This window comes from Hordeum vulgare, chromosome 3H (assembly GCF_904849725.1).
Source record: "Hordeum vulgare subsp. vulgare chromosome 3H, MorexV3_pseudomolecules_assembly, whole genome shotgun sequence".
NCBI classification, from domain to species: domain Eukaryota; kingdom Viridiplantae; phylum Streptophyta; class Magnoliopsida; order Poales; family Poaceae; genus Hordeum; species Hordeum vulgare.
The window spans coordinates 287399798-287471722 of record NC_058520.1 but is presented as its reverse complement, the minus strand read 5'-3'; the positions used below and the strand labels follow the sequence as shown (position 1 = coordinate 287471722).

At 47.5% G+C, this 71925-nt stretch overlaps 1 protein-coding gene across 16 annotated transcripts; it reads left to right on the top strand.

The window, feature by feature from the left end:
* The first annotated feature begins 14861 nt into the window (after positions 1 to 14861).
* Positions 14862 to 64780, top strand: LOC123443666 (piezo-type mechanosensitive ion channel homolog). 16 transcript variants are annotated; one of them, XR_006630764.1, is made up of 22 exons: positions 14865 to 15107; positions 15607 to 15687; positions 20111 to 20270; positions 20402 to 20547; positions 20861 to 21017; positions 21127 to 21313; positions 27153 to 27268; positions 28783 to 28867; positions 29729 to 29944; positions 30017 to 30194; positions 34569 to 34697; positions 34908 to 35081; positions 36235 to 36471; positions 37808 to 39352; positions 39458 to 41985; positions 42087 to 42482; positions 43218 to 43376; positions 56420 to 56935; positions 57019 to 57160; positions 57344 to 57488; positions 63663 to 63962; positions 64368 to 64455. XR_006630764.1 is itself a non-coding variant. In XM_045120149.1 (21 exons), the coding sequence occupies exons 1-21, from the start codon at positions 15047 to 15049 to the stop codon at positions 64501 to 64503; spliced, it is 7494 nt and encodes a 2497-aa protein (XP_044976084.1). In that variant the 5' UTR covers positions 14866 to 15046; the 3' UTR covers positions 64504 to 64780. The 16 variants fall into 16 exon arrangements, 13 of the variants coding, with proteins under 13 accessions (XP_044976096.1, XP_044976090.1, XP_044976088.1 ...); XR_006630765.1 differs by lacking the exon at positions 63663 to 63962 and adding an exon at positions 61031 to 61408; XM_045120149.1 differs by lacking the exon at positions 63663 to 63962 and having other exon boundaries at positions 14866 to 15107; positions 64368 to 64780.
* Positions 64781 to 71925: the final 7145 nt, after the last annotated feature.

Genomic DNA, 71925 nt, shown 5'->3' with positions numbered 1-71925 from the left:
TCCCTTTGGGGAGATCAATATGAGCAGCAAATGATTCACACAATGAAGCTACTATCTCAGAGTCAAGTCCATACTTAGCGCTAAAATCACAAAAAGTATTTGTTTCAACAAAGGATTTAACGCAATCAAACTTGAAATTCATACCTGACTCCTTACCTTCTTCAAGCTCCCAATCTTCAGAGTTGCGTTAAATTCTCTCCAATAAATTCCATCTGAAGTCAATATCTCTCTGCATAAAAGAACCGGTACAAGAAGTGTCAAGCATGGTGTGATCATCATGAGAAAGCTGAGCATAGAAGTTCTGAATGATAATTTCTCTCGAGAGCTCATGATTGGGGCATGAATATAACATTGATTTAAGCCTCCCCCAAGCTTGAGCGATGCTTTCTCTATCACGAGGTCAAAAATTATAAATATAATTCTGATCACGATGTACTAAATGCATAGGATAAAACTTTTGATGAAATTCTAATTTCAGCCGATTGTAGTTCCATGATCCAGTATCATCACATAGCCTATACCATGTTAACGCCTTATCCTTCAAAGATAAAGGAAAGACCTTCTTCTTGACCTCATCCTCGGGCAAACCTGCAAGCTTAAATAAACCACAAACTTCATCTACATAGATTAGATGCAAGTCTGGATGTGATGTTCCATCTCTTGTAAAAGGATTAGCCAGCAGTTTCTCAATCATACCTGAAGGAAATTCAAAGCAAATATTTTCAGTAGGTGCAGCAGGTTGAGGAGCAACTCTTTGTGCTTCTGTTCGAGGTGAAGATACCCCGAACAAGCCCCTCAAAGGATTAGTATCCATAGTGACAAGTGACAATAAATTTCAGCACACTATATGAATGTTTCCTTACCAATTTCCACTTACCAAAGGCGCTCCACTCCCCGGCAACGGTGCCAGAAAAGAGTCTTGATGATCCACAAGTATAGGGGATTTATCATAGTCCTTTCAATAAGTAAGAGTGTCGAACCCAACGAGGAGCAGAAGGATCTGACAAGTCGTTTTCAGCAAGGTAATATCTGCAAGCATTGAAATTATCGGTAACAAGTAGTTGTGTGACAAGATGATTCGTAGCAAGCAACAAGTAACAAAAGTAGAAACGGTGCAGAAAAGTGGCACAATCCCTTTTGTAGCAAGGGACAATCCTGAACAAAGTCTTATAGGAGGAAAAACGCCCCCGAGGACACACGGGAATTTTTGTCATGCTAGTTTTCATCATGTTCATATGATTCGCGTTCGTTACTTTGATAGTTTGATATGTGGGTGGACCGGCGCTTGGGTACTGCTCTTACTTGGACAAGAATCCCACTTATGATTAACCCCTCTCACAAGCATCCGCAACTACGAAATAATAATTAAGACAAAGTCTAACCATAGCATTAAACTAGTGGATCCAAATCAGCCCCTTACGAAGCAACGCATAAACTAGGGTTTAAGCTTCTGTCACTCTAGCAACCCATCATCTACTTACTACTTCCCAATGCCTTCCTCTAGGCCCAAATAATGGTGAAGTGTTATGTAGTCGACGTTCACATAACACCACTAGAGGAAAAACAACATACAACACATCCAAATATCGAACGAATACCAAATTCACATGACTACTTATAGCATGACTTATTCCATGTCCTCAGGAACAAAAGTAACTACTCACAAAGCATAATCATATTCATGACCAGAGAGGTAATGAGTAGCATCAAAGATCTGAACATAAACTCTTCCACCAAGTAATCCAACTAGCATCAACTGTAAAGAGTAATTAACACTACTAGCAACCTTACAAGTACCAATCAGAGTCGCAAGATGGAGATTGGTTACAAGAGATGAACTAGGGTTTGGAGATGAGATGGTGCTGATGAAGATGTTGATGGTGATGAGTCCCCTCCGATGAGAGGAGTGTTGGTGATGACGATGGCGACGATTTCCCCCTCCGGGAGGGAAGTTTCCCCGACAGGATCATCCTGCCGGAGCTCTAGATTGGTTTTGCTCAAGTTCCTCCTCATGGCGGCGGCGAATCCTCCGAAAAGCCTCCTCCTGATTTTTTTCGGAATGAAACCCTTCATATAGCACAAGAGGGGGGCAGTGGGCCAGTAGGGAGCACACAAGCCCCCTAGGCGCGACCAGGGGGTGGCCGCGCCTACCAGGCTTGTGGCCCCCTGGTTGTGCTCCTGTGGCACTTCTTCGGCCTAGTATTTTTTATATATTCCCAAAAAAATCCACGTTGATTTTCACGGCTTTTGGAGTTGCGCAGAATAGGCATCTCAAAGTTGCTCCTTTTAGGTCAGAATTCTAACTGCCCACATTCTCCCTCTTCATGTAAACCTTACAAAATAAGAGAGAAAAGGCATAAGTATTGTACGGTGAAGTGAAATAACAGCCCAAGAAGCGATAAATATCAACATAAAAGCATGATGCAAAATGGACGTATCAATCGTGAGCTCCTTCGCCCCTTTGACAACACCAGGAGGACACGGTGGTCGTGGAGTTCCCGCTCCCGCAGCAACCAGACGGCTTCTTCCACGACGTCTGCGACGTCCATGACGTCATCTTCCTCCCCTGCTGCCGGCGACCTCCTCTGCTTCGGATCGACACCCTTCTTCCTCCCCTGCGTCGGTTCATCGCCTAAGTTCTAGGTGAGCTGCGCACCAGCTTCCCCGCTCCTTCCCCCTCCCTGCTAGTGCGTGAAGGTGGACGCGGCGACGCCTCGCCGGAGTAGCGCGTAGGAGCTCGAGCAGCAGCACGTAGTAGTGCACCTTCCATGAGCTTAGGGCGGGAATGGAACCCTGGTGGTTCCCTCTTATTCCCCGTAGTGTGTAGCCGTCGTCTGGTCGCGTAGTGTCGCCATTGTGCCGCCGATGAGGTTCCTTGTTCCGGCCGCGCTGGCCTGTAGGGAGTGCAGAGGGGGATGCTCAAAAGAGCACCTTCCCCCTCCCTGTAGCCTAACTGGTTAGTGTGTGTGTGTGGTTGCCACAGGTCGTGGGTTCGAGTCCCCGAAGGCGCCCCCTTTTTATTGTGTTTTCCTCTGTTTTAGTAGTAGCTCGACAGGGAAGCTTAGCCTGCATTATTCTCCCTCTTTGTCGAGCCGAGGGTAGTAGCCCAGTGGTAGCGATGTGTTGCTGTAGTCCAGGGGGTCCTGGGTTCGAATCCATGTACCCCCCCTTTATTTTTTTGCCTTTGGTCATTTTGTTTTCCTATTACATTACTTGGGCAGCAAGATGTCTTGGGTTTTTATCAAAACCAGTGGGTTTAATCCTTTCAAGTGTAGCTCTTATGTATGTTTGAGTGTGTGTGCAAGTGCTTGTATGAGTATGTGGAGGTGTGTGGTTATGCACATGTGTATGTGTGTGTAGTGGGTAGTGTATGTGTGTGTGTGTGTCACACACACATGAGCAAGTGTTTTCATGGTTGCCTTAGTAAACCATGGGGTGTTCTTTTGAACACCTAGGTATGTGTATGTGTGTAGTTGGTGTGTGTGTGCACATGAGTGTCATGTGCACATAAGAGAGTGTGCATGTGTGCATGTGGTGGCTCATGCATATGTGCAAGTGGGCAGCCCCTCTTGATGCACCTCTTGTAGTAGGTGTGTGTGTGAGTATATATTTGTGTGTAGGTGTTCATGCATGTGTGTGTGTGTGGGCATGAGTGCACATATGCACTTGTGCATGAGGGCTAACCCCTCATGCTTGCCAATATGGTGATGTGGTGGTGTATGAACCTTGTGTGTGTGCATATGTAGGAGTAGTGGATGCTACAGGTGCTAAGACACATGTGATAATGCTCATATATGCTCATATTGATTTCTATGTTGATTTTTGAGCTAGCTTTGTGCCTACATGTTCCATGCAAGTACCCATGTATTATATATGCTTTTGTGGTAGAATCATCCCAGGAATCCACTGGTGAAATCAGATTTCACTTTAGATCAACTTCACAAACTGTCATTTTTCTATCTTGATGCCATGTTTAGAGCTTAGTATCATGTAGTGCTTTGACCCTATGAGGATGAATCCTTGATGTGGCAGTAGTGGGTGAACCCCTCTACAACATGGAGTATTTGTTTTGTTCATAGGAATTTGTATGCACTTGTTGTGCCTTGTCAAAGTTGACACTTGGCTGAAACTGACAGCTTTGTGAAAATCTGTGATTTTCACTAAGTCTGAGAATTTGCTGTTATTTTCTTCCCTTGTTGTTTTGGTTTCACAAGCTCATCTGTTGGGAATCAGCCCATGCAACAAACTAAGGTTTGTGAGATTTTGTGTTTGTCTAGCTCCCTGTTATATTTCATGCTTATTCACTTCCTATAGATATCATTTTGGAGGCTGCCAAAATGCTTCAGAGCATAAGCAGCTGGTGAAAATCTGAGATTTTCACTAAGTCTCAGAATCTGTTATTTTTTGTCCAAGTTTGTGTCCATAGATCTTCTCATGTGTGACTCCTTTGTATAAACTTCTTGCACGGGATTGTAGAGATTTTGAATGGCTTCTGCCTCATATCTTGTTTGGCTCATTTGGGTGCCTGTAGGTACTTTGAATGTTGTAGACAAACTGCTATAATGTTGTTTAGAACAGATTGCATGTTTTAGTTGTTTTGAAGCTTGTGAGGGCATTGTTGATGGTGTGGTGTGTTTCCATGCACCACCCTACTTGTATTTGATTGTTTGTTCAAGTGGCAACTTGGTAACACCAGAGGAGTGCCATTGGAGTGTGCTTGTGGTTGATTTGAACCGTAGGACTCCATATCTTGTTTCGTAGTTTCCGGTTGATCCGTAGCTCCGTTCTCTATGTTCTTTATATGTTTTTGCTTCGTTTTCTCGTGATGCACATGTTCATGCCATCCTCATGCATGCCAAGATATCTTAGTATGAAGTTATGTCCAGAAGTTTATCAACTCATATCATGCATCATATTGTTTGTTGCATCATGTTGTGTTGGTGTTCATTGGCTGTTATTTTATCTTGGGTAGCATCGGGATCGGAGAGCGAGTACGTGGATTCTGGAGAGTACGTGCAGGAAGATCACGAGCAGTTCCAAGCTGAAGACATCACAAGCAAGATGATCGTGACCTTGATAACGTATCTAGCTTTGTTATGCTTAGAATCATGTTTCCTTCGATACATGCTCACTGCCTACCACTTGATAAAAATGCCACATGTCATTGCCATGAAACCCAAACACCTTCCTCTCCTAGCTAATGTTGTTTGGCTAAGTAGGCTTGGTCAGCTTCTAATGAATAGCTTTGCTAGTAGCAGGTGCCAGCTGTCTCATGTGATAACATGAGTATTTTGTTATCATTATGTCTAAACTGCTATTTAATTAATGCACCTATATACTTGGTAATGACGGAAGGCCTGGCCTTTTGCCGGGTGATTTGTTCCGTTGTTGCCGCCTTAGTTTCGGCTACCGGTATTTGTTTCCATAACTGATCGCTCCTAACATGTTCGGGGTTGTTATGGGGACCCCCTTGATAAATCGTGTAGTGTTAAGGCTTGTCTGTTTTAATTTTCTAATCACATAATAATAATTTGCATAGGGAATAGCTACCCCAAGGAAATAATCAACAACCCGGGCCAGTGCTCCTCATGAGTGTTGGTCCAAATTAGAGTCGTGTGCGGGGCCAACCCGGGGCAACTCGGGAGATTTCTATCAGGCCACTATACGCTGCGCTCATCCGACCGTGTCCTGAGAACGAGATACGCGGCTCCTATCGGGTTCGTCGACACGTCGGGAGGTCTTGCCAGATTTGTCTTACCTTAGCGATATATCTTGCGTATAGGAATCCCGATGAAACTTTGGGTCTCCTCAAAGTTGAGGTTTTCCTCTAAGGAATCCGACGAGATCACGAGATTCGTGATAGAGGATTACTTTGCGGCCCGTGGCAGTTTGTGATGGACAAGTTGGAGCACCCCTGCAGGGTTTAATCTTTTGGAAAGTCATGCCCGCGGTTATGTGGCAAACATGGATAATTTTTTAACATCCGGTTCTAGACAACTTGAAGTAACTCTAATAAACCTGCCAACTGTGTGCGTAACCGTGACTGTCTCCTTCGAAGACCTCTCTTTGATCGGGAACACGGTGGGGTTATGTTTGGCGTAAGTAGGTGTTCAGGATCACTTAGTGATCACCTAGTCTTCGACCGCTCGCGTAGACCACCATATCAAATACTCTGATCATTGTAAGTTGGCCACCATACAAGCTTAGGATGCTGCAACCTATACACTAAACCGTCCTCACCTAATAACTTGACTAGTTTCGGTACCAAGGTCATCCGATTGCTAAGTCCCCGTGGCTCACAGTTTACTAAAAAAATAGGTACAGGTAGGCCCGACGCAGGAGATCCTGATGGCACGCAGCTAGCGTGGCAGTACAATGAGGAGTCTGGCCGACTGTACGTGAACTATCCGGAGGACTAAGGCCGTGGTCGTGATCGTGGGCCAGCATGCGGGATGTCATAGTCTTTTCCTTGTTTCATGTTGTCCGTAGCGGGACTAAACTTTGCTTTGAATAATTGTGTGGATATAAACCTTATGTTATACTATGTCAGATGGCAAGTGTATGCCCTACTTGTCATTCTTCGATTATGTAATGTTATGATTATCTCGCTTGCGAAACGTTTAGATGCGCCTCTTTCCCTTTTTGGGCATCGCCCCCAAATAAGAAAGGGCCGCATCTTAGTTGTTACAGCAAGTTCCCATGTTTCCTCCAATTGTGGAATGATGATTTAGTCCCCGCCTAACTCATGGTTACCGAAGCGTTGTGGGGCCCATAGCCTTTAACTGTGCACAAAGATTAATAACAATTCTCGATTTTCGCATGATTTGATAAAAGGCAAGCACTTTTAGCTATCCCTCACGGAACCACTCCCTATAACCAAAGGAGGTAACACCCTTTATAAACAAATCAAAATCCGTTCTGAGGCTCCGTCGCCCTCCCGGTGTCACCAAGAATCACCCTCCTGGTGTCACCAAGAAACCCTAGGGTTCCAACACTTCAAAGTCATGGCAGGTTCCTCCTCACGCCCCCTTGGACCCCTACCCGGGGACTGGGCCCTTTGCTCCGTTTCCCTTCTCCGTTTGCGCGAACTCGAAACTCAAGGATATCTTCCCCCGTCGGACCTCGTGCGCACTCGTGCCGGACTGGCCTGTGCCAATGGCAAAGCCTTCACAGGAAACTTCTCGTCCCCTCAAAGGGGAGAAAGTTTCTCCTTCATTTCTTTCCTACCGCGAGGGGTGGGCTTCCCCGTTCACCCTTTCCTGAGGGTTTGTTTGAGTTCTATGGGTTGCAGCTCCACAATCTCACCCCCGACTCCATCCTTCACATTTCACGCTTCATGGCCTTATGCGAGATGTTCCTAGGTTGCGAGCCCCACTTTGATCTATGGATAAAGTATTTTGGTATCGTTCCCCCCACTAGAGGAACGACAATTTGGGAAGTGGGTGGAGCCGAAGTTTGGTGTATAGCCGCCACAGGATACCCGGTTAGGACACCAAAGAAGGAGACCGACGAGTGGCCCTCGAAGTGGTTTTCCATTGAGGATGTTCCCCTATTCGAACCAGTTCGGGGAGGCCTTCCCGAATACTCCGCGACCCCTTTAAAGAAGCGATTCAGGTGGCCACCGAGGAGCTCTTCCCAAGAGGAGAGCTCCGAAGTGAAGCCTATCCTCCAAGGTTAGGATACTTACTCACAATGGGATGACCATCATTAACGTGATGGTCGTGGTGATTACCCGGTGCGTCCAATCTCTTCAACAGCGTACACACCCTTTGTGGCGCTACAGCGGGACGAGTGATTCTACCCATTCCAAACGGCAGGGACCAGACAATCAGGATGCCTTGGTGGCTGTTCTAGCTGATCTTTTCAAGGGGGAGAAAGAAGATTTCGCCCGCCTCACCCTCAAGGACGGCTTTTAGGCATATAACCCTATCGAAAGGGTAAGTGCGATTATATTCACACCCTGGATATTTATGTCCGTTATTGCTCACCAATAACCCCTACTCCCCCTCTGCAAACTTGGAGGTGCTGGATCGAGACGGTAAACTCTCCCGCACCCCAGGCTGAGGACTTCGCCCATGACGGTGACCCCCGATTTCACGAGGACCCGAAGATTTCGACTATCTTTGAGGACAGGGTGTTTTATCAAGAGAGCGTTGACGAGCAGAAGGTGCCCCTTCTAGCCAACAACCCCAAGTCTCTTCCATCTTCTAGGATCAAGAGGAAGGCGACTATCCGACGAGGGGCCGTGCCCACAGGTCGTCGGAACACGCGCCGAACTGCTTCTTGGGCTTTACTAGTCAGGGTCCCATCAAATGAGAACAGAATCCCCAAACAAGAGGCAGTGGCAGAAAATACGTCACCTCTCCCTTCGACCAAGAGGTACACAGATTAATCCTTATACCTTAAGGTAGTGACTATCTTCTTAAATGTTCATGACCCCTAGCCGACAAATTCAGGAGACGCCTGCAACCCTCTCCCTCCGAGGACGGCGTCGAGGTATTGAGTAGTCAACAAAACTCAAGTCGAGGTATTGTATCTTTGTTGGGATGGCGAGTTATGACAATGCTCATATTTTGGCCGGATTGGCCTCGATTCCTCTTTGCAACATGATGAATCCGAGGATTTTGCTGGTTGGGACTCCGAAGACACACTTATCTGGATTAAGACGTAAATCGTATGCCCGTAGGTTGGCAAAGGTTTCCCTAAGGCCGTCTATCAGCTGGCTGACTTGTATGGTCTTAACAACCACATAATCCACGTATGCCTCCACAATTTTGCCGATATGTTTCCCCAAGCATGTTTGGATCATGCGCTGGTAAGTGGCGCCCGCGTTTTTTAACCCGAAGGACACTGTGTTGAAGCAGAATGGCCCGTAGGGTGTTATAAAGGCGGTTGCGGCCTCATTGGATTCCTTAATTTTGATCTCACGGTATCCGAAGTAGGCGTCGAGGAAACACAAGGAGTTGTGTACGGCTGTTGCATCGATAATTTGGTCTATTTGAGGTAACGAAAAAGGATCCTTAGGACAGGCTTTATTTAGGTCCTTGAAATCGACACATAGCTGCCAAGATTTGTCCTTCTTTGGTACCATCACCAGGTTTGCCAACTAGTCGGGATGTTTAATGTCTCTCATGAACCTGACTTCTGGTAGGTTGGCAAGTTATTCACCCATAGCTTGACGCTTTGGTTCGGAAAATCGACGCACGGCCTGTTTGTCAGGCTTGAAGCCTGCAATTATGTTCAGGTTGTGTTCCGCCAGCCCCTGAGGCATTCCTGGCATGTCTGAGGGGTGCCAGGCAAATAAGTTCCAATTTTCACGCAAGAAGGCGCATAGTGCTTCGTTGATTGTGGGCTCCAGTTGTGCTCCGATGGACGCGGTCTTATTAGGGTCCATTGGGTGTACCTCGAACTTGACGATCTCATTCGTAGGTTTGAAGGATGTGGACTTGGGCACTTGTCGAGGATCACGTCTTCTTTGTCCACCACGACACGCAGCACCATGAGTTCCTCTGCGGCGAGGGTTTCGGCTAGTACCTCCAGGGCTAGGGATGCCGTTTTGTTTTTAGCTCGGAGGGCTCTTTTGGGGTCACTGATCACCGTGATCACGCCGTTTGGCCCTGGCATTTTGAGCTTCATGTACCCGTAGTGCGGTATGGCCTAGAATCTTGTGGAGGCTTCGTGTCCCAAAAGGGAATGGTAACCACTTTGAAACGGGACGATATGAAAGAGGAGCTCTTCGGATCGGTAGTTCTCGGGTGTACCGAATAATACATCAAGGGTTACTCGTCCCGTGCCGCGGGCCTCTCTCCCGGGGACAATACCCCGAAAGGTGGTTGTGCTTAGCTCGATTCGAGATCGGTCGAACTGCATTTTTTCAAGTGTGTCCTTGTAGATGTGGTTGAGGCTGCCGCCCTCGTCCATTAACACCTTGTTGAGTATGAAGTTGTCGACTATGGGGTTCAGGACTAAGGCAATAGTTGTCTGGCCCGTGCTAGTCATCGGCTCGTCACCCTGGTCAAAAGTAATGGGTGTGTTCGACCATGGGCTTGCCGCCACTTCATGGTGGATTTTGTGGAGCTCCCGAAAGGCCTCTTTCTCTGATTCTTTGAGGTAAATGTTTCGTAGATCATTAAGATCTCTATGCTGTTATCTGGCGGTGCTCCTGACTGGTCCTCCGCGGTTGTCACCTTGAGGATGTTTTCCCTGCTTTTTGCGACCTACCCGACGACCCAACATGCTCGAAGGCTATGTGTGGATCTTGATTCAGGCGGGCAGAGTGTATGGGGCCTGGCTTGTCTAGTAGTACGTCGAGGACCGACCTAGCCCTTGTCCGTGTTCTCTTCGTGAGTGCCCGGATGTAACCGACCCCGTGAGTGGGGGTGTGCGTCTTGTCCGGATTTTTCTGGTTTGCTCAGTAAGGCTGGGATCATTGCACATTTGTTGTATTTGCCAAGTGTTTTCCATGGCGCAGTATTTGAGCGCCGGGCTTGATAGCTCGGCGAGGGTTTGAATCTCACGATGGGAGAGGGCATTGAGGATGCCCTCATCACGACAATGATGCCGGAAGGCGCTAATAAGCTCCTGTTCATCGTGGCCCTTGGTCCTGTTGTTGAGGAGGAATCTAGCCCAGAAGTGGTGTACTGATTCCCCTGGCCGATGCATGACTTCGCGTGGGATTGATAAACCGATTTCTTTTGCTTTATGCTCGAGTTGGGTGGTGGGTTGGGAAAAATATTTTGAGTTCCCGTTAGTTGTGGGTTAGAGATCTCGGTGGCCGCGTCCCCGGCTGGGTCGCGCACCGGATTGGCCACTCGCCCCAAAATATTGTCGGGGCGAGATAAATACTCCGGATTATCGGGTAAGTCTGGATGATCAGTGATCGGGACATATACCGTCCTTAACTTCGATCGCTGGTGCAGGGAGCCCTTAACCGGGCACTCGACAATGTTGATCAGATGCATGATGGGTGGGACATGAATTTCCCTGTCGTCGGGTCTGAGCCCAATGTGATTGTAGATTGTAGCTTGATTGTTCATCATGCCCATGGCTTGGATCTGGTCGAGTAGTTCGTGTAGTACCAGGGTTTCGACAGAGTTTGTTCCACTTGTGAGTTCGGGGTTAGACCGTGTCACTAGTGCCCCGGCGGTGCTCAGGGTCGACTCCGGGGTGTATTCGGCTGAGACAAGTTCGGGCGTGTTGAACACGTTAGGCTCTAAGGCCGAACTAGCGGTGAAGGTCGTCCCAGTGGCGAGATCTGCGATTTCTGAAGCCGAAGCATCAGGACCCGCGGGTTCCTTGAAAGGATCTAAAAGTCTTGTTAACACAAGGTCTCCCCGGGGGTCATGGTGAAGTCTAGGCTCCCGAACCCGACTTCCTGTCCGGGGGTAAAATTCCCGACTTGGCCAAGGTGGCCGCTGGACTGTCTTGCAGAACGATGCTTCCAAATGTGAAGATTTGTCCGGGGATGAAAACATCCTTGTTGAGGATCTCCTCGTTGATGACTAAACGTGCCATCGATCCTTCCCACAATCCAATCGGCGGAACTCTCAATGAAAACACCAATGTCGGTGTCAAAACCGGCACATCTCGGGTAGGGGGTCCCGAACTGTGGACCTTGGATCGATGGATTGCAGGAAGAAAGGGGAGACTGTATTTACCCAGGTTCGGGCCCTCTTGAGGAGGTAAAACCCTGTGTCCTGCTTGATTATATTGATATGGATGATGATTACACAATTGATATACTTGGAGATCGTATGATCTAAACCCTAGATGAGTCAACCTGCCTACATGGATGAGGACCCGTGGTTTATATATCCACCAGGGGATCTAGGGTTACATACAACCGACCTCGAGCTGAGGGCGGATGGACCGACCTAGTCTACCTTACTTGGACGTCATGCCGGTCTTCGACACTTTCCTCCTTGAATACGAGATGACCACATGGATCGGCCTTCAATTAGTATGGCACATTAGGTCGGCCTCTATGAAGCAAGCCGACTACCCGAGGACCCCTTAATTCCGGACTCCCTCATAGGGCTCCTAGAAGATAGCATCCGCACCAGTGTGGAAGAGCAAGTGGCCATGTTCCTTCATGTTGTTGGCCATAACTAGAGATTCAGGGTTATCCACAACTCGTTCATGAGATCAAAGGAGACCATCTCAAGGTACTTCAAGCAAGTGTTGTATGTTGTTGGGGAGCTGAGAGGAGATATGATCAAGTCACGAACTGGCTGGACTCCTACCAAGGTCCCACTAGCCCAATATGGTGTCCATACTTCAAGGTGAGCAATGCACTATATAGGTCATTGCTTCATATGCTAGGATTGTTCAAGGTGAGCACTGACACAATCTTGTATTACCATTTCAGGATTGCATTGGGGCAATAGATGGTACTCATGTCACTGCGAGAGTGCCTAGGTCACAAGGTGCAACATTTAGGGGGAGGAAGCACTACACAAGCCAGAATGTGCTTGCTGATGTTGACTTTGATACGAAGTTCACATACGTGCTGGCTGGCTGGGAAGGGTCAGCACATGATGCTAACATACCGAGTGACAACATGAGTCGTCCTCCTGTCATCAACATACCTAATGGCAAGTTCTACCTAGGAGATGCTGGCTATGCATGTCGCCCAAGTGTTCTTTCACCCTTTAGGAAAACCAGGTACCATCTTAGCGAGTTCTCTTGTAGGAACTACCCTCTGAGTCCACAAGATCTGTTCAGGCTCAGACACTCCAGTCTTAGAGTAACCATCGAGAGGGCATTCAAAGCTCTGAAGAAGAGGTTCAAGATCCTGGATCAAAAGCCATTCCACCCTTACCCCATCCAGGTTAAGCTTTGTTTTTGCAGGTTGCATTCTACATAACCCGATCCTGTAGTGGGGTTTTGATGAACTGGTGCATGAAGAGGAAGATGTGACGTTTGACGATCTTGACCTTGTTGTCCATGGTGTGGAGACATTTGACGACGAAGCCTGGAAGACCAAAATGCTGGAGTGGGCACAAGAAATGTGGGATAACAGAGGCTAGACAAGGATCTAAAGAAGAAGAATAAGAACAAGAGCAACAAAAGAAGAGTAAGCAGCAACAACAAATGAAGAGGAAGCAGCAGCAACAACAGAGGAAGAGGAACAACATCGGCATGAGAAGAGGTAAGACGACGAGGAAGAGGATGGATTATGAACTTTCCCATTCAACCAATAGGCTCTTAATAATGTGTAATGTTGTTTTATAGTAGCTAGGATGAACCATAATTTGTTTCGTAGCTACGAGTGATACTCTTAAGATCATGTGTGGTAATGTCATCACTAGTGAGAACTGGTGAGAGCACCTAATGTAGGTTGCAACCAAACAACATGTCCTATGTGCGTCTAATGCAACACGATCAACCAAACAGTGGGTCAAAATTAGTTCTCTCATGTAGCTAACCTATATGCGAGCAACCAATCAATGTGCAGATGGTGGTTTTGATGCTGTTTTCCCTCAACCACTACATGTGAGAAGTCTATGCGAACACCCAAAATCGATGCGGGCAACCAAACATGCCTTATAAGGGGTGTGCTAGAGTTGCTCTAAGAGAAACTCTAGCACACCTCGTATTCCGCGGAACTGAAAACACGGTTTATAGTTCACGCAAGAGGGTCTGTACGCGCTCAAAATAGCCGCGGTAGAACATAATTCGTAACTCAAACTGTATATTTAAAAAAACTAGTTTCACGCGAAAAATTAACGCATAGATCATTCATACAAAGCGACAGATCATTCCTACATACCATATATTTTTTGCATACAAAAGCTAGGAGGACGCTACCCTAGCCTAAAACTAGCGAAAACTGAGCTCATCGGGTGGAGTAGCTAACCTAATCGAGCTCGTCGAAGCTCAATCCTCGTTGTCGGAGGTGAGGTAAACGCAAATCTTCTCCTGGTCCATCTTCTCGCGGTGTCACTTATCCTCTTTCTCGTCGAACTGGATGGCCTTTGCGAGCCCCTATTCGTAGAATATGACGTCGATTTCCTCCTCCCTCCGACGACGCTTCACCTCCTCTTCCTCTCCTCACACACTACGCGCGAGAATGGCGGCTAAAATCGCGTCCATCTTCGCCTGTGGGAGGAATTCCTCCGGCCCGACGACGCCACGATCCCGCCGCTCCGGCTTTGCCTCGGTCCCCGGTCCCTCTTGACCGCGCGTACCGGGAGGAACCCGTCTTGCTCCTTTTTCACAAGGGTGAGCGAGGAGCGCGAGCTCGACGTCGCGGAGGAGCTGCATGTGCGAGAGAAGAGGCGCCCCCGTGCGCGGTCATACTCCTCCGTCTCGCAGCGGAGGAGTGACAACAGCGACAAGAGGCCTTGGTTGGTGTAGCGATGCGCGGCCCGCTTTCGCGCGGCGTTGGATGCCACGCACCGCTTTTGCTCTGGGTTGTCCCCACCGCCGCGGTCCGCCAATCAACTACCATGCCACATTTTGAGGAGGAGAGGGGAGATTGAACTCGCTGGTGGCGAGAAATTCATAGAGGAATATGAGGTTCGTGGTGTGGTGTGGATAAAGTTTCGTCCCGTATCCAAGCTGCCAACCCGAAGATATACTACATGGAGGGACGCTTTGCGGTCCACTATAATTTTTTATGGGCCGAACAACTATACAAATTCTGATCTGACTTAACAAAAATCAATTTCGTATAATTACCGACATTTTATTTGGACCGTTTTACGGGGTCTCATGGAGTTGCTCTAACCAGCAGAAAACATACCATGCAAAAAAAAAAAAAAACCCTAGCAGAAAACAACAGGGCCAAAGTCACACTCCTATGGTCAACGCTGGGATGGAGCACGGGAAGCGCGCACACACCGGGGTCCAGGTACCACAAAAGGGCAAATAAAAACCGAAGAAGAGAAAGAAAATAAACCCACCTAGTAAGATCCCCTCGCCACCCTAATCGTCGTAAAATCCTAATCTCTCTCCCCGCGCGCAAGATTGGGTTCGCGGGATGCTGACGGCATCGGACTAGTCGGACAGAAAGGAGAGGAGAGGCCGCCGCTGCCGTCTCGAGATGGCGTGGCGAACAGGTGGGTGCGCCGGCCGCTGTCTGCTGCCGCTGCTCCTCCTGACAGGTGCGGCTCCTCCTCCCCTGCCGATCCGAGCCCTTTTGAAATGCGGATTAGCATAAAATTTGACATTGCCACTTCATACGGCGTCTATTGGCCAATCGGGAGATTGGCAAAAAAGAAAAGAAAAAAGAAACAGTAAATTTCCAGTGCAAGATGGATTCGTTCTTATTTATGCCACTCGTCTCTTGTTGGGGTCTTGTTATACTTATTGCTTATATTGATAGCTTCTATTTGTGAAGGCAAACAAAGTTATATGTTCTGGAATCAAGTGCCCACACTTTTGGTTTGAAGACTCAGTTGTTGGAATTTGTCATGATAGTTTAATCTAGAAACATAAGGCTTGCTTATGGATTGCTAGGTAGCCGAGTGATTGGTATGCTTTGTTTTGGTTTGGAAACACACCTATTTCTGGATGTTTGGATACAATAACTACTTAAAACCTTTTTTTGAGCCTAACATGGATTTTTTGATCTAACGCTTCAATGCCTACCCATTTTTGCAGCTTCTTTACTTGATTGGAGCTTGATTTCTCTTGTTAATATGGTTATCTTCTTCGCCATCCGCTTTGTTGCTCCAAGGAGAGGTGTGCCAGCTTTTTTTCCCGTTAGCTAAGTATTGTCAATGTATCTCTTTGGAGCTAAACTACACTTTGTTTGAATCCATATGCTGTTTGAAGAACTAATCTACAGTACCTCAACATAAAAGTTAAATAGTCCTTTTCTTACAACCAATCTACAGCACTGTGAACTCGTGCTGTTAAGAACTTAACTTAACATTCATTCGTTAACTTTACCATTAGTGTCTTCCTATGCTATTTAATTTGCTGTGGATAGTTTGTATTGTGGTATTTAGGTGTTTCTATAAAAATGCATTTGCAAAGCGTAAGAACAACTTCATTTTTTCTTATTGACGTGAGACTAGTATTCCTCGTACCAAATAAATTCTCTTTCATATGGCTAGTAATGCGGTGTACCCTGTCCTTGATTTGTTCTTTGAAAACGTCAACTTTACACGCCAAAATCTATTTTCTCCGATCAATTATAAAACCAGACAACACATAACTATTAGGCGGCTGATGAGGTATTCCGGCGGCGCAGCAGGAGATGCCTCTTTGGAGGATCTGCAGCGCCGATCATTGTTGCCATCGATGTGTGTGTTGAAGGGAACAGGCTAGAGAAAGAGGCAGAGGAGAGCACATGGACTACTTAGATTAGAGCAGATAGACGGCTTAGATCGGGTTGGCATGCTAGGGTTCCATAATTTGCTGTACCTGATTAGTTATGTTGCGGAAGGAGAGGAGGAGTATGATGCACACTGTATTCCTAGACCCTGAATCCTCCACTGTCGCTCCTCCTCTAGTGTGACCTTCTAGCCTTGCTGCTCACCTTCTTCGGGTGACCTCTCACCATTCTGCTCTTCTTCCTCTTGGTTCTATGTAGTCCAACCTTTCACAGCCCTGCTAGCAACTCTTTGGTTCAGAAAACGTAAGCATGCATTGGCAAGCTAGATGATAGGCAGTGGCAAAACACAATATGTGGATCCTAGCACTAAAAGACAGCGCCATGTCTGCCAGTTCCATATGCTTCATCTTCTATCTCACCATCTTGTTACCATCCTATCTTCATGTCTGCCGTCACCAGAGACTCACCACTGAGCCCCTTTACCCATGAAGGATATTTTCACCACAACCCTCCTATGCTATTGTGACAAATTTGCCGCGTTACTACCCCGCCCTCAAAGGCAATGACAAATATCTTAACAGAGCAACTTAGTTTCATTGCATAGCCCATGTGGCAAATATGTAGTGCAGGAGACTTGGGCTGCAAGGAAGGAAATCTAGACTAATACCACTATGTAAAGAGACCTAGACCCATACTAATACTCCTTAACGCCGCCCCTCAGATGCAAAGTGTATGCAATAGCATAGCTTTTGCAAAAGTATAACACTAGAAACAAAAATAATGAAACTCCAAAATCCGCGTCTTGATAGTGTCGTTGTAGAATGGAATCTTCAAAAACCTGTCGAGTCAATCCAAAGAGGGATAAAGAGAAGATGACTCATTAGAGGAAGACAATGCATCAGGAGTGTTAAAGCTTCATGCACTAGCCAACACAACCAAAGGTCCGAACTGATGGAAAGGGCTAGGCAATCCACATATACACTTCAACACCACCTCTCACGTGTGACGTGGAAAGTCACACATGAATAGACTCAGCGGTATTGCTCAAGAGGCCGCTGTCAAGAATCACCGACCATCGAGGGAGAGAAACGATGCCCGTCGACAAACATTGTAATTGCTCTTTTTTTTAGATTATATTTTGAATGACGTAAATTTGGTCAAAAGAACATGCAAGGCTGGTCGTCAAGCTCGTGGAAGAAGCCCACGCAAGGAGGCGCTAAGGAGGCCTAGGCGTTGCAGAGAAGGCGACGACTGTGGCGGTGAGGGCAGCTAATGGAGCTCTGAGACTGGACAGGTAGGCCGTGACGCGGGTGGATCACAGTGGCTTGGTGGGAGATGGCGGTGCTGCAAGGGGCGGTAGAGTAACAAGATCGGTATAGGCGGCTCGATCCAGGAGGCAACTCACGGTGCAACTGTTGGTGGCGTCCTTGAGGAGGCAGACATGCTAGACGTGCACGTCGAGCATAGGGGCATGCACGATGCCACTTGGAAGCTGAAGTAGTGCTAGATGGGAAGGAACCAGAGCATCCTGATGCTGTCGTTGGCAGTTGTGGACTAAAGGGAGATACTGTGGTGATGTCACGTGTCTGAGTGGCACCTGGCTCTCGTTTGGAGACGGCGGTATAGACGACGACGAGCTGAGAGATCAAACTAGAGTCTGAGGACGCGGACAAGATTGGATGTGGCGGCTGCACCGCGGCCTCGGAGGCGTGGTAGGCGAGCAACCTTCAATCTGGATGAGGCACGCGAGGCATCCTAGCTTGGCCCTATAGATGGATGCTGACCAGGGCAGGCGCGTGACGAGGACGTGTCGGCAAGGGAGATCACGCGTGCGGGGTGTGTGGGTGATGGAGAGCTGCCGTGCAGGACGGCGGGGACGGGCCGAAGAAGTCGCAGAGCATGGCGGGAGATTAGTTGACGGGGACGATGAGAACCGGTCACGAGCCTTGCATGAGAGCAGTGAGGGTGTGCACTGTTTCTTGGAGCTGCCTACGCGTGATGCAGCAGGTCGACTAGTAGGCCTTCGAGATGCGGAGCAACTGGCTGGGGAATCCTGGTGCAAGGCGGTCACACTGAGCGTTCGGGTTTACCTGAAATTTCGGGTCGGGTTTATCGTTTTTTTCCAATTCAGGTTTTCAGATCTCATACCCAAAATTTCATTGAAATAACCTAAACCCGACAATTCGGGTGTCCGGAAATTCAGGTTTGGGTTCGGGTTTGCAAGATTTACCCAAACAGAGCGCCACAGGGGATATGTGGGGAAGCCGATGTGGAACTTGTCTGCAACGAGCATGATGGCCAGCGCTATGGGCTGCGTGAGGAAGCTGGAGGAGTCGCCTGTGGCTAGCACTGTGGCGTCTGAGCCAGTGAGGGTGGCGCCGTGGCGGGCTGTGCAGAGATACAAGGAGGAGGTCGAGGGCAGCCAGATCGGCGGCTAGGGCAAGAGTGGCGGCCGTCAGTCCAAGGCGCGAGATGCAAGCCGCGCATGAGATGAGATATGTGAGTTATGCGTGCGTGTGAGACGAGATGCAAGGATTGAGAGCGACGCGTGCGTGCGAGACGAGAGACAGGAGAGGCTAGCTAGCCAGATCAAGTCAAAGATATTTTGTGAGATGGATTGGGACGTGGATCGATTCACCCATGAGTGCGTGTAACTGTGTACCGTGTACGTGAGTTCTTATTTTAGCAGGAGTGTACGTGAGTTAGTGGACGCCTAGATGTCCATACTATTGGACTTGGGCCAGGAGTTAGAATTCTTTATTGGGCCGTTGTGCTGAGTCCTTACGACAGTGGTTTGGGACTTAGTTATTACTGATGGTAATTGACAGTGGTGGTGTTGTGACAGGGAGAGGGAACATGACCCATTGTAGCTCATCTCCACCTGCAGGTCATGGTCTTCATCAACCTTGCCTTCTCTTGGGCCATAATGGAGGCCAACCTGTCTGGGCATCTTCATCAAGTGTCACTAACCATTGTTTGCCTTTGCAACCATAATATCTTCATGATGACTTTTGTAGGGCCTGCTACTACTTGGGCTGTTGCTACTTTGTGCCTCTTTTGGGGGCTATTGCTGGTGGTCTGCTTGTGTTTTGCTTCTGCAATGGTCTTGCTGTGGCAGAGAATTTGGTGAGCTATGCCTGCTGTTTTTGTGAAGGCCGAGGAGCTGATGCATGCTTCACGTCTTTTCTATCTAGAATCATTCCTTCTGTTGCATTCACTAAGTTCCGTTGCTATTCATGTATGGCGCAAGTCCACAACCTTTTTGTCCATCAACCTTTGCTTCTGGCTCCAGTCTTTTTCCCTGTTCGTGGGACCTCTTTTGGCATGGTTCGATTGTAGAAGTCATCATGACGCCATTGCCCTCTTTTCTCTGAGTTTGTTGGCGCATGCCTCTCTCTCTCTCTCTCTCTCTCTCTCTCCTTGACACTTCTTCTAGATTGGTGCTATCAAGACTCAGATTTCGGATGTTTACCTGACATATGCTTTCCACTGGGGAGGGGGCGGAGTGTATTAAGGTACTATTAGTTCCTAGTCTCCGGTAGATTGACTTGTGGTCATAATCTCATTGTTTGTACTATATTTTTGCCTCCTTGGGCTCTCATCTCTACCACTCCTTCCGGTCCGAATTATTTGATGCAGTGACATTGTATAGCGGCTGCGTCAACTAATTCGGATCGGAGGGAGTACTGAATTCAAAGATGATACTGAGTCTGGTTGCAACTTTCACATGAGAAACTGCTTTCTTTGTGTATTCTCTATAATCTACATCTACATTATTTATTTCTGCACATCTTAGATGACTAATGTTCTATCCTTATCTGGAAGGATTTCACAATTGGAGGCTGTACATATTATACTGGTGTACAATTATTTACTCAGCAGTTGCCATTTTAGCTCAAGTTACGTTTCATATAATATGGGGAATTGAGGGAAAGGGATGGATTGTGGCTTATTCTTGGTGGGCGAAGCTGGTTGGTTTTGCAAGGTATTTAAATGAGTCCATTTGTTGCATTGACTTTTGTTGTGTTCATGTTCATGTATATGCGTACAACTGTCTCTATATGCCTCCTATGTAGGCAATATCTGGATTGCACTTAATCATGACAGTTGATGCAGGGACCAGCCTTGGGAATCACCATCTGTTATCTATTTTCTTATCGTACAGCTATCTGCTGTTGTCCTTTCTTTGGTTGAAGTCTTTGGAAGCAGGATCCATCAAGATTCATGTTGGCTCAACTTCTCCTTTGACATTGAGCAAATAGGTCAGCATGTGGTGTACTGTGCAATCGATTCAGACTAGCCTAAATAAATGATAGTAATTTTCCTAGACTGTAATAGGAGATTTCAAACTGTTTTGTGAAATACATTCATTCATACCACTAGGAAATGATGTTACTTCACTTGCTATTTAAATATGTTTTTCTTGCAATGTTTTAGTCAATATATGCCTGTTTAGAAAGGATGCAGCCAAGCTGTTTTTCTTACCATAGGTCGGTACTGAAGAACTGTAGAAACGTTAGTTCAGCACTTACCATTGTCTACTGTCTAATGGATAAATGCATTTTCTGTGTGCAGGTTATCATTTTCGGGTTGCATGCTGCTTGTTGCTGCCTGCTGTCCAATTAATTGTCAGTATCAGTCACCCTTCTTGGATTTCGTTGCCATTCTTTGTATTTAGCTGCATCGGTCTAGTGGATTGGTCGTTAACGAGCAACTTTCTTGGTCTTTTCCGGTAAGCTCCATCTTCACTTTTTCTTCTTTGCTGCGAATAATTAGTTTATTATATTGAGATTGCACATTTGTTGATAATTGTTAAACTGTGTTTGCAATTCATTCTGAAGGTGGTGGAGGCTACTTGAGATATATTCGGTCTTCAGCATTCTTCTGCTTTATATCTACCAACTGCGTGTCAAGTTTCCCTATGTCGTGGTAGCATTTGCTGACTTTATTGGTCTATTCAAAGTTTCTTCAAAATCAGAATGGCCTGAGCTGTCCGCCGGTATTTCTCTTCTGGTTTATTACTTCATGGTAAGCAGCTAAGAATCTCAAATATAATATACTAGGCACACACAGTGATGATATTTTCAATCCATATGGTATAAACCATGATATGTTGTTGGCAGTGATACTGATCATCTTTGTTTTTTATTTGCTCGTTCTTGATGCTTGAAGGTTACTTGCTTAGTATCCCTCATGTCGTGTGTAGAATTCCAGAGAATGACACTGTACCAAATTCTTGGAGAGGCTGTAAAATAGCAAACCCGTGCCACTGTTGCCAATTCAGGCTTTATTCAAAAATATGTGTAAAAACAATTTGAAAAATATTTCTTCTTATTTATTCTACATCCAGTAGTCTAAATAGTAAAAGAAATAAATAACTCTGAAGTAAGAGACTAGTGATTTACATACATTGACATAGCTTAAAGCCATAACAGGAATGCCATCTTCTTTAAATTATTCTAACACATGTTTAATTTGATTAGAATGAAGTGTTGTTGCTTGTCAACATGCACATGTTTAAAGTATATATGTGGATTGCCTAGCCCTTTCATAAGTTCGGGATTTTGGTTGGCTAGTGCATGAAGTTTAACATGGTATCAGAGCCTAAGGTCTTCAGTTCAAGTCTTGGCTTTCGCAATTCATCCAAAAATTGATGTTGCCCGTTTGTGTCCAAGCATAGGCCTCTTGAGCCATACCTCTAAGTCTATTCACTTGTTGACTTCCCGCGTCACACGTGAGAGGGGGTTGTTGAAGTGTATATGTGGATTGCCTAGCGTCACCGCTCGTACGTTCCTCTGGCAAAGGCTGCAGCCGCGGCAGATCCTAGGCCGACCGAGTCTCCCTCCCTTGCTATTGCACCTGCCAACCCGCCAGCTGGATCTCGCTCATTGGCGCCTGCTCACCCCCCCTCCTGCTGTCGGACCCGCTGAGACCCAGTCTTGCGTGTTGCCGTGCGCGCAGGGGGACAACCATGCTAGCCTGAGCCACCAACGTCCAATCCTCGGGCGTCTGGGGATCAGGACGGCCTGTCGCTAACGAGGTCCCAGATTCACCTCTGGCGTAGCCCCTCGTCTGCGCGCCTACCCGTCGACCTGTGCCTAATGGATCACGGCCTTAGAATCATTAACTATAACGTCCACGTCCTCAACGCCCGCGCCAGACGCACTGCCATCCGCTCGCTCGTTGTAACCTCGGGCGCCTCGATAGCTTGCTTTCAAGAAACTAAAATGGATTTTATTTACTCGTCGACTGTCCTCGAGATGCTGGGCTTGGAATTTGACAAGTATGTCTACCTCCCTGCGAGCGGCACCCGTGGCGGGATTTTGTTGGCATGGAAGAGCAGGGACGTGACGACCACGGACCCGATGTTCACCACCAACACTCTCTCTGCTGGTTGCGACTCCGGCGGTGCTAGCGACCATGGCTCATCTGTGGAGACTTCAACCTCATATAACACGACGAGGATAAAAACAACGGCAACCTAAACAGACGCATGATGGGAAGATTTCGCCAGCGTGCCCTGGTGGCTGACCATTGTCTACGGACCGCAAGCTAACAATGACAAGATCGCGTTCCTACAGGAAATCCGCGACGTCCGAGACGCTTGCACTAGACCGTGGCTCATCTGTGGAGACTTCAACCTCATATACCACGATGAGGATAAAAACAACGACAACCTAAACAGACGCATGATGGGCAGATTTCGCCGTGTGCTTAATGACCTAGCGCTCAAAGAGGTTTACCTCAATTGTCGGTGTTATACTTGGTCGAACGATCCTGCCCACCCTGGTCCACCTTGATCGGGTGATGTGCTCCACGGATTGGGAGGAGCTTCATGGTGAATGCCACTTGCGTTGCTTGGCCTCGGTTGTCTCCGGTCACTCCCCTCTCATGCTCGACTGCTCGCCGATGACAACGGCACACCGTCGTTTCCACTTCGAGGAGTACTGGACATGCCTTGCTGGCTACCAGGAAGTCGTCGCGTGCGCGTGGAACTCAGTGGAGGAGACGGACCCGTTTCGGCGTTTCATGCGACGCATGCAGGTAACCGCGCGCAAGCTCACCAGCTGGAGCACGCGCTCAGTTGGCAACGTGCGCGACCAGCTCGCCATCTCGCGTGAGCTGCTCCTCCTCTTTGACGCCGCGCAGGAACACAGGATGCTCTCGCCCCATGAGGACTGGCTTCATCGCCAAGTCAAGCTCTCCTACTTGGGCCTTGCTTCCCTCGAGCGTACAATCGCCCGACAACGTGCGCGCACATAACGTTCCTCAAGGATGGCGACGCGAACACGTCGTTCTACCACCGACAGTGCACTTATCGCAAGCAGAAGAACATGATTCATTGCCTCACTGTAGACGGCGTTCCGTTCTTTGACCCTGGGGACATGGCTGCAGCGACCTTTGCGCACTTCGATAACCTGCTTGGGACGGACGTTACCCGCGATTGCACCATCGACCTATAGTAGCTCATCCAACCCTCAATCCTAGACGACCTCGACACGCCTTTCGGTGAGGAGATTTGGCAAGCAATCAAACGCTTGCCGTCACGCAAGGTGCCATGCCCCGATGGCTTCACCATGGAGTTCCTCCAGTCTTGCTGGCCCATCATCAAGCCGGACCTCCTTTGGGTCTTCGAGCAAGTGTACGCGCTGCGTGGACGAGGTTTCAGCTGCCTCAACCAGGCGTTGATCACGCTACTCCCCAAACGCGCCGACGCGAGCTGCCTCGGCGACTACATGCCCATAAGTTTCATCCACATCGTCGCCAAGATCATCGCAAAGGTGTTGTCACTCCGCCTTGCACCCAAGCTCAACAAACTTGTCAGCAACGTCCAGAACACCTTCATCCCCGGCCGAAGCCTCCACGATAACTTTGTCCTGGTATGCCAATCCGCGTGGCTTCTGCACCAACTTGGTGCCCCTCGCGTGCTGCTCAAGCTTGACTTGGCGCGTGCCTTCGACTCTGTCTCGTGGCCATTCATCTTTGAAGTTTTGCGGCGCCACGGCTTTGGCAACCGCTTCCTGGATTGGATCGCCCTCCTCTTGTCATTGGCAAACACCAGGGTCCTCTTGAACGACACCCCTGGACCCACGATCTGGCACCGATGTGGACTGCACCAAGGAGATCCCGTATCCTCGCAGCTCTTTGTCTTGGCTGTTGACATGCTAGGCCGGCTTTTCCGCCACGCAGTCAAGCTACGAGTGTTGCAGCGGCTCCACCCTCGCCGCGCCATTCCGGTGATTTCGCTATACGCCGATGATGTGATCCTACTCTGCCACCCCTCGCCTGGAGATATCACGGCGGTGAAGGAAATCCTGTGCCTCTTTGGGCGAGCCTCCGGCCTGCACGTGAACTTCCAGAAGAGTGTTGCAGCCCTGATCCGCTGTGCCTCTGAGGCACAGTTTAAAAAACCGAACCAGAAATCAAATCGGAAAGGTTATTGGTTCAGGTTTTTACCGGTCGGACCGCTGGTTCACCGGTTCGATTGTCGATTTTTTAAGCAAAAAATTAATAAATGTTGAGTAATATATGTGTTAATGTAGTGTGAAACAATGGTCAAATAAAATTATTTTCATGTAGTGAACAACAAAGTACCATAGCCGAGTTGGTTATAGGGCTGTGGGGATCGAATCCCACTTCTCCCAATTTCTATTAAAATATTTTCTTGGTTTTTCCGGTTTACTGACCTGGTTTTTTCACTGGTTTTCCAGAAAACCGTCCGGTTCGACCGGCTTTCTCCGGTCCGATTGCAAAACGGTCTTATTAGCTTAAAAACCTGATGAGGCTGCCGGTTCCGGTTTTTTCCGGTCCCATCGCTGGTTCGGTTCGGCTTTTTAAACTAGGCTCTGAGGAGGCGGCCCATGTCGTCCAACTCCTCGGATGCCCCATTGTTGACTTTCCTATCACTTACCTTGTTATCCCGCTCACGCTTCATCGTCCTACTGCCGCCCAGCTTCAGCCTGTCGCCGACAAGGTCGCCGGGAAGTTACCCTCCTGGAAGGCATGGCTCATGAACAAGGCTGTCCGCTTGGCTTTTGTCAAGGCCGTCCTGACCTCAATCCCCATCCACCAGCTCCTTGTACTCGCACCGCCCAAAAAGACCCTAAAGCTCCTGGAGAAGATTGAGCAATGCTTCTTATGGGCTGGACGTGTTGAGGCCAATGGTGGCAGCTGCCACGTCAAATGGCGGCGCGTCTGACGCCCGATCCCACTTGGTGGCCTTGGCGTACATGACCTCGAGCACACTGGACTCGCCCTACGCACGCGCTGGCTATGGCTCAGCCGAGTCGATGATGAGAGGGCCTGGAGCGGCCTGGACCTACAGTTCTCGCGTGAGGAGCGCGCATTATTCTTCGCGTCCACTACCACGCCGATCGGCAATGGGCATCGCCCCTTGTTCTGGGAGGACCGATGGATCAACGGCCGCGCTGTTTCTGAGATTGCACCTCTCCTGTACGCCTGCATTCCCAAACGGCGCCGCAATTCTAGAACGGCTGCTAATGGCCTACATGGGCACCGATGGGCGTCCAACATCCACGACACCATTGGCCTCCCTGAGAAGGTGAATACCAATGCCTTTGGCACATGATTACCCAAACCACCCTCAGCGACGAGCCGGACAGCGTGCGTTGGAAGTGGACCACGAACGGTGTGTACACGGCCAAATCCGCTTACCTGTCCACCTTCCATGGCTCCACCCATTGTCAAGCCTGGAGGCTAACCTGGAAGTGTTGGGCGCCACCACGGGTGCGCTTCTTTCATTGGCTTGCCAACCTTGACCGCTGCTGGACTGCCGACCACCTCGAGCGCCGCAACCTGCCGCACCCACAACGATGCCCGCTCCGTGACCAGGCGCCGGAGACTATACAACACCTGGTCCTCGCGTGCCCCTTTGCCCGACAAGTGTACGCAATCCTATCTTGGTTGCGCCTCCCATGTTTGATGCCAGACAACGACGCCGCTCTCCATGATTGGTGGCGCTATGCAAGGCAGAGCACCCCCAAGCCCATGCATAAGGGCCTCGCGTCCACTTCCCTGCTCGTCCCATGGATGATTTGGAAGCATCGAAACGACTGCGTCTTCGAGGGCACGTGCCCTTCCATCACTACCGCGATCGCCAAGATTAAGGATGAGGCTGTTCTTTGGGCCAAAGCCGGAGCTTTGGGCCTCCGCGTTCTCTTGCCGCAGACCTGGGATGTGCACTAATACCCCTGTAATTACACTGTAATTTGCCTCCTAGGAGGATTGTACCAAGCCCTCTCTTTAATACAATGAAACACAAAAGTCTTTTGCGTTTTCTCGAAAAAAAGCCCTTTCCATAAGTTCATACTTTTGGCTGTCAGTTGTTTGGTTAGCATCACTCTCTCCACCTTCTCTTCTTATCCCTGCACGCAAATCCCTACCTGATCTCTTTTTTCCCGTTTCCAACTCGCTGCTCTTGTGATGGCCTGGGGCGACGCCCTGTTGCTACGGCTAATTGACGCTCCAGACGCCCAAAGCTCCAAGGCAGACGCCTTCCGCTGTAGCCTGAGCGCCTAAGTGATGCCTTAAAAACCATGGAACGAACAAAGCAAAGTGAAGTGATATGTGATAGAATATACTACTCCCTCCGTCCCATAATATATGAGCGTTTTTGACATTACACTAGTGTCAAAAAAGCTGTGAGTACCTCTGTACATTTTATTACGAAGGGAATGTAACATTAGAAACTTTGCGCTAGTCCTCTTAATTAAGAATCAGTTACAGTCTACCAGCGCTTAATTAAGAATAAGTTACGCTCTACCATCACTTTTCATGGCTTTTGGCTTTTCACATGTCAGTAGTCAAAAGATCTTTGCCTTCTAATGCTCTATTTCTCTCATTGTAGCTATCATCATTCAAGCAAGACATACAAGAAATGGATAGTCTAATGTCTCTAGAAAACGACAGCTTAACAGAGGACCTTCTCCCTTCTAGGAATGCATTTTTGGTTCGTCAATCTCGGTATGGATTTTTTTTTTGTGCATTAAAAAAAGTTGAATTATCCACTTTTTATTTCCTGAACTGCGGAACTTGCTGGATATTTTATATTTTGTAATTAGGGAAATTAGTTCACTAACACCACAGATGGGGAAATTAGAGAAACAACACCATAAAGGAGCTCAGTTACTAAATGACACTGCGATCAGAGTTTATTATGGTAAATGACACTTCATAAAGGAAGTACTCTGTTGTAAGTTTCCCAAAAATAAAATAAATACACCTGCCCATTTCTTCCCTCATCAACCCCTGTCTCCAGTACTAGCAGCCACTGCTGCTCATTCAGCCAGCATTGCCACTGCTTCGTCTAATTTGTGTCCCGGCAGTCTTCTTCCTTGCCGCCGTCATAGCTTCTCCAAGATCTCTGAAAGACTAGGAGGACATAAACTTTTGCGACGTTATTTTCTGCATTAAACAGTTATTGTGATGATATCTGGTAGTTGAGCCCATCTGCTCCAGTATTTCTTTAGTCTCATCTGTTTGTGGTGTGCATGTACTTTTGGTCCCTCTGTTTTGCTTACAGGCTCTACTCACTCCGCTTGATCTGTCTCCCCTTTAAAGTGATCTTTACTTCTCAGTTTTGCTCGCTGTGATTGCTTTGCTGGAGCATAAGTGTGCAGATTGTTCACATAAGATGCTGAGTACCAATAATGTATTACAAACTATCGGTTTTGGGTTTAGATATCTGCTAACTAAACCGAAAACCCATGTTGCCTAAATCTGTCCAGAAAAAAATTACCACTCGTTCTGGCAGGTTTGTCGAGCTTGTGAAACAAGTGTTTGGAGCATCCTGTATTTGAAGTACACTGAGAATGGATGGCGAACAAGATCAAGAGAAGCAAGATTGATTAAGTTGGGTTAGACACTAACAATTCCATTCTTATGTGTCCTTCAGTCCTGAACAAGCAGAACATAACATAGATATCTACTTCATAGAGGCATCTGAGGTTATGACGTAGACTGCCCATGTCATGGGAGAGGAGGGCGCAAAATCGTCTCTCCATGATTTTCAGATTGGGTGGTTTTTTCATCCTGCTGCTACCTCTTCTGTTTCGTCCCTTTTCCTCTCCTAGCTAGATAGTGCACCCATTTATTTCTACTGGCCATGTCTTACCTTATTGGCAGGCTTAATAAACAAAATGCAATTAGTGCCAAAAATGTAGCAATGACATTGAAGAAATTTTAATCACCAAAAGGGGAAACTAATGCCCCTGTACTATGTCATACATGTCCAAGTCAGCAGCTTTTGTAGGTGTTCAAACTACTCTCATGTTGGAAATATAAGTTTGTAACTTACATAATTTTCTCTTTTAATTGTGCTTCCTTCATTTTTATGGTCAATATACTTGTAGCCATACACATTCTCAATGTATTAAATGGTAGTATGTTCTTGCCAAGCTGGTTTCTAACCATCCCTATTTATCTAGATTTACCGTTTTATACTGTATTTTCTTGCTAAAGAACTTTCTCTACTTCAGAACTGGCAGAAGGCATGCTAATGTATTACTAGGAGGTTCAGTTTTCAGAACATTTAGTATCAACTTCTTCACTTATGGCTTTCCGGTATTCTTCTCCATGTTTTTTTTCCTCGTTCAGTCCATACCTTTTCTTTTGCATATTAATTGCAGTTCTCACTCTTATATTTGTGGGGGGTATGCAATTCCTCGTCCCACAGAAATGTGCAGAATAACATTGCCTGTGTTTCTACTAGGGCAAGAGCATGATTCATCCATGCTGCTATTAGCATGAGATAATATCCGTGCACCGTTGTCGCGGATAGTGGTCACGAGCTTTCTCACGCTAAGCACATGTACAGTGCAGCTGCCTGGAGATGACTTGGCAAAATAAACCTTTTTTCTGGTGCCATTTAGGGTCTCATGGCTGCTTGATTGGGCACTGGTGCTTAGCAAGTGCTTTATGCATATAACTAGCACCAAATAATAGATATGAAAATATCTAAGAACATACAAAGAAGCATCGAATTGATGAACGCTTACATAAGTGCGTGATATATACTCTCTCTTAAGCATCCACATATACGCATTCATAAATTTCAAATATTGTTCAACAAGCATAATCCAATAAATCAACAGTAGACTTAGTTGTGGCTTACTAACCACTCTAATATCACTTGCATGAGACAGGTGTAAATTTCTTTTGAGGTAGTAGGTCATGCAGGATATAGGCTCAACTTTGCCTACTACTTAGGCCAAAACAGAATAACGAGCAGTTTATCAAATGATAGTACTCTTGGATGCAGTTATGGATATCCTTTCCAGTTATATTCTGACTTCCGTTTCTGAATTCAAGCAATTGTCTTTCGTTCGATGTCTGAGAGAAACTGAAAGAACATCTTATTTGAGATTACATATTATATAAGCATTTCCCATCAAATAAATGAAAAACAATTGATGACCATTGCAGGTTTTGCTTCTTGCCCTTTCCTTATGGAGTTTCAAATTCACTAGTATTTGCGCTTTTGGTCTCCTTGCATACGTTGGATACATTTTATATGCTTTCCCTTCCTTGTTCCAAATGCATCGGTTGAATGGGTCACTCCTAGTGTTTATCCTGTTTTGGGCAGTAAGCACATATGTCTTCAATGTGGCATTCACATTCTTCAACAAAAGATTTCAGAAGGTATCAGACTTAGCTATCCAAGTTCTATTGATTATTGAAGTTCGCGAAAATTTATTTTTGTCAATTTTGCAGGATACCGTGATATGGGAGACTATTGGCCTATGGCATTATTCTATTCCTGGACTATTTCTACTCGCACAATTCTGCCTTGGTGTTTTTGTAGCACTATGTAATCTTGTAAACAATTCTGTTTTTCATTACCTTACCTTTGAGGATGGGCCATCGTCTAGTGATGATCACCTTATTGATGGTAAGTGAATTTGTCACTGTTAACATTTTCAGTTTACTTTTCCTTGCTGTCTGGTTGTCAATTGAGTAAAATTCTATTCTCCACGAGATAATATGTCTTAAATTGATGAAATGATTGGATATGCATGATGCATATTGTTGACATGGCAATGATGAGCACTCGAAAGTAACTGCCACATCACACTGAAAAAGAAACCGTGATATCAAAGTATATATGTATCTTCTATTTTTGGTAAATAATAAAGACTAGAATGAAATCCTGGCTGATTTCTGGACTAGCCAAAACTACACCTGCTGGTTGAGCCCATGTCTCCTTGGTAAATAATTCTCTAGATGACTATTGGGGTATATCGTTCGACCCTCTCCCACAGTTCGGAGTTTTGGTTGCGCTGGCTAGTGCATGAAGCTTAACATGGTATCATGGCCTAAGGTATTGAGTTCAAGTCATGGCTTTTGCAATTTATCCAAAAATTGTTGCTACCCCCTCGGTTTCCATGTATAGGCCTCTTGAGAAACAACAAACTGGTGACACCCCTCCCCTCCCGTGTCGCTCCCGCGAGCGACCCGAAGGGGAAACCCTAGCCGCCGACATAGCTCGCTTCGTCCCCTCCCTTCCTCCCCTCATAGTTGCCGACTCGCGCGGACGGGCGAAGTCCTGTCTACGTCGTTGGTGGCAGGGCCTCGCCTCCCCTTCCCGATGGCGGCTGGCATGGGCTGGTGAGATCATGCGGCGACACTGTGTTGGCGGAGGGCGTGGCGGCGGCGGGGCCGATGCTTGACAACGGTGTGAAGGGCTCCCCGTGGTGGGGGTCTGCGCGTGGAGCGCCTGGAGACGTGGCCGCGGCCACGGGCGGATGGCGTCTTCCCAACGGCGAGTGGTTGGTGCCGATGCGGGGGTGCGCCACCCTTGACTGCATGGGGGGCAGGTTGGCGTTGCGCGTGGAGCGTGCTCCCGGGGCCTCCCCGTTGGTCCTTGGAGCTGATCTGGAGCAGGTGGTCTCCTCCCTTGAACCTCTTCCTGCCACGCCCCGCAATGCGGGTGACCTCCTGGTGGTTAGATCTGGTGGTCGGTTGGGGATGATGATGCTGGGTGCTATGGATTGGGGAATCCCTTGCCGCTGCAGCCGGCGCTCCGGGCGTCATTCCCCTTCCTGTAGGTGGCATCGAAATCCTGCACCTGCCCTCGAATCCTCGGATTGGGTGGCGATGACGCTCCGTCGTCAGTGTACTTCTTGAAGGCGCCACCTTGGGCATGCAGAGTGTTGGTCGAGGCTTCATAGTTGGAGGGTGACTGCCTGGTTCTACAGACGTGCTCTTGCGGTTGACGTTGATCCTGGCTGGAGGCAGTGGCGATGTACATGGTGTTTCTTTGCAAGGTGAGGTAGCTGTGCTGGTCGTCCCCTCCCCGACAACCTGTTGGTCCTGGTCATATGAGCTCTGTGGTGTGCGGCTCTGCCTGCCGACGACGCGGTGTCTGCCGATCTAGGACGAGGGGGTAGGGGGCCTTCTTCGGAGGCAGACACGGATGGGGGATAACCTTCTTCGGAGGCAGACACGGATGGCGGATAACCTTCTTCGGAGGCAGACACGGATGGCGGATAAACTATGGTTTACCTAATGGGATTTTCTTCGGAGGCAGACAAGGATAGCGGATAAACTATGGTTGACCTAATGGGAGTTGACGAAGCGTGATTTTCCTCTGACGCTGGGCTGCTACCTTGTATTTGACTTGTCAACAGTTGGATCTTGGTTTGACGAGGCCTCAATGCCCGAGCTTGTTCTTGGTGCACTCAGAGTTCGATAGTGGCCCGTACGGTATCATGTATCTTTGCCGTTTTTTTTTACTTTCTGTTGTAATGGTCATTGTATGCCGGCCTGTGGCTTTATTTATAAAGCGGGGCTAATGCCTTTTTCAGTATAGGCCTCTTGAGCCATACCTCTTAATCTATTCACGTGTGGACTTCCCGTGTCACTCATGAGAGGGCGTGTTGCAGTGTATATGCGAATTGCCTAGCCCTTTCCATCATTTTGGACTTTTGGTTGCGTTGGCTAGTGCATGAAGCTTAACATGCCATCCCTCTCCCATAGTTTAGGCTTTTGGTTGCGTTGGCTAGTGCATGAAGCTTAACAATGACTAGGTGCTATAGCACTTAAACATAAATACTGGTTAAAAGGAAATGCCTAACCAAAATAAGGTGTCTAATATTGATACGGGGCCAACCCGCGGGTGTTGATCTTTTCACACTTGGAGGGGGAAAAGGGGGGAAACCAAAGAGAAAACACAAACTCTCAAGAACGATCCCCAATCACACATCCACTAGATCCACATAAACACACGAGATACATAGATCCAAAGTCAACAAAAGGACACAAGTAACAAATAGTCTTCCACTCCGGAGGAGGGGCCTTGATATCCCGTGGGATCTTATCTTCCCTAAAGAGGGGCCTTGACATCCATAGGATCTTCTCACGTGGAGGTGTTCAACTCCAAGGGAAGGAGCAATGCTCAACTAGTCTATGAGCCAACACATAGCTCACCCTAGATGGAGGTGGGGGTAGAGTATTTATAGTCTAAGGAGAAATAGAGGGGTACATGGCCCAAGGCCTGAGTGCCTACGCGCAGACAGGGTTCGGACGTCCGAAGGTGGCCGGTCATCTGGTGGCTCACGAAGGGCCGAACGTCCGGACGTCATCGGATTTTTGAGGATTCGGCTAGGGTATGGAGGTGCCGGATTTCCGGCGTGGCTCGGACGTCCGTAGGGCTTTGTCTTCCGTAGATTCGGTGCTGGCTTGGCGACGCCGGACTTCTGGAGGAGCTCAGGCGTTCGGACGCTGGGAGGTGTCGGACGACGGACGGGATCGGTTGTCCGTCCGCTGTAGTGTTCAGCTTGGCCTCTGACTTGGCTGAGCTCCAGGAGTCGGACGTCCGTGGATCGCCTGTCGTCCGGAGGCTATAGCCTGTCCGCAGCTCCTCATTGGTTCTTTCGAGCTTGGCGTCCTCGTGGTCCTTCATAGTCATTCCACGATCTTCTTCCGAGTACCTGAGTATGCAAAGGGTTTCCGCTTGAGGTTGTGACCATGTCTCGAGTGGATCAAACAATGGTTCAGCAAGGAGAGATGTCACCTCGGTTTCAATGGCACATGCATGGGCTCTTGTCATGGGACCACTTGGAGCTTGAGGTGTTGATGATGGATCCATGGGGATGACCATGGGATGCTCCGCATCAAATATGGAACTACTTACGCTAAATTAATGCTGCTGCCATATCATTGATTTATTGCTGTTGCGCTTAGCTAGGGTCTACATGCAAATGACAGACATTTCAATTGTGGCTATGTGCTATCTCGTAGCAGCGCCATGGCTGGGGAAGGAAAGGGAACCTCTTAGGATTGTTGGGAATCAAGGAGGGGGAAGTGATAATGTTTTGGACATGTAGGAAGAGAGGGTCTGCTTATGTGCAGTATTTGTAAGCATATATGGTGTTAGTTGTGTGGTTAGATGTTTGCCCCTTGGTAACAGATTATGATATTCTGGTATTGTTTGTAACTTTACTAGCGAGTTGTTAACGCTTGTATCTATGCTCTAGGTAATGACCAAGGGCCTGTTTGGTTGGTGGCTAACTTTGCCATAGTTTGCCACACTATTTTAGCCAAACTTGCATTAGCTTAGGTGCTCGAATTGTTAGCCACACTTTGGCTTGGTCAAGGAATCTTGCCACACTTTTGTGTGTATGACATGTGAGGCTTATTTCTCACGAAAAGAATCTTGCCTTAGGTGTGGCTAGAACCAAACACACACCTAACTTGAGGTATGGCAAGGTGTGGTTAGGAACCAAACAGCCCCTAAATGTACTGAAACATAATAGTGTAAACATTATGTATGGCAGATGAGTTCTCGTATAGGTTTATATGTTATCGCAAATTGTAACACTGAAACCAGAGATCAATTCTCGAAGATGCTGTTCGTATTTAAATCCAATTTTGAAACTTAAATGTCCACTGTCTGACAACCATTTAAAACAATTAGGTACAAAAAGCTCCCAGCACGACTGTTCTGGCAAGATTCCCTTTTGTAGTTGCTGTTTTGTTCAACAAGTGTTGTCTGGTGGTGCATGGGCACATACTAATGAGTAAATGACCATACTTGTGGTTGTTAGAAGGCTACAGATTTTCTTTAAGTTCGTAAATGGTACATAGTGTTAATGTTTTTCAAAAACTTAATACCTTTATCGTGTCCTTCACAATTTGATTCTTGATTTTTTGTTCGAAATAGATTACATCACAGTGCTGCTGTCCTATGTTTAATATCCAAACACCACTTGATTGTATGCCCCCGTTGACTTGGTTCTGACCTCTTTGTGGCCTATTTTTGCAGACAAGGAAGATGCAATGGTTTTGATTGTAGCAACGCTAGCATGGGGTCTACGCAAACTTTCACGTGCAATTACTTTAATATTACTCTTTCTTCTTGTGATGAAACCTGGATTTATTCATGCTGTTTACAGTACGGTGCAATATTCCTTCGTGCTATCTTTCTTAATTCCGAAGTTACTGTTATTTGTACCATTTTCTGGATTTCAGTTTACTATCTTCTTCTCTAGTATCCCAACCCCCACAGTCATTTGACGGATCTTATAAATCATTTTGTAGCATCTACATTTTATGTTTTTGCCTCGAGCTGAGTCATGGCTAATGAGCATTACTTTTGTCTCAGTGTGCTTTTTCCTGGTGTTTCTGGTGAATCATTCAATCAAGAAAAGACTGCGCCAATTCTTAGTGTTATTTTGTGAGGTGCATTTTTCAATACTGTACATTCTTCAGCTTGATCTAGTCTCCAATGCTCTCGAGCGCAGTGGTTCACTTGTGATGGAGGTATTCTCACAGTTAGGTGCGCTCTCTATGTTTCATGTCTTTACTTTTCTGTAAAGTTAACCTTGTTTCTTTGTTAAATCAATGACAACCCAGTGCTGAAGGTGTATGCTTAGGTGTTCGTGTTCTGCACAGCAATGCAGCGTACATTGTTATGGATGCCACTTATCTCTATTGCATAGCTCATGGGGCGTATATATATTACGTAAGGCTTGGGGTACAAGGAAAGGAAACATAGGCTGATAGGACTCCTAAACCTAATATAATACCCCTTAAACAACCCCCCTCTCTCAAATGCAAAGCGTATGCCATAGCATTGCATTTGAAGAAGTGTAACACTAGAAAAAAAGAAGATAATCCAAAGTCTGCGTCTTGAGAGGGACGTCATAGCATGAAGTCTTCAAAACCTGCCAAGTCAAGCCAAAGGAGATAACGGGAAGATGGCGCATCAGAGGCTGACACCGCATCAGTAGAAGATGGGTTGTCAAAAGAAGATGGCACATCAAGAAAACCTGCGGCGAAAGAAGCTTGGTGACAAGATAATGGGCGTAGATCAACAATGCAAAAAGAGGCCACGAGAATCCTATAGAAAGGACAAGGACCAGAAAAGCTGACGGATAAAGCTATGGTGGACTCGCATGACATGAGAAACATGAAAAAGAGTAACGGTCTTGGCGGATGCAGCGGAAATATAGAGCTACAATCTAGGAAGTAAACACAAACGTAGATGCAAGAGCCTTCGTGTATACAGAAGAGCCTGTGGAGAAAGTCGTGCATGTGAGATGCCGACGAGAAGCAGCGGAAAAGAGCGACTAGCAGACGAGCACCAAACACAATAGAAGGTGCATGTACGAGACGGGAGAGCCTGCCGGGATGCTGACTTGGGCGGCGGGCTGCTCGAGCGAGGAAGGGGAGGGGGGGGGGGACCGGTTGCACGGAGAGAGAAAAAGCTATAGACTCTAATACCATGTTAGGGGAATAGCAACTTGTATTCCAATGAGGCCGCAGGCCAGTATATATACACATGCAAAATACTAAACAATTTTAATGAGTTTTGAACCTTTGATCAGTGGATGCACAGATTGATATATCTAATCTCTTGAATTAAATGGTAAACCACACCATCCATTTTATACTACAGTAACAGCACTCTTTTTCTTGTATGTTGGCAGGCCTCTCGAGTAATGCTAAAACAAAAGACTTATTGGAGATTGGCTCAATTATATGCTTCTGTGCTGTCCATAGCCATGGTTTTAAAATGCTTTTTGCTCTCTCCGCTGTTCTTCGGCATACACCGTGTCCACCTGTTGGGTTCAGTATCCTAAAGGCTGGTTTGAATAAGTCAGTACTCCTGTCAGTTTATAGCTCACAAAATTCACGAGAAGCTCAAGTTTGTCGCAACTCACATGGTATCTTCTTGCACCATGGACATCTATATTATTTATTTATTGTTTGGCACTGCCTTTACTTGTTAAATGAACTACAACATAAATTATGTCATGCTTAACGTTACTAGGTTTTATACTTCTCAGATGCCATCGTTCTTCATGGTGGCAAGAGCTTTTTGTCGCTGACAAATTAGAAAAATGTTTTAGGTGCAGGGCTAATGTTTGTGGTGAAAAGAGTGCATGGGGAGAGGACCAATGGAGGATTAATTCGCTTCCTTGATCTTTTGTAAACTCTTTCACAGTGTGCCTTTTTCCTAAAGAGATATTACAAATCTATATTTAATATCTTAGTAGAAAATCTATGGTGTATGCTCTTTGCGGATGGCGTGGTGCTAGTCGATGATAGTCGGACGGGGTCAACAGGAAGTTAGAGCTATGGAGACAAACCTTGGAATCGAAAGGTTTTAGACTTAGTAGAACTAAAACCGAGTACATGAGGTGCGGTTTCAGTACTACTAGGCACGAGGAGGAGGAGGAGGAGGTTAGCCTTGATGGGCAGGTGGTGTCTTAGAAGGACACTTTTCGATATTTGGGGCCAATGCTGCAGAAGAACAGAGATATCGATGAAGATGTGAATCACCGAATCAAAGCTAGATGGATGAAGTGGCGCCAAGCTTCTAGCATTCTCCGTGACAAGAGAGTGCCACAAAAGCTAAAAGGCAAGTTCTATAGGACGGCGGTTCGACCCGCAATGTTTTATGGCGCTGAGTGTTGGCCGACTAAAAGGCGGCATGTGCAGCAGTTAGGTGTGGCGGAGATGCGCATGTTGAGATGGATGTGTGGCCACACAAGGAAGGACCGTGTCTGGAATGATGATATACGAGATAGAGTTGGGGTAGGCACCGATTGAAGAGAAGCTTGTCCAACATTGTCTGAGATGGTTTAAGCATATTCAGCGCAGGCCTCCAGAAGCTCCGGTGCATAGCGGACGGCTAAAGCGTGCTGATAATGTCAAAAGAGGCCAGGGTAGACCGAACATGACATGGGAGACTGGGAGGAGTCCGTAAAGAGAGATCTGAAGGACTGGAGTATCACCAAAGAACTAGCCATGGAAGGGGTGCGTGGAAGCTTGCTATCCATGTGCCAGAACCATGAGTTGGTCGTGGGATCTGGTGGGTTTCACCTCTAGCCTACCCCAACTTGTTTGGGACTAAAGGCTTTGTTGTTGTTGTTGTATCTTAGTAGAAAATCTGAAACTTGGGTACTTGGATGACTCCACATGTGCTCTCTATTGTTTGACATGAGTTGTTGACTGAATATATGTTTACTATGCCAACCTCTATTTTGTATTTTGCAGAAAAAAAGATTGCGTCATATCTCAGTAAAATCGGCCAGAAATTTCTCTCTATGTATCGCTCATACGGAACTTATGTGGCTTTCCTCACAATTCTCTTGACTCTATACTTGGTGACTCCTAATTATATATCATTTGGTTACCTTTGGTTCCTTCTACTTTGGATAATTGGAAGGCAGCTTGTCGAAAAGACGAAGAGACGACTTTGGTTTCCATTAAAAGTATATGCTGCTGTGGTGTTTATCTTCACCTATAGCCTGAGTATTTCTCCACTCTTTGCGCGATTGGTCTCAAAGTTTGTTAAACTATATCCTGATCTTGGATTTGATCCTGAAGCCTCTTTGTTGGCAAACGTTTGGCAATCATTGTCTATTCTAATAGTGATGCAACTTTACAGTTATGAGAGAAGACAGAACAGTGACAAGAAGTTCAGTGTTTCTGATGCTTCTGTATCTGGGCTTCTAGGGTTCCTTAGAAGGTTGCTAATTTGGCACAGTGAGAAGATATTATCAGTTAGTGTGTTCTATGCTTGCCTATCATCAATCAGTCTATCTGGCCTAGTTTATCTGTTAGGTCTCATTGTGTTTTCCACCTTACCGAAAGTTTCTCGAATTCCTTCGAAGGTCTACCTAGTCTACACTGGTTTACTTGCTGTATCTGAATACCTCTTCCAAATGCTATGCAAACCTGCTCAAATGTGTCCTGGTCAGCGTTTGTATGGATTTTCTACATTTCTTGGTTTGAAACATTACGATTCTGGGCTTTGGGGTGTTGAATATGGGCTTAGAGGAAAAGTTCTGGTTATTGTGGCTTGCACCATTCAATATAATGTGTTCCACTGGCTGGATTTAATGCCAGCATCTCTAGTACATGAGGGTAAATGGGAAGAGCCTTGTCAGCTGTTTATGTCTTCCGATCAATCTGCTAGTCCTATGAACAACAGGGAGGAGATATATTCCTCAAATAAGTTTGCCTTGTTATTTTCTAAAGTACAAGGTCTTGTGGGTAGCAGCTTATCTTCATCCCTTAGCTCAGGCAACACTTATCAGACCTCAGAAGCTGTCCAGAATGTGACCAAGGGTTTGGATGAGGACAAAAGGTACTCATTTGCAAAGATGTGGGGAATTTCAAAAGAAAGCCACAAGTGGGATAAGCAAAGGATCATCTCTCTGAAAAGAGAAAGGTTTGACACCCAGAAGTTGACATTTAAGAGCTACATGATATTCTGGATGGAAAATCTTTTTAAACTGCGAGGTCTGGAAATTAACATGAGTGTGTTACTATTGGCAAGCTTTACATTGTTAAATGCTGTATCGATGTTTTATATCATGTGCCTCGTGGCATGTATTCTTATGAACAGAGATCTAATCCAGAAACTGTGGCCCCTTTTCGTGTTTCTCTTTGCTTCCATCTTAGTACTTGAGTATTTTGCCCTTTGGAAAGATGGAATGCTCTGGTTACAGGGTGTCAATGATATTGAAATGCGTTGCCACGGATGCTGGAAAAATTCGCAGATTTTCTTTGATTATTGCTCGAAATGCTGGCTAGGTATGTCCTCCCTGTCATATCTTGAACTTCTGCAATTCAATGTTATATTACTATTCATCTTAAAACAGATAAATTATGAAATATATGTACATTTATTTGATGCAGGGTTAATAGCTGATGATCCTCGAATGTTGGTTAGCTACTATGTTGTGTTCATTTATTCCTCATTCAAGCTACGCTCTGACCACTTCTCTGGTTTCTCGGACTCAGATACATACCGTCAGATGCGATCTCAAAGGAAAAATGTGTTTGTTTGGAGGGACCTCTCATTGGAAACAAAAAGCTTCTGGACCTTTCTTGATTATGTTCGGCTTTATGCATACTGCCATTTATTAGATATAGTTTTGGCACTAATTGCTATTACTGGTACTCTGGAGTATGATCTTTTACACCTTGGTTATCTCGGGTTTGCTCTGGTTTTCTTCCGAATGAGACTTGAAATACTGAAGAAGAAGAATAAGATTTTCAAGTATCTACGGATGTATAATTTTGCTGTTATAGTTTTGTCACTTGCATATCAATCTCCTTATGTTGGGCAGTTTAGCTCTGGCAAGTGTAATCAAATAGATTACCTCTATGAAATTATTGGATTCTACAAGTATGATTATGGTTTTAAGATAACATCACGGTCAGCTTTTGTTGAGATAGTGATCTTCTTATTGGTGGCAGTGCAATCATACATCTTTAGTTCTGGTGAGTTTGATTATGTATCAAGATACCTTGAAGCAGAGCAAATCGGTGCAATGGTTCGTGAACAGGAGAAGAAGGCTTTAAAGAAAACTGAACAGCTGCAGCATCTTCGCAGGTCTGAGGAGCAAAAACGTCAACGCAACATGCAAGTAGAAAGGATGAAATCTGAGATGTACAATTTACAAAGTGAACTTAATACAATGAATTCCATCACCCCAATCAATAATGCTTCCGGCAATGAAGGCTTACGGCGCAGGAGGACTACTAGGTTGTACAGCGATACTGATGCTCCATTGCTAGATAATGAGATTGGTTCACCAGCTGCAGCATCTCAGTCATTTGAGTTCTCTGTAGCGGATACAAAGAAAGACATGACCGATTTATTGTTCCCAGGCACGTCTGATGCTCTGCGATCACCAATCGGGGGGAGAAGTGAAGAATTTATGCTGGCTGATAATGCAAAACATTCCCTGGGCTCAACATCTGAGATTATTGAGCTTGATGAGTATGATATCAAATTGCATCCTAGCTTACTAAAAGAGGAGAAGGAAGGAAGACAACCCAAGGAAAACCCACTTAAATCTGCTGTGCAGTTAATTGGTGATGGTGTTTCCCAAGTTCAGTCGTTTGGAAACCAGGCAGTTACAAACATTGTGAGCTTCTTGAACATTGACCCAGAAGAATCACTCTCCAATGAGCACCCTGCGGAAGGTAGCATTTATGGTGTAGTAGAAAACCAGAGGGGAACACAAGATGGCCAGTTTCTGAGGACACATTCAGATAGCTTGGGAACTGCAACAGAATCCTCAGCAAGCATGCCAGTCGGTGTTATCTTTCGGTATATATGGTACCAGATGCGAAGTAATTATGATTATGTTTGCTATTGCTGTTTTATCCTGGTATTTCTGTGGAATTTTAGTTTGCTCTCCATGGTCTACCTTGGAGCGCTTTTCTTATATGCTCTTTGTGTCAACTATGGGCCAAGTTACTTGTTTTGGGTCATTGTTCTGATCTACACTGAGCTCAACATTCTATCACAGTATATATATCAGATTATTATCCAACACTGTGGTTTGAATATACATTTGCCTCTTCTCCAGAGATTAGGTTTCCCTGATGATAAAATAAAAGCATCCTTTGTTGTCAGTATATTGCCTCTGTTTTTGGTATATATATCTACTCTCCTGCAGAGCTCAATCACAGCCAAAGATGGTGAATGGGTTCCTGTAACAGAATTCAGTTTTCTTAGTGCAAGAAATAACATTGAAGAGAAATTTTGTATACCATACAACTGGAAAGATAGGGTAAAAAGTTTGCACATGCCTTTAATGAATCTTATAAGGATGTCTGGGAGGGGCTTATCCAGATATTGGCTATCACTAACACAGGGAGCAGAATCTCCTCCCTTTTTTGTGCAAGTTACAATGGAAGTAAAACATTGGCCAGAAGATGGAATCCAACCAGAGAGGATAGAGTCAGCAATAAATAAGGTACTTGTGACAGCCCATGAAGAAAGATGTCAATCTAATTCGCCTTCATCATGCCATTCTTCTAGTCGAGTTCGGATTCAAAGTATTGAACGGAGCAAAGAAAATTCTAGTATGGCTCTTGCTGTGCTAGAAGTTGTGTATGCTGCTCCTACAGAATGCCAGTCAGCAGGATGGTTCAAATCACTTACTCCAGCAGCTGATGTAGAAAGGGAGATTCATGACTCACAAAAGGCAGGCCTTTTTGAAGAAATAAATTTCCCCTACCCAGTTGTCTCTGTAATTGGTGGCGGTAAAAGAGAGATTGATCTTTATGCATATTATTTTGGTGCTGACATGGCAGTTTTCTTTTTTGTTCTCATGTTCTATCAATCTATCCTAAAAAACAAGAGTGAATTTTTGGAAGTTTATCAGCTGGAAGACCAATTCCCTAAAGAGTTTGTTTTCATCCTAATGGTGAGAACTCATCTTTCAGTTTACATGGTTATTATTGCACTTGAATGCTGTTCTACCTCTCTTTGCTTAGGTTTCTAATATATGCTATTTTAATTTTGCAGATTCTCTTTTTCTTGATTGTAGTGGACCGCATTATATATTTGTGGTCATTCGCCACGGGAAAAGTTGTTTTCTATATTTTCAATCTTATGCTCTTCACATACTCGGTCACTGAGTATGCTTGGGGAATGGAGCTAGCCCACAGGGATGTTGGAGGATTTGTTTTACGTGCCATCTACCTTACAAAATCAATTTCCCTTGCACTGCAGGCTTTGCAGATCAGATATGGTATCCCTAACAAAAGTAACTTGTATAGACAATTTCTGACTAGCAAAGTAACACAAGTAAACTACTTGGGTTTCCGGCTATACCGAGCTTTGCCATTCTTGTATGAGCTTCGATGTGTTCTTGATTGGTCTTGCACCACTACATCATTAACAATGTATGATTGGCTTAAGGTACAATATCAGTAGATCTGTTTTTGCAAGCATGTGGATAATTCTGCCGTAAATTTATTAACATATAGGTGCTGAAGGCTGGGTACTATAGTCTATGATGATTGATACTAATTTTTGGTTTTTTGGACCGCTGATCAGTTGGTACAACAATTAAATTAAACACCAGTATGTTTTTTTTACTCTGGTTAACCCATATAATGATTCTACTTTTGCCGTGCTGTCACTTTAGCATTTCATTTTTAGATATAGATTTTCGAACACTGCCGAGAGTAGCTGGACATGTGTGATATTGGTGATCTGTATTGAATGGTTTAGTCTACTTCATCACAATTGTTTCTGTTTTGGTTGTTGTAGACTTCTGAAGTCTAAACTTGTACTTGAAGCCCTGCTTGGCAATTAGTTAGCCTATTTGTAATCTCAGAATATATTATTAGTTCAAAAGCTCCTTGCGCACCTGATTCCGCTTATTTATGGCTTCAGTTGGAGTCGGGCTTTGTCTTACTCAAATAAACATGAATATTTGCAGTTTCTCCTACATTCATTGTTGTTCATGCGCTGTACAATAAAGTAAAAATAGCTTTTATAGGAATCTGTTAGGTACAACGTTTGATGGTAGTAGTTGTGCAGCATAATGTACCTTTTCACCATATTTCTTGTATTTAGCTTTTACACTAATGTATTAATTGCTGTAATACAGCAAATTTTGGCATCTGATATTTTTGTTCCTTTGCGCAGTTGGAAGACATATACGCGAGCTTGTTCCTTGTGAAATGCGACACAATTTTAAATAGGGCAAATCATCAACACGGGGAAAAGCAAACAAAAATGACAAAATTCTGTGGTGGGGTATGCTTATTCTTCGTACTTATCTGTGTTATTTGGGCTCCAATGTTGGTACGTGAGTGCAACACCTTTCTAGAATAGTCGCACTAATGTTATTCCAACCTCTTTGCATATTTAAAAATGTGTGCAACTTTGGATTTCACTCGCACTAATGTTATTCCAACCTCTTTGCATATTTAGAAATGTTGTGCAACTTTGGATTTCACTCGCACGAAAGAGTCACTGCATTTTCGAATGTCGATTGCGTGCTCAGGGGTGCGAGACTGTTGGGAAATATGCAACTTGTATTCCCATGAGGCCATAGGCCAATATATATACATGTACAGTGCAGGAAGTATGCAGAAAACCCCTTATACAATGGGCTATATATATAGAAGTACTCTAACACTCCCCGCAAACTCATGGTGGATAAACAACACTGAGTTTGAAGAGATAGAAGTCATGTTGTGCTCTAGTCTGGGCCTTCGTAAAGAAATCCGCCAACTGTAACTCAGAAGGCACATACTGAAGAGCAACAACCTGATCCTGCACACCAACGCGCACATAGAAAGCATCAACTCCAATATGCTTCGTGAGCTCATGCTTCACAGGGTCGCGCACAATGCTAATAGCACCTGAACTGTTCATGTAGAGACAGAAACACCAAAGTCCTCAAGTAGCCACCGTCACCTCTACCGTCAAAAGAGCCATAGCTCGCAACTCAGCCTCTGCACTTGAACGGGAAACTGCATTTTGTTTCTTCGTCTCCAGGCAATGAGAGAACCATCAAGAAAAACACAGTAAGCAGGAAGTGAACGGCGATCCGAGGGATCACTAGCCCATGTAGCATTCGAATAGGCCTGAAGTTGTAATGAATCAGAGCGAGGAAAGAACAGACGATGAGATATCGTGCCACGAAGATATTGGAGAACACGAAGGAGGTGACCATAGTGAACCAAAGTGGGAGCAGAGACAAACTGACTCAGAATATGGACTGGATAAGAAATATCCGGATGAGTGACAACTAGATAGATAAGACTCCCAACAAGATGACGATAACGCGTCGGATTAGACAAGGGGGTCACCATCAGTATCACGGAGGTGAACATTGAGCTCCATGGGAGTCTCAACTGTGCGGTCATCAGTAGAGAGCAGCACGAGCAACAAGGTAGAAGATACCTCGATCCCAAGAAAGTAGCAAAGAGGGCCAATATGACATAAGAAACTGGTCATCACCAGTGATGATCACGTCATCAACATATAGAAGAAGAATAGTCCGACCACGAGCAGAAAGGTGAACAAATAACACTGTATCATGAGCACTCGTTGAAAAACCACCGACAATCACCACACAGGCAAAACGCTCAAACGAGGCACGTGGGGCTTGCTTAAGGTCATAAAGAGAGCGACGAAGACGACAAACCATGCCATCCGGAACGTAATACCGAGGTGGTGGTTGCATGTACACCTCCTCACATAGCTCACCATTAAGAAAGGCATTCTTAACATTAAGCTGAGATACAGACCAGTGGCGAACAGAGGCCACATCAAGAAGTGTGCGACCAGTGGCCATATGGGCCACAGGAACAAAAGTCTCATCGTAATCATGACCATGCTCCTGCTGAAAGCCACGAGCCACAAGACGAGCTTTATATCGCTCCAGAGAACCATCAAAGCGAGTCTTAACCTTGTAGACCCACTTACAAGTGATGGGACGAACACCAGGAGGAAGAGAAACAATATCCCACGTGCCAGTACGCTCAAGAGCAGCAAGCTCCTCTGCAATCGCAAACTGCCATTCGGAATGAATAACTTGATGATAAAAAGTCGGCTCAAGAACAGCAGCACTAGCGTGTGGAAAACCAAGGTGATCAATAGGCGGAAGCGGACGAAGACGCAAGCCATAACTAGGTTGAGACGAGGAAGATGGCACATCAGTAGACGCATCCACAACACGTGGACGACGAGTATAATACTGAGGAAATGATGGAAGAATACGAGGACTCTCTGGAATAGGTGAAGGGGACAGAGAGGACACTGGATGAAGCTGCAAAATCTTGTGACAAGCAAGGTGAGGAAACCATGAGAGATGGTGGCGTCGAATGTGCAACAGTCGTAGAACAGATGCAGTAGGATGGACGGGCAAGAGCTCAACGGGAGTGATAGGTTTGTCAGGAAAAGTGAGGAAAGATATATCCTCCACTGAAAATGTCGAGGAAGATGGACGCGGGTAGAAGGGACGAGACTCATGAAAAGTCACATCCTGAGAAATACACATCCGGCGATCGACAAGATCCCAACAACGATAGCCCTTATCCCATCACTATAAGCTAAGAAGACACTCAACAGACTAAGCGAACAGTTTGGTGCGTTCACGAGGGGCAAGAAGAACATAGCAAGCACAACTAAGCAAACGAAGCGCCGAGTAATTAGGAGAACTATCAAAGAGACGCTAGAAAGGAACGCCACCCTGCAGAGCAATGGACGACTGAGGGTTGATGACACAGGTGGAAGTGGAGACAACCTCTGCCCAAAAGTTAGGCGGAAGAGAGGCGGCGCTCATCATCGCACGAGCCGTCTCAAGAAGGTGATGATGCTTGCACTTAGCGACGCCATTCTGAGCATGAACACCAGGACAAGAAAACTAAGCAAGAGTACCTTGCTCAGCAAGAACTCCACGCAACATCTTGAAGATATACTCTCGAGCAGAGTCAGCACTGAACACGCGAATAGGCGTTGAGAACTTTGTGTGAACCATGGCAGCAAAACACTTATAAATAGATGAGACCTCACTACGAGAATACATAAAATATATCCAGGTATGGCAAGAGAAACCGTCTATAAAGATAATATAGTAGCGACGATCCCCTTTCGAAGTAAAGGGAGCCGAATCCCAAACATCAGAGTGAACAAGGTCGAAAGGACACGGAGACACATGTCGCTATGAGGATAAGGTAATCGGACCTGTTTACCAAGCCGATAGCCCTGTCAGTCTAAAGACACACCACCTAAGACGGATCCAAGAAGACCATGTCGAACTAAGGATGAGAGACGAGAGCACACAAGTGGCCAAGGCGATGATGCCACTCCTGAAAAGAGCTGGTAGACAAGGCAACAGAGGGTGAGACTAGCGGCAGTGGCAACAAACGGAAGATGAAGCCAGTCATGCTCCCAGAGGCCCTAAGAGTCACAACATCAAGGGCCAGCACCAATGAGAGCACTAATATGACGGTCCAGAACGGAACAAGAGTCAGAGTCAAGAATGACACGACAACTAGAGTCAACAATCTGACCACCATAAATGAGTTGCATGGTAAGTCGGGAACGTGAAAAGATGAAGTGCTAAGAATGCTTCGACTAGTAACAGGGAGAGAGGTACCATCAGCGGTAAGAACATGAACTGGAGAATCAGGAGGTCGAGTAGAGGACAGAGTGGATGAATCCGAGTCATATGAAAGATGCTCTAGTATCAAGAATCCATGGAGATGTACCTGCTCGTGTAGAAGGTCTCACAATGCTAGAAGAGTCCGTAGTAGAACCAGCAGAACCTCTCGATGTAGAGCCGGAAGATGGAGCTAGCAGGCATCGAAGTCGCACAATCTCCTGCTTAATCAGGGGCTCAACGGATGAGGTTGATGTAGATGCACTCGACAATAGAGAGCCGGAGGCAATCAATAGGGTGTGAAGTCCCGCAATCTCCTCCTTAGTGAAACACACAACTGAAGTAGTCGACGCAGTAGCATCGGGAGAGGAGCGGCCACCACCACCTATGGAAGCCGCTAGATGTGACGGTGTAGCATGACCAGTGACATTCCTAAAGTCAGAGGGCACATGCAGACAAGCCCCAAGCGCCAAGGGAAGGCGCGTGTGCTGAGGCGTGGTCTGTGGAGTCATATGCACCACCACAACTAGTGAAAGTCGCAAAAGGAGTCGATGTGGAGCGACAATCACCGGGGAACGTCGCAAAAGGGGTTGGCATAGAGGGACAATCATCATGTGCGGTGGTCGTGAGAGGAGCCGCTGAAATGCGACCACCATGATATGAGGAGCGACAAGCATCACAGGAGACAACGTCCCAGATGGACAAGCACCAAGCACTGAAGAAAGGCGCGTGCGCGAGACGGGATCAGTGTAAGGAACGCCGTCAGGAGTCAGTGGGCAGCACGGGAGATGCTGCTTACCCGACAAAAGCACCATACTTTTTTTTCTCTTTTTTTTTCGTTCTCTTTTTTCTTTTTCTCACAATGCTAAAACAGCCAAAAAAACAATCTAGTAGCACACGTGAGTACCCAAACACATCCCCAGGATGTGCCAACTCATGGGACGCATGTCCACCGCCAGGAAAACAGGGACATGTCCTGGTCACGTACGCAAGTAGCTACGTGAGCGAATCGCATACGATGGCCTGTAGGTGGAGATGTGGCAGCCAACGGTTCGTCACCAGATGGAATGCCGGATCGGGACTGGATGCCAACACCCAGTCAACGCGGCTAGTTTTGGGGGGGGGGGGCTCACACTAGATCGGGCAGCCGCAACGGACCGGTGATAGCCGTGCACCAGATCGGCACAGAGCGGACGGGCGGGCGGCGATTGGATCTGCCTGATGAGATGTGGAGGTGGTGACCAAGTCCGTCGAGACGACGCGGATGAGGCGCGGGCTGATCTGGAAGAGGAGGATGCCGACGGTTGGCCTGAGAGAGAAGCACGATGCAAGCAATCGTCCGGAGAACAACAACGGTGGCCGATGCAACAAATTGGATCGGAAAAGCACGAGTTGCGCGTGCGAAAAAAACCCTAGGGCTGTAATACCATGTTAGGAAATATGCAACTTGTATTCCCATGAGGCCATAGGCCAGTATATATACATGTACAGGTGCAGGAAATATGCAGAAAACCCCTTATAAAATGTTGGAAATACAATAGGCTACATGGCTATATATATAGTACTCTAATAGAGACTACTTTGAAAATTATGAAATATATTCATGGATATAGTGTCTGCTAGAACATGTGAGTCTGCACAATTTCGTCCAAAATATCTCCATTTGTGGTTGTGCAGGAAAGAAGAGAGAGTAAACAGTACAAACTGCAATATTATTCATTTAGCTATTTCTTGTGAATGTGTTGTACCTAGCTTTGCTTGAAGCTTCCAAATACTTTTTTTGAGTAAAATGCATCGAAGATCCAAAAAATAATTCTCGTTTGTCAGCTAGGTCCTATAAGTATGAAAATGCACATTTGGGTTCTAAAAGTGGATAAGTGGTTCAGTGAGGTCCTAGACAGCCCTGATTAGCTTTGACCTGCAAATGTGGCGGACTGACCACCGCCATGTGGACAATATTTTGCACCAAACCCTAAAAGGTGGAGTCTTCTATTTTTGTGATCCTTCTTTCTCCCTCTTCTAATTTTGTAGAGCTATTGCATGCGGCATGCCTTGCCTCGATTGGCACTGTTCCCCCGGTAGGACAAAGTGGAACCCATCTCAAGTGCACATTAGCCTCATTGTTTGATGAGGATCCGTAACCCTTCATCTTTCGGATGGCAGCGAGGATGCCCACCACCGTTTGGAAGTAACCACCGCTACCCTCCATCCTTGGAAGAGCACGATGCCGCCTTGTCGATCGTGTCCTCGGTGACGCACATGCGGAATGGCGAAAACACCAAGCGCTACCGGCTACACCACGGCCACCACTGCACAACCATCCTTCGGCAATCCCGCCATCACGCTCTGCAACCCCAGACACACATCACCTCACTTAAAAAAACCCGGATCCGTGCCATGGTCATCAACACGACCTCGATAGCTGAGAGGAGGAATCGTGCATGTGTTGGCGGAGAGGAGATTGGCAACTTCCTACCCAAACTGTTGCCCTCGCACCATGCTTACGTTAGGCGCAGCGCGACGACACGAAGAAGAGGAACCCTAATCAATTCTTCGTTCCGAGCTTTCCGTCGCCGGAATATCTGCGCGTTCTCCAACACCGGCCACCTCCTTCCGTTGTTCATTAAGCAACTGCTGGTGAACCTTCATTTCTGTTACAGTATATGTGGATTGCACTAGCCATTTCCATCAGTTCGGACTTTTGGTTGCGTTGGCTAGTGCATGAAGCTTAACATGGTATCAGAGCTAAGGTCTTGAGTTCAAGTCCTGGCTTTCGCAATTTATTAAAAAATGTTGGTAGCCCCCAGTTGTGTCCACGTAGAGGCCTCTTGAGTCATACGTGAGTTTCGCGCGCCGTCGCTTTCTTCCGATTGCACGAGTTGACTTGTCTTCCCCGTCACACGTGAGAGGGGGTGTTGCAGTATATGTGGATTGCACCAGCCCTTTCCATCAGTTCGGACTTTTGGTTGCGTTGGCTAGTGCATGAAGGCTAACAATTTCCACCTCGAGATTCACCCACTCTGCCTCGTCTTCGCCTAAATGGTGCACCATCCACCGCAACTGAAGCATCCCAATTGCTGGCTTTGTTGGAACAACTGCTGTTCAAGCGACGATGGTGGTACAGAAGCACAACGGTGATAGCACTGTTGACTCCTTACCATCGTCGTTCGTGACCATGTCCTCTATCAAGTGTCTCGTCCGCCAGCGAGTTTGGCGCCGTGGAGCAGGGCAACAAGTTAAAACTCTGTATCCTCCAGCTGAGGTGACGACAGAATGATGGCAGCGGTGCACCCGGTGCTTCGCTGGGTACAAATCCGTGGAATTGGTCAAGAGTCTCGTCTGTCAGCGAGGTTGGCGCCCTAGAGCAGGGCAACAACCTAAAACTCCGTATCTGCCAGCTGAGGTGACGACAAAATGGTGGCAGCGGTGCACCCGGTGCTTCACTGGGTACAAATCCGTGGAATCGGTCGCAGCTGAGGCCGTGATGGCAGAGGATGGGCCACAAAATTAGAATAGAGAATGTCTAGAGGTTGCATCACAAAGTATTGCCTATATAGCACCTGTCAACACGTCACACAGGCAGGAAAGAGTTGGATGGGACCTGCAATGAATTATTTATCCACTTTTAGGACCCAGCTGACACACGCAGAATACTTTTAGGACCTCAATACATAGAAATGAAGCTTTGCGTTTTCGCGATTTTTTTTTGAGAAAACATAAAAGCTTGCGTGTCGATGCATTGATAGATAGAGAAAGAGTTCAGTTCAAGCCCAGATGACCAACACCCCAAGTATGACGCGACGTGAGGCAACTAGGCAGTAGTTACCCTTGGATGATCGTGGCAAGACCCACCAAACCTTGTCCTCTCCAACGACTGAGCCTTGGACTTGATTGTGTCGAGCAGAATACGGCGTCGAATACGGCCGCGTTTCGATGCAAAATGGAGGCAGCAAATCTGGCAATTTTCAACTTCGGGCACCATGCACATCGATTTCTGGGAGCAATTTGCGTCAAAGCAAGATGGAAAAATAAGGTGCTTCTTTTCCATTCTTGTTCCTGCACAGAGTCGCTGTTTAACAGGAACGAGAAACCATGAAGAACAGGGGTGTTGGCATCTATATCGATCAAAGGATGGACGGCCTCAACCAAGAATTGCTACTCCAAGCGAAAATTGGAAGAAGTTACTCACTGCAGAAAAAAAAGCAGGTCGTGGCGGCTATAGCCTCACTCCACTAGTTCACAGATCCACCAGGCCTTGGGCATGATTACCAAGGAGGCACCCTGCGCTTCGCGGCCAGGGTGAACCGGGTGGTCTGCTGCCACCAATCAACAAAGTCGTAGTAGTGGATCGGACCAAGATAGAACTTAACACCACAGGTTCCGCAAGAAAGGGCAATTGATGAGGAGGTGGCTCATGGTCTCTTCTGATTGGCAAAACAGACACTGAAGGTGGTGTTGCAGGCCCTGTCTTGTGGGCGTCTTGGCAGTCTAGCATCGGTTTTGGCAAGCAAGCCAATCTCTTCTGATTGGCAAAACAGACACTGAAGGTGGTGTTGCAGGCCCCGTCTTGTGGGCGTCTTGGCAGTCTAGCATCGGTTTTGGCAAGCAAGCCAAATGGAAAACTTGACCCTCAGGGCAGTCCAGGAGCGCCAGCTCAACCACCAAGATCTTGGGACAACAAGATTTGGTGGCGTACTGGGTCCAACGCCAAACCAACACATCCGGCTCCGTCGTGAGCTGCACCCTGCGGACCATCACCCAGAGCTGGATGTACTGCTAGAGGGCAAGTGGGCTGAGCCCCCTCCTCCAATGTCATTGATCCAGCGTTGGTCCGCAAGCAGCTCCTGAACCATGAGGGACGAGCACTGGTGCCTTCTGGGGAATGGTTGCTTGCTGGCTACTGATACTCGAAAAAAAATCACTGCTCTAGCTCTTTTTTCTTCGTGCAGGCCAGAAATGTTCAGATTTTTCAGATGAAAATTTGCAGGTTCACATGTTATTCCATGAACATGAATATTTTTTTACAATTCAGAACTTGAGGGTGCCTCAACACGAAAGCATGTGTGGGTGCACCACTGAGCATATCTACCGTTCTACCCTTTCTCAGCATCTGATGTTGCACATTGCATATCTGGTACAAAGATGCATGTATTTGGACCATGAGAATGCTGGTAACCTTTTATTCGGGGTGCCTACCCAGTCCTTCTAGTTAGCATGCTTACCTATTATATGTAGCCTCAGCTGATTCTTTTCCAGTTACAAGTTACCACCATACTTGTGGATCCTCCCCTTCATTATATACTCATATTTACTTTTCCGTAGCCATATAGTTCATGGTGGAGCAACTGACACCTGCTTGCATGTGATATTGGCTTGACATTAGCAGCGTGCCTGATACTGTTACTACTCCAGTGTGTTACTGTAGTATACGGGTCTTATTCCATGCGTTGAGTATAAGTTACTTAGTTGAAGATAGGTGGTTTATGTCGGATTGCATCTTATCTTTAGTTGTTTAGTTTGATTTATCCATATTGGATCTGCCAAGAGCCAGTTCTAAATAAGGCACTGTCGTGATTTTCATTAACCATATGGTCTCATCATTTCGTCGGTCCATTCTCTGATGTAGTTACCCCACTACTCCCTCCTTTTCGGTTTAGAGGGCTCAAATCTGAAATCTCATCAACTAAGGCATATGATGAGTGGAGGAATGTATCTCGCACTTTACAACACTACCCAGATTAAACTGATGCAATAATTTGGATTATTTGCAGTGCATGCATGCTTAGCCACTACTCCCTTCATTCCTAAATATAAGTCTTTTTAGAGATTTAAGTACGGACTACATAGGGAGCAAAATAAGTATGTATATATACATCTGTATGTAGTTTTCTTTTTTCGAGAAAACGCAAAGACTTTGCGTTTCTTTTCATTGAATAGGGAGAGAGTTTAACAATACACACCTCCGAGGAGGAGGTTTACAAGGGTTCAAAAAAGCAAAAAACTAGTGAACCTCCTAGGTCAGCGGCATGATCACCCCAAGGCCAGTGGCCCCAGCCCGAACCCAAAGGGATGCTTCCTCTCTGATTCTTGTCGAAAGCTGGGTGGTAGAGGGTTGCTCGCCGTCGAACACACAGGAGTTGCGGTGCTTCCAGAGCATCCATGCCGTCAGGTGAGTTGCCATGGCGAGGCCCTTGCGCATGGGTTTTGGCGTCTCCAGCTTGGCATGCATCCACCAATCGTTCAGGGTGGCCTCTTGGTCTGGCGGTCGGCAGGTCAGACGTAGCCAGGAGAGCGTCTCATGCCATACCTGCCGCGAGAAGAGGCAGGTGACTAGCAGGTGGCGCATCGTTTTAGGCTCTTGGTCGCACAAGACGCAGCGTGGATGGTGCTGAAGGCCGCGACGGCGCAATCGGTCCGCGGTCCAGCATCTGTCCAGATTGGCGAGCCACAGGAAGAATTTGACACGTGGCGGGGCCCAGCTCTTCGAGGTCAGCTTCCATGCATTGCAGCTAGCGGAGCCGTGGAAGGTGGCGAGGTAAGCGCTGCGCGCAGAGTAGGAGCCGCTCGAGGTCCACCTCCAGATTAGCTGGTCTGGTTGCTCGGTGAGGGCAATGCCTTCAGTTTCACACCACATCAACAGGTATTGACCTATTTTGTGGATGCCCAGGTAGCCGTGTATATCTCGCGCCCAAGCGTGGTTCAGAAGGCCCTCCGCGATGGTGCGTGCTTGCGCCGGCGCTTGGGATGCAAGCATAGAGCTTGGGCGCAATCTCGTCGATGGAGCGGCAATTGATCCAGCGGTCCTCCCAAAATTTGCCCGTTCTGCCTTCTCCCACGGCGAATGAGGTGGAGGCGAAGAATAGGGCACGCTCTTCCTTGGAGAACTGGAGATCGAGGCCATGCCAAGCTCGGCCCTCGTCTGTTCAGCTAAACCAAAGCCATCACAGCCGGAGGGCGAGCCCGGTGCGCTCCATGTCCTGGCCGCCGAGGCCGCCGAGGGGGAGAGGCCGGCAAATGCGACGCCAATTGACGTGGCTGGTGCCGCTGTTTGCGGCGGCGCGACCCTTCCATAGGAATCCTCTCTCAATTTTCTCAATGAGCTTGATTGTTTTCTTCGGTGGGGGCGAAGACGAGGATTTGGTGGATAGGGATGGCGCAGAGCACAGACTTGACAACGGCGAGGCGGCCCGATTTGTTCATGAGCCTAGACTTCGAGCTAGGGAGCACGCCGCCAACCGTATCAACCAGGGGCTGCAGCTGGGCGCTTGTGGGTCGTCGGATGGTGAGAGGAATCCCGAGGTACGTGAGCGGCAGGTCCGCGATCTTGCACCCAAGGAGCTCCGTGATCAGTTCCGTGTCTCCCGGTGCGCAGTTGAGCATGGTGGCGGAGCTCTTGTTGTAGTTGACGCGGAGCCCCGAGGCTCGACCGAATAGCTCCAGGATCACCTTGATCGCGGCGATGTCGCTGAGGGAGGGGTGGCAAAAAAGTACCACGTCGTCAACGTAGAGTGAGATTTCCGGAATAGGGCGGCGAGGGTGCAGCTGCTCCAAGATGCCAAGCGACATGGCCCGTCTAATGAGACGTCCCAGCATGTCCACGGCGAGGACGAATAGTTGGGCGACAGAGGGTCGCCCTGCCGCAGCCCCCGGCGATGCCAAATAGGGGGGCCCGGCTCACCGTTCATCATCACACGCGTGCATGCGGACGACAGCAAGATGGTCAGCCAGTCGAGGAATCTGCTCCCAAAGCCATACCAACGGAGGGCCTCGAACAGGAAGGACCACGAGACGGTGTCGGAGGCGCGCGCGAGGTCGAGTTTGAGCAAGACCCGGGGCGCGCGCAGCTAGTGCAAGAGACGCATCGATTGCCGGACGAGAACAAAATTGTCGTGGAGGGAACGACCGGCGATGAAGGCGTTCTGGTTCTTGCTGACCAGCTTGTCGAGCTTCGGCGCCAAGCGCAGGGAGAGCGTCTTGGCGAACAACTTGTCGACTAGGTGGATGAGGCTAATGGGTCAGTAGTCGCCGATAGCCTGGGCGTCCGAGCGCTTTGGTAGGAGTGAGAGCAGGGCCTGGCCCAGGCGGTGAAGCCATCCGGCCCAGGCGCTTTGCGCACGGGCATGCGCTTGATCGTGCCCCAGATCCCCTCCTCCGTGAATAGAGCGTCGAGGTCCTGGAGATCATCGGCGGGGTCGACCAGGTGCTCCAGGTTGAGCGTGCACTCGCGGGCGGGGGTTGTGCCGATGAGGTCGTCAAAGTGCACGAATGCAGCCTCGACCATCTCGCTCTGCTCGGTGAGGATCTGATCTGCTGTGGCAAGGCTGAAGATCGTGTTCTTTTGCCTGCGATAGGAGCATTGCCGGTGGAATAACGCGGTATTGGCGTCACCATCTTTCAGCGAGGCGATGCGTGCCCGTTGCCGGGCGATGGTTCGCTCCAGCGAGGCGAGCTTCAGGCTTTTGTGCAGCCACGCTTCATGCGGCGACAACGTTCGATCCTCTTGGGCTTTGTCGAAACTGAGGATGAGCTCCCTGCAAAGCGCGAGCTTGTGCTTGACGCTGCCAACTGATTTCGCACACCAACTGGTGAGCTTCCTGGCGGTGGCCTGCAGGCGTAGCAGAAGGCGACGAAAAGGGTTGGCATCATCCACTGACGCCCAGGCTTGCGCAACCGCAACCGTCTCCTGGAATCCGTCAAGGCGCAGCCAAAACTCCTCGAAGCGGAATCGATGGTGGGCGGGAGGCGTGGGGGAGCAGTCCAACAGGAGGGGGTTGTGGTCGGAAACCACAGATGCGAGGCAATGCAGATGGCACACGCCGCCGACGTCTTCCCAGTCCGACGTGCAGAGTACACGGTCGAGGTGAACCAGCGTGGGCGGGGATTGCGCGTTAGACCACATGTAGCGGCGGCCGTTGAGATACACCTCTTTCAGCGCGAGGTCGTTAACGCAGCGCTGGAAGTGGCCCATCATCCTCTGGTTTAAGTTCCCGTTGTTTTTGTCCTCGTCGCGCAGGACCAGATTGAAATCTCCACAGATCATCCACGGGCCCGTGCAGTCACGACGCACGTCCCGTATTTCTTGGAGGAACGCGACCTTGTCGTCATCTTCCTGGGGGGCATAGACTACGGAGATCCACCACGGAGTGCCCTCAGACGTGGCGACCCTAGCGGTGAGGATGTTGGTGCTGAACATTGGGTCGGATATGGTCATGACCCTGCTCTTCCACGCTAGGAGGATTCCTCCGCGTGTACCCTCCGCGGGCAGGTACACGTAGTCGTTGAAGTCGGGCCCGATCTGTATGTAGTTCCTAGTGGAATCTTCAGAAAGACTTATATTTAGAAATGGAGGGAGTAGATGGGTAGGAACATTGCATGCATTGGTGTGTTTCTTCTTAATTTTTGCATGCAAAGATTAAATGCGCCTAGGAATCTTAAAATGAGATGGAGATGAGCCCTTAAAATCGGAAAAACGAAAAAATTGAGATAAGCCCTATAAACCGGAAAGGAGGGAGTATGAACTAAGGTTCACAACAGCTTTCCCATATGTAAATGTAAACGAATAAACATTGTGGATATCTTGATTATGCTTTCCCCTATTGATGCTCTCCTCTTCTCTTTGTGGAAATGGGTTAACTAACCTCAGCCAGTTAAATATTTTTCACGTGTCTGCACCAACTCTTATAAGCTCATTGATGGTCTAAAGCTAATTTCCATATACAAATTTATATTTCAGATTTACAGCAGTGGTAATCCCACAAATATTGCCAATCCAATTATTGATGTAAGTGTTAAGATTGACATAAAGGCTCTTGGTGGAAGGCTAACATTTTTCCAAACCACTGCTTGTGAAAAGATACCTTGGAAGTATTTGAAGGCCTATAATGATGTTGATCCTCTAGATTACTTAGGGGCTTACAATGTTGAGGACATTCAGCTAATCTGTTGCCAACCTGATGCATCCACAATGTGGTTGGTACCTCCTCCAGTCCAAAGTAGATTCGTTCGATCCCTTGAAGAGACAGAAATGATTTTTGGAAAGATGGAACTTATTTTAAATTGGGATTTTCTCAGAGCTAGACCAAAAGGTAAGGAGTTAGTGAAATATGAATCACCTGTCGAGCAGTGCCCTAGTGTAGACAATGTTAAGCGGGTGCTCAATGGATCTGCGCACAGCTTGAGGATAACTGATGCTTACCCTAGGTACTTCCGGGTTACTGGATCAGGTGAAGTGCGACGACTAGAGTCATCGGTACGGAACATGAATGCAGCCTTTTGTTTTCTTGTTACTTTTCCTGAATTGAAGCTAAATAATTTATCCGTTCATTAGTGTAGATAGATTCAGTAAGTGGTGAACTGCTCTTGAATAATGGCACCCCTCCTTGGTGGTCATTCTACGATACGAACCCATCAGATCTGGCAGGTTGTCAAGGGCAGAATGGTCCTATGGCAATCGTCGTGTCTGAGGAGACACCTCGTATGTATCTATCCATGTTTCTAAAATTACTTATTTGCTCTTGCTACACTTGTTCAAACTGAAAAGCATGAGTGTTTATGAATATATTTTCAAGATCAGGGTTATTAATAAGTAAAGTTGTAAAGTTGTTTTTATCTGTTATTGCTTTCCTGCTAACAATATATATGTACTTTTACTGATCAGAGGGCATTATTGGTGAAACACTCAGCAAATTCAGCATATGGAGTTTGTACATTACTTTTGTATTAGCTGTTGCAAGGTTTATTAGACTGCAATGCTCAGACTTGAGAATGAGGATACCTTATGAGAATCTCCCATCTTGCGACAGGTATGCTAATTATTTTATGATCTTTCGTATTCTGTAACCAACCATAGAAGGAGTCTGAGAGTTGCACCAACTAATATGAACATTGGGTGTTTATTTGCTTGCACATTACTGATGTGATCTACTGATGTCTTCAAATTTTAATATTCACAGCTCAAATAATTTATTTCTTATTATGGAAAGAATTTTGTGACTATCGTTTGTTAAGTTTTACATCCTTACATGAAAAGCTAATATATTCTATGGGAAGTGCTATGCGTCAGCCGGCCGATCTTTTTAAAAGACCCGCTGGGTTTCGAGCCGTCAGATTCGGCGTACACTTGCTCGAAGACGCAAAGGAGGTCCATCTTGATGATGGGCCAGCAAGACCTGATAAACCCCAAACGCGCTGCGTGGACGAGGATTCAGCTGCCTCAACCAGGCGCTGATCACGTTACTCCCCAAACGCGTTGACGCGAGCTGCCTCGGTGACTACAGGCCCATAAGTGTCATCCACCTTGTCGCCAAGATCCTCGCAAAGGTGTCGTCACTCCGCCTTGCAGCCAAGCTCAACAAACTTGTTAGCAACATCCAGAACGCCTTCATCCCAGGCCGAAGCCTCCATGATAACTTCGTCCTGGTACGCCAATCTCCGCGGCTTCTGCACCAACTTGGTGCTCCTCGCGTGCTGCTCAAGCTTGACTTGGCGCGCGCCTTCGACTTCGTCTCGTGGCCATTCCTCTTTGAGGTTTTACGGGCCACGGCTTTGGCAACCGCTTCCTGGATTGGATTGCCCTCCTATTGTCATCGACAAGCACCAGGGTCCTCTTGAACGGCACCCGTGGACGATCTGGCACCGATGTGGAATGCGCCAAGGAGTTCCTGTATCTCCGCAGCTCTTCGTCTTGGCTGTTGACACGCTAGGCCGGCTCTTCCGCCGCACTGCTGCAGCAGCTCCACCCTCGCCGTGCCATCCCGGTGATTTCCCTATACGCCGATGATGTGATCCTGCTCTGCAACCCCTCGCCTGGAGATATCACGGTAGTGAAGGAAATCATGCGCCTCTTCGGGCGAGCCTCCGGCCTGCATGTGAACTTCCACAAGAGTGCTGCATCCCTGATCCGATGTGCCTCTGAGGAGGCGGCCCATGTCGTCCAACTCCTCGGGTGCCCCATTGTTGACTTTTCTATCACTTACATGGGTATCCTGCTCACGCTACATCGTCCTACTGCCGCCCAGCTTCAGCCTATCGTCGACAAGGTTGCCGGGAAGTTACCCTCCTGGAAGGCATGGCTCATGAACAAGGCTGGCCGCTTGGCTTTTGTCAAGGCCGTCCTGACTGCAATCCCCATTCACTAGCTCCTTGTACTTGCGCCGCCCAAAAAGACCCTAAAGCTCCTGGAGAAGATTGAGCGAGGCTTCTTATGGGCTGGACGTGCTGAGGCCAATGGTGGCAACTGCCACGTCAACTGGCGGCGCGTCTGTCGCTCGATCCCTTTTGGTGGTCTTGGTGTGCATGACCTAGAGCGCACTGGACTCGCTCTACGCACGCGCTGACTGGGGCTCAGCAGTGTCGATGACGAGAGGGCTTGGAGCGGCCTGGACCTACAGTTCTCGCCCGAGGAGCGCGCATTCTTCTTCGCGTCCACTACCACGACGATCGGGCGCACTGGACTCGCTCTACGCACGCGCTGACTGTGGCTCAGCAGCGTCGATGACGAGAGGGCCTGGAGCGGCCTGGACCTACAGTTCTCGCCCGAGGAGCGCGCATTCTTCTTCGCGTCCACTACCACGACGATCGGCAACGGGCATCACGCCTTGTTTTGGGAAGACCACTGGATCAACGGCCGCGCTGTTTTGGAGATTGCGCCTCTCCTATACGCTTGCATTCCCAAACGGCGCCGCAAATCTAGAACGGTTGCTGATGGTCTACATGGGCACCGGTGGGCGTCTGACATCCACGACACCATTGGCCTCCCTGAGTTAGGCGAATACCTATGCCTTTGGCACATGACTACCCAAACCACCCTCAGTGATGAGCCGGACAGCGTGCGTTGGAAGTGGACCACGAACGGTGTGTACACGGCCAAATCCACTTACCTGGCCACCTTCCATGGCTCCACCCATTGTCAAGCATGGAGGCTAACATGGAAGTGTCGGGCGCCACTACGGGTGCGCTTCTTCCACTGGCTTGCCAACCTTGACCACTGCTGGACTGCCGACCGCCTTGAGCGCCGCAACCTGTCGCACCCACATCAATGTCCGCTTCATGACCCTTCGCGTGCCCCTTTGCCCGGCAGGTGTGGTATGCAATCCTATCGTGGTTGCGCCTCCCATGTTTGCCACCTGACAACGACGCCGCTCTCCATGATTGGTGGCCCCATGCAAGGCAGAGCACCCCCAAGCCCATGCATAAGGGCCTCGCGTCCACTGCCCTGCTCGTCCCATGGATGATTTGGAAGCATCAAAACGACTGCGTCTTCAAGGGTGCGCGCCCTTCCATCACTACCGTGATCGCCAAGATTAAGGATGAGGCTGTTCTTTGGGCCAAAGCCGGAGCTTTGGGCCTCCGCGTTCTATTGCCGCAGACCTGGGATGTGCACTAATACCCCTGTAATTGCACTGTAATTTGCCTCCTAGGAGGAGTATACCAAACCCTATCTTTTTAATACAATGAAACGCAAAAGCTTTTTGCGTTTTCTCGAAAAAAAGATTCGGCGTAATCTCGTGAGCGTTGTCTTCACTTTTGCAACAGAAGTCAGGTTGCGAGTTCCCTTTTGCAACACAAGTCTTGTTGCAAAAACATTTGCAACAAAGGCTGTGTTGAAGATTTTTTTTTCAGAGTTCTTGTTGCAGTTTTTTTTTTTTTTTTTTTTTTGCAACAGAGGTCTTGTTCCAGAACTTTTTTTTGCGTCTTCACTTTTTGCAATAGAGGTCTTGTTGTGGAAGGAAGTTCTGCAACACAGGTGATGTTGCAGAAAAATTTACAACAAAAATCTAGTTGAAGAAACGCCGTCGCTGTTGCCGACAGCACTGCCGCCGTTCACCATTGCCGTCGTCCAGAAAGAAAACTTGTCACATAATAGTCATTGGGAATAGCAGGATTTTCTCTTCTCATGTTGTTAACCGGCTGTTCAAACTGTTCTACATACACAGCCACAGTGGAAGTCTGAGTAACTGCATGGAATGAGTTCACAATATCACAAAACAGAATCTAGGGAGAACCTTCCAGAAATATAGGAGCAGAATCTGTGCCAAGGAACATTCTGTAGGCCTTGTTCGCTTACACCTCTTCTCAAGAGGATTGAAAGGGATTGGGATGAATTTTGACTTGTAGGGGATCATATCCACCTCAATCCCTGTCAAACCCCTCCTAAATCCTTGTCAACCGAACAAGGCCGTAGGGAGTATCCAGTTTCTCTCCACCATTGTACAGCAGGCCCTTGCAAGTAAGACACCGCCAGTTCAGTTCTGTGCTCTAATGGTGTTCTAGCTGCTGCAAAATACTGTTCCAAGTTCTGAATCCAAGATTCAGGATCAGTACCACTGAGTTCAGAAATGTTCAGTTTTGCAGGTTTTACTATGAGCACATTCCTTCTGTTTTCATAAGGCGAATGTTGTCTGCCCCTTTTGTCACCTCCATCAGGCCACTCCTCCTGGGCAAGATCCTCTACAAGTGGCTGTTGTTGTTGTTGCTGTGCTGTAGCTGGTGGTACCTGTTGAGGAACATTAATTTTGGCCACAACAAAATTTGGATGCTGATATGGGGCCTTTGGGATACCATCCAAGTTCAGCTCTTTCCCTTGAACATCTCTCAGCACTGCTGTGCCCACTACAACAGGAGCATCCTTCTCTGGCATTGCAACTGAAGGTGGTGTGTGAGCGTGTAGCTGTTTTGGTCTACCAGGAGGCACCACCGGAGACTGGACTTGATGTTGTTTCAGGTGCGCTCCCCTGTGCTTCTGCTCATCCAAAACTTCTTCCGACTCCGGATCGGGCAGCAAATGCTTGAAACTTTCCTGGATATTGTCAAAATTCTTTTGCATCGTGACAAAATTACGATTTACCAGTGACTGAAACTCCTGGAACTCCTTGTCCTCCTCACGGTACTGATGTAAGGTCTTCAGATTGAGCTCCAGTGACTCCAGCTGCAAAGCCGCTTTGTCGCCTGACTCCGCCGGCTTCGACATGCTCCTTGCTGGTTCTGGACAGAGCCGAGCAAAAAGGGTGGGAAAGGGAGGGAATTTTGAGATCTCCTCCTCTGGTCTACCGCTGCCAACACCGACTCCAAAACCCTTATCCTAGAAGCACCATCCCCAATCAGCCGCAGGACTTTTACCACCGGGAAAGTTTCTACCAGCAACCCCGACTGAATAGAGACTACCTCCGAGCACTGCCACTCCGGCCGCCTCTAAGACACCGCCGCCAGAATTAGAGGTCGCAGAGGGATTTTCGAGCCTCTCCACGCACCCAATTCACGCCTCCACCAAGAACCGATTGGCTCTAGATAGCAATTGTTAGGACCCGAACTGTTCTAAGCTAAACAGGGAAGCTGATCTTACTGAATTCAGAACAAATCAGAGGAATTGATCTACGATTTGTATTGTTAGGAAGTATTAGTATTAGTCTAGGAGTCCTTATTAGTCTACTAGTATTAGTCTAGGAGTCTTTATTAGTCTATGTTTACTTTCCTTGCACCTCAAGTCATGTGTAATATATATATGCCCCTTGGGCCTTCAATATAGATAAGTTGCTTTCCTAACATGGTATTAGAGCTTAGGTTATTTTTTTGGGGCGCCGCAACTCGCCCTCCCGATCCAATCTATTCCCTCGTCGCTGCTTCTCCAGATCCCACCAGTCCCGCCTGGTTAAGCTTGTCCCGCTGGAAGAGCTGCTCCCGATCCTGTCGATCTCCTGATCTGGTCGCTGCCGCTGATTCCCGCGCCGTCAGCTCTGCACTGATCTGATCCGATCCGCAGTTGCCGATCCCCAATCTCGTCAGGCCCTGCTCCTCTGGCGGCTGCAGGTCCCGCCAGATCGAGGCGCCCGCTGCCAGACCTGCTCTCCACGAGGGATCCAACAGGATTGGAGGCGCCCGCTGCCAGACCTGCTCTCCACGAGGGATCCAACAGGATTGGAGGCGCCCGCTGCCAGACCTGCTCTCCATGAGGGATCCAACAGGATTGGAGGCGCCCGCTGCCAGACCTACTCCAGCGCTCCAGGTCAACTCTGCCAGGTTCACAAGGGATCCAGCGCTCCAGGTCAACTCTGCCAGGTTCACAAGGGATCCAGCGCTCCAGGTCAAGGCGGCTCCCCTCTCGCCAGATCGAGGCGCCTCCAAACCTGCTGTTGACACGGACGCGGTTTCAGACGCAGACGCTGCTCGTTGACTGCGGTTCTTAAAAAAAAAGTTCAATGTCTTCTGCGTACACGATGGATTTTGCATCTTTCTGTCGTGTATGCTTCCTAGCTTTTAGCTTTCTTGTTTTCCGCTGCGTCCACCAAATCCATTGATATTTTGTGTTTTCTCATGCCATGCGAGTCCACCATACCTTAGTCTGTCAGCCTTTCTTTCGTTCCTGATCCTTTCTATACAACTTTTGTGGCTTATTTGCCCTTGTTGTTTTTTATAGGATTTTCTGGACTTCTTTTTGCATTGTCGATCTACGTCCATCGTGCCTTATCCGCCGAGCTTCTTTCGCCGACGGTTGTCGTGGACTATGATTTTCTGCGCAATGCTTTATTCTCTTGATGTGCCATCTTCTTTTGACAACCCATCTTCTCTTGATACTTATCTTGTATCTTCAAGTGATGCGGTGTCTACCTCTGATGTGCCATCTCTTCGTTATCCCCTTCGGCGACTCGACAAGTTTTGAAGATTGTTCATGCTACGACGACACTCTCAAGACACGGATTTGGATTATCATTTTTTTTAGTATTACACTTCTTCAAATGCAATGCTATTACATACGCTTTGCATTTGAGGGGGGGTGTTAGGAAGTATTAGTATTAGTCTAGGAGTCCTTATTAGTCTACTAGTATTAGTCTAGGAGTCCTTATTAGTCTACTAGTATTAGTCTAGGAGTCTTTATTAGTCTATGTTTACTTTCCTTGCACCTCAAGTCATGTGTAACATATATATGCCCCTTGGGCCTTCAATATAGATAAGTTGCTTTCCTAACATGTATTACTCAAAAGGGGGAAGGGTAGCACGCCACCGGCGGCTAGGGTTTATACCCAAGTGCATATTACATGACCCAAAATGGAGGAGATCAGTGAGGCTTTATAGCCATTACGCGCTAAGGCGGAGTGAAAAGCAGAGGAGTGCACATGCTCTTGCCAGAAAGTAAACAGTGACGGGACGCTGATCAGGATCCGTGGGATGACACATCAACGGCGCAGAGACGACTCCAGTGACGAACCGTTATGGGCGTTTGTGAGCCACTGGATGGCAGATTGACGGTGCAGATGCGTATTGGCATGCTGGAACAGGGGAAGGTTATCTCTGTAGCCTGACAGTAATTATGGAATGAAGTAGTTTAAATGCATGTTTCAAATGAATTTGTGTGTGAAATTTTTGTTTGAGTTCTTTTGATATTAAGATTTAGGGGATCCGCTAGATGAAGAAAACTTTAATTCCCCTTGAAAAATGGCTTTTCTTGGATACGGGATATGATTTGGGAATATAGAATAAGGGATCTGCAAGAGATGCTCTAACCTTCCTATCTTTTGGTCGACTTATTTTGGTTCCATTTGAAACGAGGGAAAAATGGATGATTTTTGTGGGATTGGAAGCTCATAGATTTCTGGATTTGATTGATGCTACAATTACCTCAAGGCATTTTGTTTATATAACCAGAACAGTATAATTGTACTAAAGGATGGTATGCCTGTCTTTTATAGGTTGCTCGACATCTGTGAAGGCATTTATGCTGCGCGGGCAGAGGGCGAGTTAGAAGTGGAAGAAGTTTTATATTGGACATTGGTAAATGTTTACAGGTCACCGCACATGTTGCTTGAGTACACCAAGCCAGAGTAGGTTCCCGATTCTGCCAAAGGAGCGACTTCACAAATACTAATCCCAGTATTTTACAAGAGGCTTAGCTGATAGATCTTTAATTGATCCATGAGGAGCCACGTCACTTGAGTCCCTTTGTATTTTTGGCTTTCAGTCTGCTTAGAACAATACCATGTAAATAGACCTCGTAGTTGTTCTGGCTAAATACATTAGTACATTTTTTCTGATAGCATGTACATATTGAAAATGATTCCTTGATGTATACGTAGAAGTTTGATAGTTGAAGTTATCCCAGTAACTAACCTGTAGTAAAAAGTTGTTGAAAAAGATGTAATTCATTCAATCAAGGTCAGCCCAACCGGCAGAATGTGTTCAATTCCGGTTATCTTATGATCCTTACACTCAGGTATGACTAATTTTTTCTTGTCAAAATGCTTTGTTCTCTGCTGATACAACTTCATCTATTCTCACTAACTTGTCTTGCTCAGCGGTGGGCTAACTCGTCAGCTTCCTGCTCAACAATGGAGATATGAGAAGTAGCAAATTTCAGGAGAGCTCTTTGGTTTCCTGGAGGATATCAGCAATCTCCTATCGATCGAAACAGAGTCCCACAATTTGACAACATCCAGCACATCTCGTCAACCGGAAATCCCTTAGTTACGCTGAATAACAAAATGAGGGAGGGCCACCGCGAAGAGCCTGCAACAGTGGAGTGACAAGTGGATTGGCAACATCAAGCTACAAATTTCCATTGCTCTCGATGTCTCATGAGGAATTTGAGGTCTCATGAGGAATTTGAGGTGTGTAAGCTGTTAAAATGGAAGCTATTGTACCCGCAGAAAAAAATAAATGAGGAAGCTATTGGGCCTATGCTCTGTAGAGCAAACGATTGCGTGGCAACGCTCGAGGCTGGTATACTTGCGAGAGGGGGATGCAAACTCGATTTTTGTATCAAACATGTGTGCCATCACTAGAGAAGGAATATCCTAGGCAATAACGAGGAGATATAAACGGGGCAGGAACAAATCACAGAGTACTGTGTGAGCGATGCCATTACCATTTGTGCTCGTATGGGCTGTAGAACGCTTTGGACTCCCGTACATTCATAGGGAGCCAAGGGCCAGTACTTATATAAGTGGGAAAAGGCAAGAAACTCCTTATACAATCGGGATATACAGACAAAGACTATACACATCTAACACCCCCTCAAACTCATGGTGGGTTAACAAATACCGAGTTTGGAGAGAAAGAACCCATGTTGTGCTCGAGTCTGTGCCTTTGTGAAGAAGACCGCCAACTGTAACTCAAAGGACATATAGTGAAGAGTGATAGTCTGATCCTGCATAGCAGCATGCACAAAGTGGGCATCCACACTGATGTGCTTGGTGACCTCCTGCTTCATCGGGTCTCGCGCGATACTGAGAGCATCTGTGCTATCGGATAGTAAGAGAGTTGATGTAGTAGCAGACACACCAAAGTCCTCAAGTAACTATCGTAACCAGATCACCTTAGCCATTAGCATAGCCATCGCACACAACTCAGCTTCGGTACTCGAGCGAGAAACTGCAGTCTGTTTCTTGGTCTTTCGGGCAATAAGAGAGCCATCAAGAAAGACACAGTAAGAAGATATCGAGCGGCGACCAGAGAGATCACTAGCCCATGTAGCATCAGAGTAGACCTGAAGCTCGAGTGAGCTGGAGCGGGGAAAGAAAAGACGATGAGAGATCGTGCCACGAAGATATCACAGAACACGGAGGAGGTGACTATAGTGGACAGAGGTGGGGGCTGAAACAAACTGACTGAGAATGTGGACAGGATAGGAGATGTCAGGACGCGTAACAGCAAGATAGACAAGGCTCCCAACAAGGTGACGATAGCGAGTGGGATTAGGAAGAGGATCACTCTCAGAAGCACGAAGTTGAACGTTGAGCTCCATAGGAGTCACAACAGTGCACTCATCACCGAGAGCGGCTCGAGCAAGAAGATCCTGAATATATTTTTCCTAGGAGATGAAGAAGCCATCAGGGGTCGAAGAAATCTCAATCCCATGAAAATAGCGAAGTGGACCAAGATCAGACATGAGGAACTGGTCGCGAAGGCGGGCCTTGACAAAGGCAATGTAGTCGGACTCATCGCCATTGTTGATCATGTCATCAACATAGAGAAGGAGAAGAGTCCGACCACGAGGAGACTTGTGAACGAACAGCGCGGGGTCATGATCACTGGGAGAGAAGCCCACGACAGTCACCACAGAGGCAAAACGCTCAAACCAGGCGCGAGGGGCCTGTTAGAGGGAGTGTCAAAGCCGACAGACCATACCATCAGGAGCACAGTACCTCGATGGTGGGTGCATATAAACCTCCTCACGCAACTCACCATTGAGAAAGTGTGATGGACGTCAAGTTGAGACACAGACCAATGGCGAACAGAAGCCACAACAAGGAGAGTGCGGACAGTGATCATGTTGGCTACATGAGCGAATGTCTCATCATAATTGCGTCCTTGCTCCTGGGGGAAGCCACGAGCAACAAGGTGAGCTTTGTAGCGCTCAAGAGAACCATCGAAGCGAGTCTTGATCTTATAGACCCACTTGCAGGTGATGGGACGAACACCAGAAGGAAGGGAAACCAGATCACAGGTGCCATTGCGCTCAAGGGAGCAAGCTCCTCGGACATCGCAAGCTACCATTCAGGCTGAGTCATGGCAGCCCAATAAGAAGTGGGCTCTGCCACAACAGAGAGACCATAATGGTCAGGAGAATATCGATCTGGCGGCCGGGCCGAGCATGAAGGTTATGAACTAGAGGAGGCGTGACAGGAGGCGCTCCGAAAGTGGAGGGGCCCGTCAGTAGGATCATCATCACTACGAGGGCGACGAGTGTAGTGGTGAGGAAAAGGGGAGGCAGATGATGAGGGTGGGGAGGATGGTGTAGTGAAAGGAGATACATATGATGAGGGTGGGAGGAGGATGTAGGGGAAGGTGGTGTCGGTGGTGGATGAGGAAGAGTGAGATGTGCCGAAGGAAGGGAGGAGACATGAGGCACATAGGAGGGTGTATCAGGAAGAAGAAGAAAAGAAATATCGTCCACAGAAAAGGGCGAGGAGGAAGGAAGGGGGTAGTAAGGACGGGACTCATCAAAAGTCACATCACGCGAAATGCGCAACCGATGACCTACATGATCCCAACGGCGATAGCCCTTGTGCTCATCACTGTAGCCAAGAAAAACATACTCGACCAACTGAGCAGTCAATTTGGTGCGTTCTTGTGGGGCAAGAAGGACATAGCATACACACCCAAACATATGGAGAGCTTAGTAGTCAGGAGAACGACTAGTGAGACACTCCATAGGAATGCCACCTTGGAAGGCAGTCGATGGCTGAATGATGAATAGGTGGATGCGAAGACGGCCTGAGCCCAAATGTGAGGTGGAAGGGAAGCGGAGATCATCAGCACACGAGCTGTCTCAAGTAGATGACGATGCTTGCATTCCGCAACGCCATTCTGAGCATGAGCACCACGATCGGAGAACTGGGCAAGAGTAGCTTGTTTCGAGAAAAAGGCATGCAACATCTAGGAGATATACTCTCTAGCGGAGTCAGCACGAAAGGTACGAATAGACGTGGAAAACTGGATGTGAACCATGACAGCAAAACGTTTGTATATAGAGAGAACCTCACTACGAGATTTCATAAAGTATAGCCAAGTGTAGCGAGAGAAATCATCAATAAACAGAACATAATAGCGATGGTCACCTTTCGAATCAAAGGGAGCAGGACCCCAAACGTCAGAATGAACTAAGTCAAAAGGGCGCTGAGATACTGACTCACTAGTAGGATAAGGTAATTGAGTGTTTTTGCCAAGTCTACAACCATTACAATGTAAAGATACATCTCGAGAGACAAACCCTAAGATAACCTAACGCACCAACGACGACGGGTGGGAACCACATAGGTGACCGAGTCGATGATGCCACTGCTGGAAGGTCGCAGAAGAGGAGGTAGCAAGAGCATGAGAACTGGCAGAAGTGGTGGCAGTGGAAGGAACATGAAGCGAGTTAACCTCCCAAAGACCCTCCGACTCACGGTGCCAAGGGACAACACCAACCAGAGCCTTGGTGCAAAGATCCTGAATAGAGCAAGAGTCGTTGTCAGCAATTACAGGACAACCGGAATCAGTAAGTTGGACATCGGAGAAGAGGTTCATGGTAAGACGGGGAACATGAGAAACACCAAGAACAGAAAAAGACGGAGTAGAAAGGGTACCACGACAAGCAATAGGAAGGGGTGTGCCATCGGCAGTGAGAACATTAACATGCGAATCAAGAGGATGAAGAGAAGACAACGCGGAAGAATCAGAAGACACATGAAAAGAAGCTCCATAATCCAGAACCCACGAAGAAGTACTTGACTGTGTAGGTGCCGATGGTGATGAAGGGGTGGGAGCGGTCACAACGGCAGCGGAACCCGTCGATGAAGATCCAGAGGAAGCCACGAGACGCTTGAGCCGGATAATGTCTTGGTTAGTGAGTGACGGAGTCGAGGAAGATGCAGGACTCCCACTAGAGGAAGAACGCCTCTCGTCTCGCTGTTTCTGGCGACAATGAGACTCTGGGTGACCTGCCGTGGAGCAGTATCCACAGAATGTGTCACGACGCTACCGACCCTTCTCAGCATAAGGAAGGCGACCCATCCCCTCTGTGGGTGTGGGCAGGAGCGGCTGTGCAGTGGGATGAGCAGATGGCACATGAGTTCGGACAGCCAACACAGAAGGAACCAGAAGCAAAGCAAACGAGCAGAACGAAGGCGGGTCTCCTCAGCACGAAGTTCAACAAGCACCTCTGTGATAGGAACACGACCACGAGCGAGCAAGTGAGCACGTCGAGGCTCAAACTCAGAGGAGGCGACCTAAGAACTCATGTACACACTGAATGTCCAAGTCGGACCGCATAGTCTGGCAACAACGACAAGCTCCACAAACAGCTGTCCGAAGAGAGTCAAGCTAGCACCAGATGGCGGAACTCTGTGTGTAGAACTCATCAACATAAAAATCACCTTGCTGAAGAGCATGCTCCTGACACACCACAGATAAGTAGAAAGCATCACCAGGGGGCTGACAGCGCTGACACAGATAAGACCACATTGTTGCAATAGTGCCGAGACCCATAAACTCTGAGGCAAACTGAGGGAGGACACTCACAATGAGAATAGCAGCAGCCTGAGCATTATCGTTGCAACACCACAAACAGATCATCATGTATAGAAGGAGCATCTGAATAAGCTGATACCTGCTGATCATACGCATCGATCGCAACATCATCGAGAGCCTTGGCTGCATACCGATCAGCCTGGGAAGCATCAACAACCAGAACAGGCGACACCGGTGGGGTAGGAGCAATGGGAGCAACAGGACATGGCGGACAAGGGAGCTCACCACAGAGAACACCCCACAACAGAAGACCGCGCATGTGGATACGCATGAAGCCCACAAACTCAGCATAGTTGGTGCCATCGAAGATCACTGAGCACCGAGGAACAACCACATAACTCAAAGAAGACATGCCGATCTCCCTCTATCTTCCTTTTTTTACTCAGAGGGAGACGATCCCGATCTGGATCGGGGCCCGAGCGGACCAGCGACCGGCGGCGACCCACGAGGCAGGCACCCGCGGGGCAAGGGAGCCCACGGCAGGGCCGGGCGGCCGTCTCCAGCAGCCGTAGGCCGGACGACAGTTGCAAGAAGCAGCAATCGCGGCGTCGGGTGAGGAAAGGGAGCGCCGCTGGAGGCAGCTCCAGCGGCAGCACACCCAAGGCCAGGTCGAGCGAGGTGCAGCTGGTGGCGGTGGATCCTGGCGTGGCCGGACGAGGAGCAGCCGACGGTGGCGAAATTTGGGAACGGCCGGGTTCAGCAGATTTCAGGCGGGGCCGGACTTGGGGCAGGGGATGGCGGCAAGACAGGGCAGAGGAGAGGGCGGCCGGAGCCGTCAACAACCGCAAGGCGTCCGGACGAGGAGAGGGCGGGCGGAGCAGCAGCTAGCTCGTAGCTAGCAGCGACGATGGCAGTGGAGGCAGAGAGCGTGGAGATGCAGTGTGCGGGTTGGGAGAGAACCTACGCATCTGATACCATGTTAGGAATGAGCAACTTACGTTCACAGGGGGCCAAGGGCCAGTACTTATACAAGTGGGAAAAGGCAAGAAACCCCTTATACAATGGGGATATACAGACAAGGACTATACACATCTTAATAGTTGCATCCATAATTCTTTCAACTAGATGACCTATTGCGCCAATTGGTGCATACAACAACTACAGCCGGATAATTAAGTGTACTATCTAGAATATAGAATGGAAGTTAAGTGAACTATTTGAAGGATGTTACTCGTGTATGGTTTGAAAGTGGTTATGTTTGTATTGCGTCTATTTCTGCCTCGCAAATTTACCAACAACTATATGAAGGATCTTTTTTCTTAACTGTCTACAAATGGTTATGTTTGTGTTGTATTGTATTGTTATTCTTCTTGACAATGATCATTCTGATAGCTTTTATTGGTTAAACATTAGTTGTTTGCTTGAGCAAGTGAATGCCATGTGTTTCATTGGTTGGCGAGGGCAACCCAACGACAGGATCAATAACAATTCTAACTGCACCCCAACGACAAATGAGTTGAACCGTCGGGACCATGCACCCTCACCCAAAGGAAGATGAGCAAAAGGAAAGAGAAGTGAACTGGCCAGAAGATTCATAGGCCACAACAGTGCCCAATCAGCGAGAACGTGCAACCATATAGGCCAATCGATGACTTGTCATGTGTCAGGGGTGGCTCATTGAGGGGATCTTGGGAGAAGGACCGTCGGAGGACACACAAGGCCTAGCGACGGAGGGGACCCCGAAAAAGATGATAAGCGTCGCGGTCAATTGTTGGAAATATGTCCTAGAGGCAATAATATAATTATCATATTATTATTCATGATAAATGTTTATTATCCACGAGAGTTATATTGACCGGAACTAAATACATGTGTGGATACATAAACGAATACCGTGTCACTAGTGAGCCTCTACTAGACTAGCTCGTTGATCAAAGATGGTTAAGGTTTCCTAACTACTGCAAGCTTAGCATATGATCGTATCACTTAGTTCAATTGCTACAACTTTCTTCATGTCAAGATCTATTCCTTAGGCCATGAAATCGTGGAACTCCCTGACACAGGAAATATACTTTGGGTGTACCAAAACATCACTTCGTAACTGAGTGATCAATAAGGTGCTCTACAGGTATCACAGAAAGCGTTTGTTCGGTTGCATGGATCGTGACTAGAATTTGTGACTCGTATGAGGGAGAGATATCTATTGGCCCTCTCGGTAACACAATATTCAAAGTAGTTTGCAAGCGCATGCCTAATGAGTTTAGTCACTGGGATATTATATTATGAAACGAGTAAAGA

What these genes read in the sequence shown, in the direction of transcription:
- LOC123443666 (XM_045120149.1), top strand. Translation starts at nt 15,047, where the DNA reads ATGGCGTGGCGAACAGGTGGGTGCGCCGGCCGCTGTCTGCTGCCGCTG. An exon ending in GGAGGTATTCTCACAGTTAG is followed by an intron (nt 35,082 to 36,234) that starts GTGCGCTCTCTA and finishes GTATGTTGGCAG; the next exon opens with GCCTCTCGAGTAATGCTAAA. An exon ending in TTGCTCGAAATGCTGGCTAG is followed by an intron (nt 39,353 to 39,457) that starts GTATGTCCTCCC and finishes TATTTGATGCAG; the next exon opens with GGTTAATAGCTGATGATCCT.